Here is a 72,089-nt window from a genome sequence, read left to right on the forward strand (position 1 = left end):
GATGTCAGACTTCAGAGCAAACGAACAGGCCCTAAGAGAGAGAAAGCCTACCACCTAAATGCCTATTACTGTTTAGGTTTTCAAGAGGGAAAACTTGAAATGAGGAAAAACTGAAAAGGTGCTAGGCGGAGACAGACACATGCATGTTTGTTTATTGGATATTTGGATTTTAAAAATAACAAATTTACATGGAGTAATGGAGAGGTAAGGTAATAAGGTTAAGCTTTTACTTTTTCTTGGACTTGTTTGAAATTTGAAAAGGCGCCAGGCTAACCTGTCGTGCCAGGCAATAGGCAGACAGAGTGACAGACGCACAACAGTAAGTTTATTCAATTTTAAAAATAAAAATAAAAATATAATATATACATTAAAAAGATATATTATTGTATATATACACCAGTCAGTTTGGTTAACCATCGGTTTTTGTACAAGGTTAACCAAAACCAAACCGGCTGGTTTGGTTAACCGATTTTTTTGTTCGGTTTCAATCGGTTTGGTTTTTTAGTTTTTTTTGCTCACCCCTAGTTTGTACTTGACAAAGGGTTCGACGATACCGGAAAGACATGATACTCAAAAATTTGTAACCAATAAACGTGTTAACTAGGTGAGTTTTGATTGGTCAAAGTAAATTGGGTACCATATCTTTTCGGCATCTCGACATACTTTTTAGCATTTCTTTAAAATTCACCATAACTTTTCAAAACGTTTAGAGAACCTCATATTTTATTTTCCAAAGTTGAGCATTGTTAGTATTCATTGATAAAAGTTGTTCACATATCAGCAATTTTCATAATTAATCTGCCCCTGAATGGTTAATATGCCTTATTAACTATATTTTTATGATTAAAATACCCTTAAACACCCCAACTACCTTATATTGTGCTTTTTAAAATTTTTCCAAGAAAGTTGAAAAATGGGTTTTGGGTAGGAATGGCAACGGGGTGGGGATTAAATTCTTGTTCTCGCCCCCAATTCTAAAATTAACCCCATCCTCGTCTCCAATCCCCATCAAGGATAAAGTTTGTCTTCCGTCCTTGATTCCTAACGGGGATGGGTTTCTTGTGGAGACCCAAATCCTTGAAATTTTTTAGATAATAGTATTTTTTTAAAAATAAATTACTTAAAAAAATAAAAATTTTAAATTATAAATAATATTATATATATATATATATATATATATAAATGGGAAATTGCCATCCCTAGTTTTGGGTCGAAAAGTAACAAGGTACTTCTGAAATATTAAAATAGGTTGAATATAACAAAGGATAAAATGGTAATCTATTAACATCTATTAGTTTCTTTAATGTCAAATTATTGTTCCTTGGATGTTTTGAAATGTTATGACGAGTTTAAGAGAAATGCTGAAAAGTCATGGTGAATTTTTGGCCCTATTCGCTTTTCGATAAGTTACTTACTTGGGCAAATGCAATTACCTAGATAAGTTTTTTCCTCGGAAACATTTACCCGAATAAGTACATTTACCCATGTTCTTTTATTTCTCATGTAAATAAAGTAATGATCATTTTACTCATAAAAATCCATTATTAAAAGGGGAATTTTTGTCCCATTCAAGTGTTAGCAACTTTCCTCCTAGGTGGGAAAATTATTTACCTACCTAGGAGATGGATAAGTGATACCCAGGAAAATAAACTTTCCCTGATCCCCACATTAATATGAAAAATGAATATGGGATCCTTGGTCAATGGGAACTAAAATCCTGTTGACCAACTTTCCCCCTTTCAAAATCCAAAAAAAAAGAATACTCCCTTAGAGAATTTCCTTATATTTTATTGTCCATTAGAAGATTTGTTAAGTGCCACATGGGGAATTCACATCCTGCATGTGACTCATAAGAGAACAAGTCTTATAAAAAGAAGCTTGTGAAAAGCTCAATTCGTTTCCTCCCTACATTGTCTAGTGTTATTGTTTGAGGAGCTTTCACATTTGTTACAGCGATGAAATGGGAGGCAAGGTGAGGTGGTTAGAGCCTTAGAGGTTAAGAGCCTGAAAGAATGGCAAAAGGAGGGCCTAGGTAGAGTGAAGGCAAATCCGTATTGAACTTGGTTAGTTGTGTTTATTTTTTATTATTTTAAAATTGAATTGAATTTAATACTTATATGAATTTTTAATTTATTTAGTAAATTATTATTGATGTGTAATCTAAGTTATGATACTATACTAAGTTTATTACTATTTAAAATTTTTATTAATGTTAGAATTTGTTATTCTAAATTAAGTATAATATTATAACAATTAGTTTTAAAAATTATTATTGTTAAAATTGAAAAAAATAGTAATTTATTTTTAATCTTCTTTTATGTTAATCATTTTAAATGGAAATTAAATTTTGTTATGTTATAATTAATTATTTTTTCTCTTATTAGTATTTTAGATATTTTTTGCTCATCTCATTTCAATATTTAAGTTTTAATTTAAATTGTTTAAAAATGGCTTAAACATTAATATTTTAATGCATTGATGAAAAATTAAATGCATGTATTTACAAGGTGAAGACAGATAGAGATAGATCAATAGATCGATAATGTGAATAATGAATAATGTGAAGTGCTTGTGTGACAATGTATATCAATGTGAATAAAGAATAGTAACAAGTAACAACAATGAAGAACAAGTGCAAGAATACAAAAGCAAATTCGAAATAAGGCTCCTTCTCGCATATTGGTGTGAGTCTCCCTCTAGCTTGGATGAGTTTTTAACCCTGTTTTCTCTACTGTAATCATTCATGGAGGGTTCTATTAATCAAAGTAAATTAATTGGGGATTCGTTGTCAGATCCGTTTGCGGTTTTACTGCACGAGGGTTCACGAGTGGCGGGCCTAAAAGAATTCCTGGTAAAGGCCTGGAAATTAAATTAAGAAACGACTCTATGATCTCAAACTTTGGCTTTGACTCTTACTTGCTCAAGTTTGATTCAAGATTGAAACGGGATAACACTTTTGACAGAGGTCCGTGGAACTTCAACGATGATGCAATTGTGATGTAAGTTTGATTCATTTAGATCGCCAACGAGGATCCATTCATTAGTTAGGCCACTACAGATGGAGTGAGGTATTCAACTGAGAGTTCTCTCTCTCTCTCTCGTTCTTTTAAGAACTCTCATAGTTTTGGGTTCTCTCTGTTCATGGCATCTCTTAATCTCCTCGATATTAGTTTTCAAGGTAACAGATATACTTGGTCCAATAAAAGGAGTATGAGAGAACATCTTGATTCGAGGCCACCTGGATGACTTTCAACTTCGAAGTCAAGGAGAAGAGCAAGTAAACCTTACAGATTCGAGGCCACCTGGATGTCTGAACCGGGCTTCTTCAACGAAGTGGATCAAGTATTCAGATTGATAGCAACATTGCAGCAGAGAACTGTCTACTTGGGGGCCTAGAAAAATTCCTGGAACTTGAGGAACTTTACTGGAAGCAAAGAGCAAGATGTAATAATAATATTGGCTTGAAAGTGGTGATCGGAATACCAACTTTTTTCACAGATTTGCCTCGAATAGACGGAGGAAGAATTCAATGATCGTCCCTGGTTGCCAAATCATTGACAATAGAGTCGTAGCAACTGAGATGGTTCATTCTCTAAAAATTGGACTTGTTAAAAGCGAATGATAGAATTGAATGGATTTAATTTTATCCTTCACATTCTTAAGTTACGGGGTTTCTCGGATCATTTCCGCAAGTTGGTGGAATGTTGTCTGTCCTATGCCTCCCTCTTTGAATGTTTCTTCATGCTCAACACTCTCATTCCCTTCATGGAGTTAAGTTCGGCTCAGCGGGCTGCATATTATCCCATCTGATCATGCTCGTCGATGACATCTTGATTTTTGTAAAGAGTATGGAATTTGAGGTGCAAACCACAAGGCTCAGTTTGGAAAGAGCACAAATGTAAATGTGTATAGCGTAAATACATACAAAATATAAGGTTAGGTTTTGCACTCTACATATTTGCATTTGTACTCCTGTGGTCAGGACAAGAAGTGAATTTTGATAAATCATCTATTTGGTTTAGCAAGAACACCCACAGGAGAAGAAGAAAACTGTTGATTTCTTCTCAAGGAGTCAAACCAATGAACAGAAATGAGGAGTATCTCAGTTGTTATTTGTTTAACAGTAAAAATGGAAAGGAGGAGGGCAAGTTAATCATTCAAAGAGTGAAATCCAGGCTCATAGGATGGAAGGGTAAGTACCTCTCTCTCTCATGCAGTAAAACTATCCTCTTAAAAAGCACTGTAGCAGGATCCCCCTCTTATTTTCCAAAAACTGTTGCTCAGACATTATGAATTTGGAAAGAGATTTTTGGTGGGGTAATACGTTGGACAAACGGACTTTCCACCTGAGGGCCATACTTCTACCTAAGGTGGAAGGGGTCTTGGAGTGTGAAATGTGGATTGGAGATTCTTGAGGACGAATTCTGAATTCTTGAGATGACATCAGTTAATATTTTGAATATTTATAGCTCTGCAGTGGAAATTAGAAATTTATATTGGGCCTGTCCGTATTTTTTCCGCTTAATTTAAGCAGAACATCCCATGGGCCTTCCCAAATCCCAATCATCTTTAGAATCCGAAGCTTGGGCTCTGCTAGAAACCTTAAAATTTGTGGTTGAGCTTGGCATGGATTTGTGCTTGTTGAAGGGGACGCTCTTGAAGTAATCAATGCTCTATTGGAGACTTGCTCTTCTCCTCGGCGAATCAAATGTTTGACCAACCTAGCCTACGTCATTTCCCTAGGTACACCACTTTAAACTTTGCACTAAATCCACTAGGTGCTAACGAAACCTTTACAACCAGTTTGACTTATTAAGTGCTAAGAAGACCTTTATAATAGTTGGACTCTCGAGATGGCAACAAGGCCTTCAATTGGATAAACTTATTGGTGTTATCCCAACTTTTCCCGTGTTTAATCACAGAAGACTTAACAACTAAACTAGAAATCACCAGCTGATCAATTACAACAAATATAAATAATTAAAACGCAATAATAAATGCTTTTAATTAGGTTGACATTAGACTTGTTCATGGGCCGGGTCGGGTTTTGACTTTTTATTAACAGAAAAATGTTAGGCCCGAGCCCGGCCCTGATAAAAAGCCCGAAGCCCGACCTAATAAAATAATTTCGAATTTTTCCCTATTCAAATTGACATTTTCTATTTTAATTTAGATGTTTTTTTCCCCTATTTAAATGAACAATGGGCCTACAAGTGAATCAACAACATTCTCAAGGATAAATACAATACAAACTATTCAAATAAACATATATGAGCTTAATGCATTTGAAGAGACTAAAAATTCTTAGAGAAAATCAATAAAGTACAAATAACTTTTTAAGCCTTTTTCTCCAAGGATAAAAGCTTATTTTAGCTTGTAATCTCTTCAGTCAAGGTTACAGTCTTGTTAATGCTTTTTTTTCACTTTTCACTTTTCTCAATATTGCTCAATACACTTCCTTGAGATTTCCATCTCAAACTCATATTTTTGTAGCATGAACCAAGAGACTATGACTGTTATAGATCAATTAGGAAGGAATTAAATCTTTTTTAGAAATGTTTATAGCTTGTTTCTAACAATGTAGAAGGTTTATCGAAAGAGGAAAGACTTGTTGAGTGTTCAAATGGTCAAAATACTTTATTTCTTTCGTGAAGTAGTGGACTGGCTTGGATTGATAATCAATTGCTTCAACCTTGTTAGGAGTAGGTAGTTAACTACTACTTGCAAGAGAGAATCTTTTCTCTTTGGTAGTTGACTACTAATTCTTGGTAGTGGACTACTTGATGCACTATGTTTTCAACTTTCATGCATAGTCGATTACTTTTATTCCACTAGTCAACTACCGGCCAAGACCAGTGTTACATCAAGTTTAGATATCACAGGTAGTCGGTTATTGCTCCATGCGTAGTTGACAACTTAATGACATCAGTCTTGGCTATCACAAGTAGTCAAATACTAGCTTATGGTAGCTGACCGATAACTATTCCCCACCTTTGAAACTTGAACTAGGTGACTCCAAACATTTGAAAGTCAATTGCTTAGGCCTCTACACTTGGAATTTTTGCACTTGCGCTTAGTATAAATTATGGGAAAAGCCTAGGGATGGTAATTTTCCCTGTCCCCATTGGGTACCCAAACTCTCTAATATGATCACGTCAAGTAAGGAGAATGATTTGGTGTGCGTGTGTGTGTGTAGGGGGATGTATATAAACTTAGGAATCCAATTGGGTTCAAGGACGAGGATGGGGAGTAAAATCCCTACCTCGCCTCAACCCCAATTATATATATTATTATATTTTAAATAATAATATATATTATTTATAATAATAATAATGTATTATTTATATTTTAAATTTTAAATACTATTAATAGAATTATAGAAATGTCATTCAACCATTACATATTTACATTTGTATTAAAAAATTAACCCCACAACCACAAGGGACACGACGATAAAACACTCGAACAATCTTGAACCCTACTTTCTATTCTTTGTTTTCTTGGCTCTTGACTCTTCCCGCTTTTCTTTCTATTCCCCAAATCTAAAATCTTAGTCCAGTTCCCATTTTCCAAATCCTCATCCATGATAGTCGGTAGTGTTAATAGTGATGACTGAAATTTGAAACTAGTGACCACTAGCATATTTTTGGTTTGGCGCAATGATGCTTGTAGGGGTGGAGCCAGGGAGGACCCAAGGGAGCCATGGCCCCCCTATGCCCCCAGAAATCCCCACTTGTATATTTTCCCCCTCCTCCCACTCCCCACCCCAATGTTCCCCCAAGTCAAACGGTTTAGTGGTTCTACAATCTGGGTTAGTGGTTTTTTGACCAATTTAGTAGTTTTTTTTTTTTGAAAAAAATAATCCAATCCAAAATTGAACCTAAAAACACCACCAGTTTTGCGTCGAACAATTCAACAATCTGGTCCAATCCAATTTTCAAAATAGTGTACAATTCATAAAAATTAATTTTGATTATATAACGTTAATTATATCTTTTTCACACACACAAAAAAAAAACAATACAAATGTTAGAAATCGAATTTCATAAATAAGGGATGAATTTCCTGTATGGGCATTCAATAGTTTACAAAAAAAAATTGATTAAAAACACTTGTTTTATTAACTTATCAGTGTAAGCGCCATGTGCAAGTAACAAGTAAAGACATAAGTTTGTTATATACTTTTTTTTATTTTTTTTTATTTTGCTTCGTGGCACAATGGGTAGCCCATCTCCCATCCCCTTAACCCCCCCCCCCCCCCCCCCCCCCCCAAAAAAAAAAAAAAATAATAAATAAATAAATAATTTTTATTTTATGCCTCAAGGTCAAGGCTAATATCCATTTTATAATAGTAATACTAGGGATTCCTGCAATGCACGAGTTTTATTAAAACATTTTTGGGCAATAGAGATGGGGTGCAAGTTGGGTGTACCCAATTCAAGTCCAACTTGATTCAATCAAAGCTTTTGCACAGGTTGAGTTTTAGTTTTTGAACTTTAATATGGGCTTGAGCCAAAACAACTTGGGCCTAAACTAAACTCATATTAGGCTTTGGTTGAGGCCTCTGGTATTAGTTCAATGCAATTTAAGTTTGCCTATGTGTGTGTGTGGAAATTGAGCTATAAAGCTCAATATGCCTAAGACCAAGCATAGCCCGAGCAGGGGTGGTGGTAGAGTGGGTTCGGGGAGGGTTTTGTAAATTCTAGACTTTACTCGCCAAGTGGGTTGGATTTTGAGAATCCAAACCCTCCTTGCACATGAAAATGGAAAACCCTCCCCATATTCAAAGGTAGGGGTGGGTTGGGTTTAAAACCTACATCTAGTTTCTATTATTTCTTGTTATATAAAAGCAATAAATAAGTAAAATAACATAAATAAACAACAAAATTTCCAATTATTTGATTAAGATTTTAAAGAACACATAAACTATCAATTACCCTTTACATCTAATTCAAAATATTATTAAATTCAACACCTAGTACATAAAGTTTATATTTCTTTCCAACAATATGCAAGTTGAGGGGGTCGGGTTTAGCCCAATACTATACCCTACCCATAACATATGGGCTATAGAACCCCAAAACTTGACTTGCTCCAAAACCTATCTTAAAAAAAAAACCACCCCGTCAAGGTGGGTATGGGTGGATGGATACCCATCGGCAAACCTGTTCATGGGCAGGGCTCAGGCTTGGCTTTTGCCAAAATTTGAATGGGGCCGAGCCCGAAGCCTAAGCCTAACACAATATAAGTCAGGCCCGAAGCCCAACCCGTGAACAGGTCTACCCATTGGGTATGGTAGAAATCGCCATCACTAAGCCTGAGATGCTTAGTTAAGGTTAAGTTAGGCCTAGGTTAGTAAACTCAAGCTTAACCTTGAATTGGACCAAGCTTGAGCTTGAGAGGTTTGAGACTTAGGATTGGATTGACCATCAACCCGACCCAAGCCACTCAAGTTGCACCTAGCAAGGACCTGTGCGATGCATGGGCTTTGTTAAGAGAAAGCTAAATAATATAAACACATAAGAGTAGACAATTGTTTTATATTTTAACATTTTAAATAATTAATAATTTAATTTTATATACTACCTTTAATAATTTTTTACAATACAAAAATACAATAATTAATTTCAGCTAGGTTGTTCATCAAATTGGTGAAACCAATCAACACCACCCAACTCGACTCGAGTTGGTCAGTTCTCTAGTATTTTTGGTGGGTTTTGGTTCAGCAATTTCCCAACCTAACCAGGTCGGGTCAATTCGGTTTGGCCATTTGTAAATCGACAAAAACCAAACCGACATGACCATATATATTATATACATTATATTCTTATTATCAAATATTATTAAAACTATTATAATTATTTTTGTGTTTATGATAAATTTTTTAAGGTTATTACGTAATTTTTTATTTAATCTATTTTATTTGTTTTTAAATATTATTTAGTCATTAAGTTTTTTAATACTTCAAATATTTAAAATTAGTTATTTACAATATTATTTATCTATTTAAATAATATCATTATTTAGTTATTTCAATATTACTTATATATTGAATTTCATAATCCATAAAATTATGTTATACTATTATTACATAATTTCGTTATTAATTTTGTAAAATATAAAACTATTATTAATTCAAATTTTATGAAATCTATTATAACGATTTCTACTTTTAATAAAATTTTTAAGTTTATTAGATAATTTTGTTATTTTAACTATTTAAAATTTAGTTATGTTAAATATTTCATTATTTAATATATTTAGTTATTTAAATATATAATAAATTATAAAATATTTAAAAGTTTTCATTGTTGAAATTTTATTTATTTTAAAGTTATTACATAATATTAAATATTTTGTTTTATAATATTTATCTATTTTAATATATTTTTTTATTTATAATATTTAGTTATTCAAAATTTTAAATAATAATTTTTAATTTTTAATTTTAATTATTTGAATAATTCATAAAATTATAATCTATATTGTTAGTATATAATTTTGTTATGAATTTCATAAAAGTATAAAATTATTAATAGTATGAATATTATTAAATCTATGATTTTTTTTTTGTGATTTTAATAAATATTTTAAAGTTATTACATAATTTTTTTATAATAGTTAAATAATTCTTAATTTTTTTTTAATTCAAACTTTCTAATGATAGATATAGATAAAAAGTGGGGGGATAGGAAAATAGGAATTAGAGATAATTTAAGAGATAAACTCTCTACTAAATTAAAGATAATGTAAGAGATCATTATGACCTATATATAATTTAGGAGATAAAATAGGAATTATAGATAATTAAGGAGAAAGTGGGGGGATAGTAGTGCCACTTGGCTAGATTAAATTAGATTTCGGTAGAGAGAGATTTTAGGAAGGGATATCCAAAGGGATAAAGAGAGAGGAAAGCGGGATGGGCCAAACATGTTGAGATATCAAAATGAGAGAGGGAGAAGAGGGACTTTGAGATAAGAGAAAGCTCAGGTGTGGCATGTTTCTACTTTAGTATATATAGATACGTAAATAATAGGTCCGAGTAAATTCCAATATTTTTTTTTGAAGCCTAAAGGCACATTCATTCATGACTCTAGACTTTCAACAAGATTACATCTCAAAATGGAGTATCAACCTTACACAAGTGAAGGAGGTAATACCCAAGTTTTGGAAACATGATACTCAGTAGCATAAGTAGCAAGTTTGTGACCTAATCGATTACAATCTCGAGATGCAAAAGGCACTAAAGCTTGAGAAAAACAAGACAACAAAGATCTGCACTCCCTAACTATGTGGTGTAATCTCCAAGGAGGGTCTATTTAGGAATTGAGTAGACCCACAATAATTTTGGCATCACTCAAATTTTGGCATCACTCAGAAGATGAAATACTTGTAAATCCAAACTTTGAGCCATTAATAATCCTTGGCAAGAGCTTCCATTTCTTCTGTAGAAGAGGATTGGACTGGATGAACCCGACCAAATAGGAAGTTGCCTGTTGAATCACAGATAGCAACATTGATGGCTGTTGAAGATTGGTGCCAAGCACCATCTGTATTAATCTTAACAAACCTAACAGAAGGTTTATCCCAATGTAGTGAAGAGACTAATGTAGGCTGAACCTGATTTTGTTGTTGAGTATTTTAAATGCCTACATTAATTAGCACTTCTGAACAATGGGCTTGAATTGATGAGATTACAGAGGGTATAGAAATATGAGCATTGTTAAAACCCACCTTGTTGCTATGCTTCCATATATACCACATAGTAATCACTCCCATCATGAAACAATGAGTTGGATGTGAGGATGCATTATCAATTTCAATCCAGGTCTCCGACCACTCTTTAAGTATATATTTGGTATAGCTTAATAAGTGTTTGTACTTGTGTTCAAAACCTAGAAAAGTATTTGATAAACTGTTTATAGACAATTAAGTGCTATTACTTAAATTTTGATATATCGTTTATAGGCAATGAATAAACACTCAACCGTTGGGGAAACGTTAAAATGAAGCTTCCCCCAATGATTTGTATACATGTAAATCAAAACACATTTTTGTAAATATCAATGCATACGGATGAATATTATAGGAAAAATACTAATTTGACAATGACATGAGGGTTTTTGATAAACACTTATTACGAAAGGCCCACAGAACAAAACACATGCTAAACCCCTCGAGGTAAATTTCGATATTTGATTTCTGAGTCTGTTACAAGTATGCGTTTGTTTGGCATCGATGCCATTACTCCAAAAAATGGTGACACATCAATAGCATGTTGGAAAAAATGATGCTCCAAGAAACACTTGTTTGTTTGGAAAAGCTTTTTCATAAAAAACGATGCTCCAAGCCGTGCCTTGGAAATTGAGAAAGCGTGGTTTGGAGCAACACTGGATTTGGTGTTTTCTCAGATTGCAGTTCATTGTTGCCAACGAAGACGCGGGTGTGGCAGTGATGTGGACTTCCTATAATGGGTACCAGTGCTGAAAATAGACATGGAGCACTAGTACTAAACAGAAACTGTTGTTGTTGCTCCAAGAAACATCCTACCTGATATCAACGTTTCCAAACAAAAAAAAGACATTGTTTTTTTTTTTTCCATAAAAACGGTGCTTCCAACCCACACATCAGCAATGCTGTTTTCTGGTACTGTATTTGCAGCATCGATGCCAAACATGTACTATATATATAACCAATTAATAATGGGTTAATAGCATATAAGGGCAACTTTTGAGGTTTAATATCAATAAAAGTAATATATTTAAAAAAATTTCAAAAATAGGTTAACTTTTTAAAAGTAATTTCAATAAAGGGCAAAAAATCCGTTCATCTTCTTCTTCTTGCCATTTGTTCATCAGAGTCGCCGCTCGTCGGCACCCGCCACCGCCGTCTCCGCCCATCTCTGCCTCCGCCTTCGGCAACGTTGCCAGAGATGGGTGGAGACAGAGATGGCAGCAGCGAGCAGAGGAATGACCACCAGTGCCGCCATCGCCACCTCTGCATCCTACAACGTTGCTGGAGGTGGAGGTGGCGGCGGACAGTGGTGGCGAGTGGTGGTGAGCGGCGGCAGGCAGCGGCTCTGGTGAACAAATGGCATGAAGAAGATGATGAACAGTGTTTTGCCCTTTATCGATATTATTTTTAAAAAGTTAACCTATTTTTAATTATTTTTAAATATATTACTTTGTTATTAAATCCAAAAGTTGCCTTACGTTAGAAACCCATTAATAATCGGTTCAAGACTGGTCCACCCATCCATCATTCAGGTTTCTCTTTCCTCCCTCCCATTAAAACCTCATTTTTTTCATAATTCTAAACGATTGTCCCTCTGCCCGTCTTCCTCCTCTTCTCTAGCGGTCTAGCCCCATGAGCTGGTTGGAAAAGCTAGGGCTAGGTTTTGGCAACAGAGCTACTGAAACCTCCATGGATTCTTCTTCTTCGTCATCCATCGCTCAAGACCCCGACGATGACATCCCCGCGCCAGGTCAGCAGTTCGCTCAATTTGGCGCCGGATGCTTCTGGGGTGTCGAATTGGCTTTCCAGAGGGTTCCTGGTGTTACGAAGACGGAGGTCGGATATAGTCAAGGTCATTTGCATAATCCGTCTTATAGCGACGTCTGCTCGGGCACGACTCAGCATTCGGAGATTGTTAGGGTTCAATATGATCCAAATGAGTGCAGTTACGAGAATTTGCTTCAAGTGTTTTGGGCTCGCCATGATCCTACCACGCTTAATCGGCAGGTAAAGTGGTTGAATTTAGGTTTCCGATTAGTTTCATAAGCATCTTCAGTTATCTGTTTAGTGCTATTGGTTAGTGTTATTGCTTAATTTTTTTCCTAGAGATTTTTGGCATGGATTTGAATTGGATGTTCTTTATATTTATGCTTGCTTATATATGTTTGTTTTGTGATATTTTGTCAATTGGGTTATATTTAGCTTTTGGTTGTAAAGGTGGAGTGGATGGTTAGTTATGCTAACCTCTGAATATTATTTTCCTGGTGAGCTGGATGGGTCTTGGTGGTCTGAAACCAAAATCGCTTGTCCTTGGGCAGTTCTTAGTTCTTGTTTACTCCTCGCGTTTATGCGGTCTCTGGTTATCTTGTTGTCTGGTTTAGGACTGGGAAGCATGGGAGAATTATCGATGTTGTCATTCGGGCAGTTCATGTTTGGTTATTTGGAGCTTGGAGCTTTGTGCTTACTTACGTTTCACGTTTACACTGCTCATTAGTACAATACGGTTTCAGTTATCAATAAGACAGAAACAGCTACTATATTAACCTCAGAATATGCGAGCTATTTTGGCTTTCATTTGTTTTTTTTTTTTATTCCTTTGGCTCTATTTGTTTGCAGTGTAAATCCGAACTTGAAACAAATTTTGCACCGGCTCAGATTTGCATCTGGTTGTTTATAACTATGACTCAGCTTGGGAAGAGTGCAAATACAATTATAAGATTTTAGAAATACAAGGTTTTGCACTGTACATATTTGTATTTGCACTCTTCCCAAACTGAGCCTATGTTTTGCACTTGTATCTGATGCAAATTTAATTTGCACTCATTCACAGTGCAAAATTTACACTACCTTCTTCCTTCCTTAATTCTGTTTCATATAATTAGGGACGTATTTCACCCCTCTCAAACAAATGACCTTTTTTCACCTTCATTCTTTTTCATATAAAGAAGTGGAAACACCAGCCTTTTACTTCCCAATTTACTTATCATAAACAAACTAAACATAGTTGTTGCTGCCAAATCTGGAGCAAAGAGCAGCTGGGTCACTTCCAAGGTGAAGTAGCTGAGGGTCCCACCTGCAAGGGTCAAAAGATGTTAGAAGCCCTGGGATGTGGTCCCAGGGGCGAGGACTCCGACAGTCAAGTTAGCCGAGGGTTGTAGGATAGCCGAGGTCATAATAAGCAAGAGAGTTGAGAGCTTAAGTGTGTGTCAGAGAGTATACCTTTGGCTATGGTGCCCTTTTATAGTCAGAGCCACCTAAGAGCCCAGTAGTGGGCGAGAGGTAACGGTCCCATGAATCGAGGTCATGAATGCAGCTGTTACTGGGGCGAGATCCTAGTGGTCGAGCGTTACCCCATCATTAATACGTGGGGAGGGAATTGAGCCGAGACCATAACACCTGTAGTACATGCTATTTCAGTAATGACCCCTGGAAGTTATTGCCCTTGGGATGTGCCACATGTCATCATCCGATGGAGTGGTCGATTATACCCATATCAAAAGCTAAACCTGAAGCAAAAGTATTGACAACTTTTATTGATAGAAGACAAATTTTGGATGGCTATTTGGTGGCAAATGAATGTATTGACTTGAGACTTATAGCTAACCTTTCAGGTCTGATTTGTAAATTAGACATGGAGGAAGCTTATTACCATGTCCAGTGAAGTTTTGTTGAATGCTTACTTAGAAGGATAGGTTTTGGTCTGAGATGGTGGAAGTGGATAGGTGCTTGTCTCTCAGCAGCAAGACTTTCAGTTCTGGTGAACGGCATCCCTGGAGGTTATTTTGCAGTTGAATGAGGCCTTCGCCAAGATGATCCTATCTCCTTCTTTCCTTTTATTATAGTAGTTGAAGCCCTCAGTAGATTGGTTAATAAAGCAGTGGAAGGCAATTATTTGGAAGGTTTCAAAGTTTCCGTGGCTAGTGATCCAGTAACTCTTTTACAGTTTGCCAATGACTCCTTTTCTCTAGACCGGCTGCCCAAGATCTTCTTTTTCTCGGGTGCCTGCTAATATGTGTTGAAGCGGTTTCTGGAATCTTCAAAAGTCTGAATTGATCCCGGTGAATGAAGTGCCTAATATAAGTGAGCTTGTAGCTGTCCTTGGTTGCAGAAGAGGAGCCCTTCAAAATATTTGGGCCTTCCTTCGGGAGAAAACTATAGATCAAAAGAGATCTGGGATCCAGTGTTAGAGCAAGTCAGAATCAAATTAGCAGGTTAGAAGAAATCATAATTGTCTAAAGGTGGTAAACTGAATCTCATTTAGAGTGCTTTGTCAACTACGTTACTACCCACTTATTGTATGTCTCTTTCCATTGCCCCGGCTTCAGTGTTATCTGTGCTGGAGAAATTGCTAGAAACGTCTTGTGGGATTCAAGAGAAGATGAGAAGAAAATCCATCTTGTTGCTTGGTCTGAACTCTGAAGTTTGTAAGCCAAAACAACAAGGTGTAGTGGGTATTAGACCTCTGAAATATTTTAAGAAGGCTCTCCTCTTGAAGTGGCTTAAGGATGGAATTTTGGAGGAAGTTGATAGCTTGCAAATATGGGGAGGTAGGTTTAGGTTGGGAAACAAATGCTGTTCAGGAGCCCTATGCACTAGTTTTTGGAAAGGAATCATGTAGAATAGAGAGAACTTCTTCAACCAGATCAGTTCTAAACTTGGAAATGGGGGAAAACTACTGTTTTGGAAGGATCATTGGTGTGGTTCTTCTCCTCCTAGTTCAGCTTTTACAAGCATCTATGCTTTGGTAGCTGATAAATTTGCCAAGATCAATGACTACTATAAATCCTTTGGTGGCATGGCATGCAAGTCTGGACCCCTAAGGCTGCATTTGTTTGTGGTGTAAATACACTTTTACACTGTTTTCAACCCATCATTGACCTGGCTGGTTGAGTCATTTGAATGGTTACCCGGCCTTGATTTCGTCTCCAGTTCTGTTGAAATCCACCCTTTGGTCAAAACTGTCCAACTCGGGCGGTTCAATTGTTGATCCGTTTGACCCTGTCACCAGGTTGTGGGTTGCATACTCAATGTACATACAAACTTTTGGAGGCCATAACTTTGCACTCCAATGTCCAATTGGTGTGATATTTTTTATTTATTTTTTTTATTTTGGGTAACTTTTCGAGATCTATGCGTCCCAAGGTGCCTTGCCCCACTATTTTTGCCAGAAAACCCTTTTTTTTGCCTCAAATTGCAATTTAACATTTTTTACAAATAAAAGAAAAATAAAAAACTAAATTAAAAAATATAAATTAAACATAAAATCATATTTATATACATATATTACATCTCAAAATTAATTATACAGTTTTTATTGATAAGATGCATGTTTATACATACCTATACTAAAACATATCTATATCTATTATCTATATCTTATCCTATCTATCTATCTATCTATATATGTGTGTATATAGATTTGATGACATGGCATAGTCTGACCCATTTGACCTGGGGTCGAACCAGTGAACTGTGATCTGGAGGCAAAAGTGGGTCAGCCTTCGGGTTGGTTTTTAAAACATTGCTTTTACACTGTGGAATTGTGTCATGTCCGGTTTAGGAGAGTGTAAAATGGGGACCGGATCATTGTGCCCATTTACACTCTTCCCATTTGGTTACAACAAGGTAAATGGACGATGCAATATTTACATGTGTTTGGTTGATATACAACAAAAGTAAAAAGAAAACAGATGCAATGATTGTTGTTCATCGTCATCTGTGTCTGCCTTCCCCATCTTGGCCCTGCAACAGGGTAGTCTGTTTTTAACTAGTTCAAGATGATATCCTATGATTCCAAAACCATCCTTCTCCATCACTAGATAAGGGAAACTTCAATTGCTTAATGACAGCATTGGAGGCAGCAATAATAGAATCATCCAAGATGGTCTCCAGTCAATGAAAATTATTGAAAGGGTTAGTAGAGAAATCAACCTTGTTCATAGTTTCAGTGAAGATTTTGGTGACAAATTGGAGGGATTGGTTTTGACAGCAACCCATGAGCTCCATTCCAAGAATCCCTTCAAGGAAATTGAGGAAGTTCTCTACATCATTGGTGGTAGTGAGCTGAATTCTGGGTGCTATTTTATTGGCCATCCATCCTTCAAAGAGGATGGGTTTGAGCTTGGACCAAGAGGCATAGATGGCTACAGTGTGAGCCATGGGGCCATTGCCGATGATGTTAGCCGGAGATTATCCATGGCGCCAAAGATGTCAGCTAGGGCAGAAGAAAGAGAATGGTGGTAGAAGCAGATTTGGGTGCCATTCTGACAAAGTTTCAAGATGTTTTTTTAACGTCGGATTACTAATTGTACCTTGGTTGCCGACAACAGGGAAGGCAGACACAATGACTGTTGTATTGTCTTCGACTCTCCGGTGAGAAGAAAAGAGAGACGGGAACAAGTTTTTACTATTTATCTTGATTGAGAGAAGAGGATAGTTTTACATTGAAAAATTAATGTTAACATTACACCGATTATTGATGTAAAAACTTTCTTGAATAGAGTTTTACATCCGTTTATGATGTATATTAACACCATTACCAAACACGAGTAAAACTGGTCCAGAGTGCAAATTTATACTGGTCTGGAGTTTACACCACAAACAAACACAGCCTAAGTATGAGATGTGGATGATTGGAATATTGAGTCTTTGTCAAACATGCTACAACTGTTAGAGGGTTTTAAGCCTCAGCCTTTAGTTGAAGTCTTGGCTGGTTAGGGGAGAAATCTGTGTTTCACTGTAAGGTCAATGTTCACAAGCCTGTCTGCTAATCCAGATCCCCAGGTGCCTTGGTTTTGGATTTGGAAGCTGAAAATCCTGTCCAATATGATCTTTTCCTTGTGGGTGGCACTAAAAGGAAGGTTACAAACCATCATTGTCCTGCAGTCCAGAGGCCTGGTTTTTGTTAACTATTCCTGTCTTTGTGGTGTGGCAGAGGAAAATATTCAGCATATATTCATCCACTGCAGGGTTACTTAGGTTATTTGGTCCCACATAATTAATCTGTTTGGTGTAGTTTGGGCAGAAGCGTCAGATGTTGAAACCTTAATTTCTTCTTGGAAGATCTGGGGTCTGTCAAAGCAAGGCAAAGTTTTGTGGAATATGGTGCCTGGTGTGATCTGCTGGTCTGTTTGGAAAGAGAGAAATGATAGAACCTTTCAAAATCAAGCCTTACCAGTTGAGAAGTTATGTGGTAAGGTGGAAAGGCTTCTGGTGAAATGGGCTAGCACCTTAAGCATCCTCAGGGGGTCATAAGTGCACTGATTTCTATAATCATTGGAGTGACATTATCTCAAATGATGACTTTAATTTGTCATTCTTTTGCTGTTTTAGTTTCTGGTTGTGGCGTTTCGAGTCTTTGCAGAAGGGAACCTCTCCCTTGCTCATCTTTTCTTTATTAATGAAAATTTGCTTCTCCTTTGAAAAAAGATAAAAAAACCCTGAAGCAAAAGTAATCCAGAGTTTACATTCAGCTTATTGCATGCCGTGCATTTACACCACCACAAATGAAATTTACATTATAATAGATGGATATGGATCTGCATAAAGCAATAAGATCCTGTCCTACCAATTCCAATGAAGATAAATCTCACAGCCATTGCCTGAACTACACTTCATCAAATGTGGATATTGAGTGGCTTCATTCTGTCAGACCATTAGCTTGTTTGCTGGTCACTCTGTCCCTAGAAGTTCAGAACAATTGGTGGTTTCCTATGTCAAAACAAGACACTCTAGGTCTCTAGCTTTATTGTTTCTTTGATATCATTTTGTTCTTTGTTGTGGGTGTTGCATAAGTTACACGCTGGATGTTCCAATTTCAACGAAGAGGTAATAAAACTGTATATTTAAGAGAAGCCAACATATAACTAGCAGAGTGTTTTCCAAAGCTATTCATAAAATCCTGATATGTGCCTTAGGAGAACTCACCCCTAAAAGCTAGCTGTTAGAGGGAGGGAACCCAAGCACATAATCACATATATACCACACAACAGCATCCCATACTATCAATGTGGGATATCTCACATTAGCATCCTATACTTACCAATGTGGGACAAATGGATCGCAACATTCCACCATGCTCTACCCACACAGGCTGGCTTTGCACTAGTCCACCTAGTCCCGGCTGAACACTGCAATACCAACATCACCACCTGCGCCACACAATTGCAACTGGGAGGCATAGTGTAGGCTCTGATACCATTTGATACGTGCCTTAGAAGAACTCACTCCTAAAAGCTAACTGTTAGAGGGAGGGAACCCAAGCACATGTATACCACTCAACAGCATCCCATACTACCAATGTGGGATATCTCACATTAGCATCCCAAACTACCAATGTGGGACAAATGGATCGTAACAAATCCTGGCGGCCAAAGCCTCTTTGCTTTGAATCTGCTCATGTAATGGAGTTCAAAGAAATTTCAGTGAAAATTGGCACATTCTCCAAGATTCAGGCATTCTGTCTTCTCAGTCTGTTTTGTTTCTTCTTGTTTGTCCCACCCTCCTGAAATTATTTGTCTTTTGCAAGAAATGTAGATTACTGAAATGAATGGATTTTCTTCTGCCATTTTGTTTATTCTGCCACTCAACCCTATTGCACAACTTGATCTGTACAATTTGCATGGAATTGAGTTTCAAGTTTGTTAGTTGACCATTGTTAAGTCCCATCATATAGCAGTTCATTTTACATGAGAGGGAGGGAGGGAGGGTGATCTAGTTTAATATTTTCAGGATTCCTGTGAATTTTGCCTGCTACTTGACCCTATTGCACAAGTGAGTCTCAAGTTTGTTAGTTGTCCATTGTTAGCTCCCATCATATAGCAGTTCATTTTACATGAGAGAGGGAGGAAGGAAGGGAGGGAGGGGGGGGGGGATTTAGTTTAATATTTTCAGGATTTCTGTGAATTTTTCAAAATATTGTAGATACTTTTTTAATACAATATTGGTGCGTCAATGTGTATTATAATCAAGAGTGTGATCTTTTTTAATAGTAATACATATCTTTACTTTACCTGTTCAAAAAATCATCATCATCCATGCCTTCCACCATCTACTTTCTCTAGTTGGCGAGCCCCATTAAATTGAGGCACAAACAACAATTAGACCCACCTAAAACAACTTGAGCTCCAAGATAATAATTAAACTCTCAAAATTTAAATATATCTTCTCCCATAGCTGTTGGAAATTGGAAAATTACTCCTGAAGCAGCAAGAATTGATCAAAAAACATATAAACCAGAAAATTGTGAAATTGCGATTATAATGAGATAAGATGAGAGTTTGCAAATATCTTTTGATCATTAACAGATCCAGCGAAGTTCTAATAATCAGAATAGTAGAGCAGAAATACAATGGAATAGTGTACCTATATGAATCTGCACACCTTTACCTGATGATTACACCTAAAAGTAACACAATTTGATCCATATGCCCCCTCCCCCCCCCTTTCCCTACAATATCCTTTTCATACTCTTCTAGAGCAGGCCCTATACAGCTCAACCTGGTAAACATCCCTCTTGCAAGAGTCTGTAATTGTGTTGGGCTAATCTCCCGACCCGAGTTAAATAAGGTAGCCAAATTGTGGGCCAGGGCTCTTTCTTTCCTAATCTGATTTCTATATTTCAATAGGGAATTAGCCTTTCTCTCATCCACCCAAGTACCACCTGTGAATCACCTTCTACCTCCAGCTGGTTTGGATGCAATATCATAGCCAACCAAAACCTTAAAAAATTGAAAGAAATTCTACCCTTTTGGAGTTCCCATTGACTGGCCTTAATCACACCATCAAGATGGTCCCTTCATGATTGCAGGATACCCACCTATACCTGATCTGCCTGGATTTCCCAGTCAACAACCATTAAAATTCAGCTTTATAGAGTCTGGAGGGGGGGATCATAGTTTTCAAGGCGCCAAGGCGAGGCTAGGTGACAGGGGGGCGCCTTATCACCTAGTCACCTAGGCGATGAATTTTTTTATGTTGAAAACATAGATCCTAGGGTAGCTCCCTAGGTACCATAACCATGTTTCCTTAATAATTATTCATAATTTTCTATAGAAAATCGACATATTCATGAGAAGAAAAAGAAGGAAAATAAAATTCAAAAAATATAGGGGATGAACCCTTATTTTTGTTATAGGAAAAAAAGAAAAGAAAAAGTAGTAGTAGTAGTAGTAGTAGTAAATAAGAAAACAATAAAAAGAAATTAGTATATAAACACACAAAATGATTATTTTAGTTTAATAATGTCTATTCTATAATTATAATCTCAAAAAAGAATGAACAAATAAGTATTTTATAGTAGGAAGTAAAAAAACTTCTTGGCGATTAGGCGAGGCGAGCCTCAAAGGGCGCCTTGTCGCCTAGGCGTCGCCTTGATAACTATGGAGGGGATAACAATACAATAGGGGCTGCCAGCCTGCTGGTATAAGAAGAAATCATGTTGGGCCAAGTCCTTATATGCCATCTGTAGTAAAAATATTAAATCCACACCATATTTTCATTCATGATTTGGTTGTGGTAGATCAATTGCAGCTTCCTGGGTTTTCTCCTTGTTGAAGACTTGCATTCCTTTCTTCCCAGTTTAAAAGATGATAGTTCTGGTACACCTCAACTTGACAATGAAAAGAAGTGTTTCCAAATACTTGATACATATTCACAGGATATTGGCAAATAGAAAGTAACCTTAAAGATGGATTTACTCTTACTGATTTGCATAAGAAATATATATGAGATGATACAGGCCAAAAAATGTCAGGACCTCATGGAATTAAATTTTTGATGGTATACTTCCCAATAGAAAACTTGACTTTTGGAGACATGAGCAATTGCAGATATCTCCAAAACCAAATGGGATAATCTAAGATCTAGTTACTAGGTTACTCACTCAATTCTATTTGATCTTACCTTGGGAATGGCATTTTGTGGGACCCAGAAGAAGCCCTGTGGTTTGATCCATGGGTATTCCTCCTGATTTCTCCTCTTTTCGTCTCTATGGTTCTTCCAGTACAATTTTGCTTTTTGGGATTGGGGCTTCTGAGTTTCGAAGGGGATCACTTTTCTCCAATTATGCTAATGCTGTTGCATCAGATTTTATGATGTGAATAATTATGTGGAGAAAATGGTATGATTTTTTACATTCTTTTCATAGTTGTGGCAGCGATTTTTCTTCTTTTTTTGCCTATTTCCTCGTGCCTGGTTTGAATATGATTTTTTGGTGGATAACGGAGCTTTTGTTCTAATGGTTACCTTGTATAGATTGATATTTTTTCCATTTTTGCCTAGGAAGCAGTCAATTGATCATATATTTAAACGTAAATATAACGCCGCTGATTTGGTGGAGGTCAAGATAAAAGGCACTTCAATATCTGAAGATTTTTAGGATTCAACAAGGCTGTTTAGTGGAAGCATTGAACTAGTGGACCCAGAAAAAATGTTGTTTGTTGTTTGATCTTCAATATTGCGAAAATACAGATATTCAGTTTTTTATACCCCTCCCCCCAAAAAAGAGAATAAAGTTGATGTAGAACAGGGTAGTCCCTATGTAATTTATCAAAAAAAAAAAACAGGGTAGTCCCTATGTGAGCTAGGTAAGCCAAACGATTAAAGGAATGACTCGATAAGATAAATGGCAGCTTTAGGGGTCTATTGGAACCATCTAAGATGTGCAATTTGATCTGTAAAGGTTTTTGGAGCAAATTCAACATAACGTTGGTTTCTCTTTGGACCGATAAAATTTTTAGGAACCAAAATGGTAGTTCTAACGATGGAATTTTTCTATGTAGATTTAGAATATGGAGATGTATGGTGCAGTTTAATTTGAAAGATTCCAAGTAGTTTGCCTTTGGGAACAAAAGGATGAAAATCCCTCTTAGCAAGGAAAAAAACCCATTGTGAAAGATGGGTTTTAGTTAGAATTTTGGATTGAAATTTGGTAGGTGAATTATACTGGATATTTATGAGGGGATAAATAAATTTTGAGGGGGATCTGAACTAATCTTACATAAACAGATGAAAATGCCCCAAAGTAGAAGAGTATCAAGAGAAGTTGGAAGGGAGAAACTTGGGTTGTAGATAATCAGTCTTGTATGGAGGGTTCAAATGAGTGATTTGAAGCCTTGTTTAAAGCTACAAGAGATGCCAACCAGAAGATCTTGGTTAAATCTTTAGTAGATAATTAGAAAAGAAAAAAGGGGGAGAATGTTGAAAAGAAATAAATGAGAAAATGACAGAGAACAAAGGTTTATATTGAGAAGAAAAATACAAGACTTGCACCGCTTCATAAAATCTTTCTCTATTAATTCTTTGTCCAAAATATGATTTACAAGATGTATTTATAAAGAGATGATAGGGCTTGGAAGCCTAAGCCCATAGAAAACATCATAGTTCCTACTTTACTTATCCTTTGACCATGAAACGTCAAACACGACTTAAATAAGACCCAAATTACATAATCACCAAACTAGACTCCATTAATATGAAGTAAAATTACCAAAACACGCCATAAAACAGAAAATTATTCAAAATCTGAGAAATAAATAGATCTAGAATACCCTACTGTTGATTCTAGGACCATACAAAAAAGCTTCGTTCAAACATACAGGACGTCTAATCTACTAAATGCTTCCATTAGTAAATTCCAATTTATTTATTGTGCAGGGGAATGATGTTGGAAGACAGTACAGATCTGGAATATACTTTTACACACCAGATCAGGAGAAAGCTGCACGAGAATCCATGGAGCAACACCAGAAAGAGCTAAGAAGGGAAATTGTTACTGAGATTCTGCCAGCCAAAAAGTTCTACAGAGCCGAAGAATACCACCAACAATACCTTGAGAAAGGGGGCCGATTTGGGACGAAGCAGTCAGCTGGGAAAGGTTGCAATGATCCAATTCGATGCTATGGCTGAGTTGAATAGTCCGAACACAAAGCATGGTTTTGATCTTTGTGTTCCGAGATGTTATTAAGTTCTGTGCATTCTTCCCTTGAACTGGAGTCTCTAGTTCTGTATGTATTTCAATGTCAACGTCTGTATTTAGCTAAACGTATCAGTACGTGAATTATGCCTATTGTTGGGCGTAGTGTTAATAATAAGGGCAATTTCCTTAAACTATTTTTACTTGAACTTATTAAAACACATGGACTAATGAATTTGAGCCTAATAGGCTTAAGAAGCTCAAAATATCAAACAGACTCCACTTAAAACTAAGAAAAGGCAAAACCCCATTTAAAAGTTCATCAAATTTATGTTTTCTGCCACAGTCAGCCCCAAATACGGGGTTGGAACATTTGACACGCCTCAATCCCTCATTGGATGCATAAAATTCATAAGAAGTCTTCTAAACTCGAGAAAATTTGTTATACAAAGAAAGAATGGTCAACTACAGGCTCTTCTTTTTCAAAATCTTTTCCTATTTCAATGAAAGAGTTCTATTGAATTATAGACATTGTAACTAGACGAATTTCAGACCCATCTCCCTCTCTTTTCTTCTATAAATAAAGGCCTAACTCGAGCTTGAGGGAGGAGGGGTAGTTTCTCAATTTCTGTGATACACTCGTTATGCTTGAAATCCCAAACTTCCTAGAGCCAATCTCAAGCCTCATCCCTTGTTTTCAAAACTTAACACCAGAAATGCTCAACCTAGTTTTATGCCTTGCTCAAGATTCATTTGAAGTCCTTTTAGCTGTAGGAAAGTTTGTTTTAGGGTCGTACATGAGAGGTAAGCCTTTCATTTCACAGTCTCTTTGTTTTTCATGATTTTTAAAAACGAACTGGAAATTGAACCGATCAGGGGACCAGTTTCTAGTTAAGCGGTTCAACCGTTTGGGTTGAATGGTTTGACCTGTGACGTCATAAATAAATTAAAAATAAAAAAATATTTATAAATAATAAAAAAGCATAAAATTAAATAAAATACAAAAAAATATAGAAAATAAAACTATCTAAATAAAAAATAATACAGTACAAAACACATAGAGAATATAAAAATAAAATACAGAAAAATTCTAAAAAATACAGAAAAAACACAAACATTCAAAAAATACAGAAAAAAATAGAAAATTGCAAAAAAAAAAAAAAACTCTAGAATGTTAAATCCTAAAATGCAAAAATCCTTGACCTAAAATCAAGATTCACAGGGATAGATTCCCCTAGCACCAAAATAAAAGGGGAGAAATAGGAGCATTCACTCTAGAATGTTAGATTGCTATGCAACCAAGATTGATCTCTAAAAGACTTCAATATGCATTAATTTTACCTAATTGATCAAAAAAATTACATTAATTTGTACCTAAGCACCGTGCCAAATGTTGCTCCCTAAGCTTCAACCAAGCAAAAACTTCAAAACTCTGTTTTTTCTTCAATTTCTGAGAATTTCTTTAGAATTGCTCCTAAGTGTCAAAACACTCACAATCAATCTCCAAATCTTCTAGAAATCAGGCAATTCAAGGTTTCACTACCAAGTGCTAGTAATGGTGGTGTGACAGTGGGCTCGGGCTTGGCCGCAAGCAAGTTGCCGCTGCAAGTGCTGCTTCGACTTGTAGAATCGCCAATGCCCAATGGTGGTGTTATTGTCGTCTGTTGCAAATGCTTCTCCCTGGTCACCGTTGCAAACTTGTCAGACAACCGCTACAAACTCGCCGTCTGCCACTACAAGTGCTGGCCACCGCAACTCTTACTACTGTAAACTTGTCATCATCGGTCGCCGTTAATCATCGTTGGTCGGTGTGTGTCGTTGTCGGGCATCGGAGGTGTTGGCCACTGCAGGTGGTCGGTTGGGTGTGAGGGTTGAGAGGAGGGAAGGGTTAGAACGAAAATGGGGTTCTAACCCTAAAGGGACTAAAGTTCGATTCTGGGTTGGGGATATTGAAGGCATTTTATTTTTTGTTTTTTATTTAAAACATTGAAAATAAAAAAAAGTAAACCGCAAACCGCTACTTGGGTCAAACGGTTTAGTAGTCTGACCGCTCGGGTCAGTGGTTTTCTAACTTTTTAATGTTTTTAAGAAATTTCCGGTTTTTAGTATAACCGGACCCGGGGGCCGACCGGTTATCAGTTTTTTCAGTCTGACCATCTGGTCCGGTCCGGTTTTGAAAACCATGATGCTTTTAGTTTAGTTTCAGATTGCTTAAAGTCTTGAAACCCTAGGAAACTTGCATTCCCAGCTTCCTCCAGATTGAGAAAAAGAGGTAGAGAGGCGAGGGTCTTAGGGAAACAAGTACTTAAGACTCGATAACATCACCTCAAATCAATTCTGGGCGAAGTTGAAAACATTTTTGCTAGATTTCAGGAGCTTTGAGTAATCCTGTTAACTCGTGTTTCATTGGAATTTGAGCCTGAATTACTCCCATAGTGGATTGCTATAGTAGCTTGGAGAGAGGAGTGCCTAACACCTTCCCTTTCCCAATATTTGGAATCCAAAACCTTTGGTTCAGTACCTTTCCCATGGAGGATGGAGTCACTATCAAAGACTTAAATCAAATTTGTCAAATCTGAAAATGAGGACCCATTTCCTCTAAAAAAGTGAGTGGTGGTTCTATTTCTTTGAGTCGGCCATGAACTTCCTGTAACTCACAATCGCCATTGCCCTAACTACCACCACTACTACGGAATCCTTTGCCCCCACCACTACTTCTAGACTACGCCTAGTTGACAGTGTTGTTTTGGCGGTCGAGAATTTGGATTGATCGTCAATGGCCCAAAGCATCGGTACTAGACTTTTGCAGACACCAAGAGGATAAGGAGAAACGATGAGGGGGAAGATGAAACCCACCTCACACAACACTGATCAATACCCACCCATTCACCGCAGCAGATCTGAACACTAGTTTGGATTTCCAACGCCTCGGGAAACTGGTCGAGATAGATGACAACACCTTTTCCCCCTCTTCTTACCCGGAGGGCAATCTTCTCTTATGGTCTTCACCTCTTGCCCCGCTCGGAAATAGAACCGCCCGTAAACATAATCTTGAAAGTCATAATCTTTTCTTTTTCATCATGAATCAACGTCCTTGAATCTGTCCATATAAACAAAAAGCAAAGGAGAAAAAAAAGACGGGCACGAAAGTCCAGAGATTCCAATTTATGAAGGCACAAAGGTTTTGATGGATGCTGCCTCGGACAGCCTGCGACCCAACCCCACTCCCATGGTTCTTGCTCTCTCTCTCTCTCTCAGTCTCTCTCACCTAACTAGCGGCAACAACCTATTGAAACAACCATTTTCTGGTGAGTTCGAAATGCCCCTAGGCCAGGGTTCTGATATGGGCTACGAGCTAAGACAACTGGTTGATTGCTGTCGTGGCAACTGGTGAGTTCGAAATGCCCCCTTCTCGTAGTGAAAGATGTGGAGAGTAATGGTTGCACCATCGACGACCGTTAGGGAGTGGTTTGCTATAGCTGCCGTCGGGGAGAGGGATGGTAAAGAAGGAAGAGGAGCGAAGGGTAAAATTGGATTTTACAAAAAATTTATACATCATTGGTGTGTGTTTGGATTTCGATGGAACATTAACGGATATTAATGACGGGTGTAGAGCTAGTCAATTGTTAAAAACAATAGGAGTGGTGCACGGCAATAGTTAAACAGTAAGGGTACAGTTAGTCAATTAACTAAACAATAGGGATAGTTTAAGGAATTTGCATAATATGTAACTGCACTTCATGTATTCTGTCTACTCTCCCTTGCTTGTTAAATTAAACTTTGGTATTTTATTCCTGTTCACTTCAATGTCTATTGTGCTATATGAGTATATCCTAGTTTTTTTTTCACCTATCAAAAAAAATATCCTAATTTTTTTCGTTTCTTTTTTTTCCTAATGAGCATGGGATATTAGGGGTGTTTACGGTTAACCGAACCATGGGGCATTTTCTTGAACCTAATCGGTAGTATCGATTTTTGAAAAATCGATAACCGGAACCAAACTGAAACCAATTGATTAACTGTCGATTCAGTTCATCGTTTTTTCGGTTTTTTAGTTTTTACAATATATATATATATATATAATAAAAAAATATTATATTTTAAATAATAAATAATAAATAATATATTATAAATATATATTTATATATATAATTCATATTTATTAATTTATAATATATAAAATATATATAATATACATAAATATATATAAAATATATAAAAATATATGTATACTGGTTGGTTCGATTAACTGTTGATTTTTTATATTGGTTAACCGAAACCAAACCAACCGGTTCGATTAACCAATTTTTTGATTTGATTTCGATCGATTCATTTTTTTTTTGCTCACCCCTATGGGATATATCCTAGTTGGGATATGAAACAAGGGAGATGTGATAGTTTGGATGGCTAGGAGCCCATTCATCTTGGAAGACTTTTGGCTTTAGTAATCTCTTGTAATGTAACTGGTGAGGTAAATGGTTTAAGGGCCCATAGTTCAACTATGGATGTATGGCACTGAACACAGTGGAATGGCGGAATAGGATCGATGTAGACAAGGGTTAAATCGAATCTAGGTAATGTTATTGCGAGCTATCAGCTATCTTTCATGCACTCCCAGGTCCCAGAAAATTAGGTATCATGATGGATGTGATCACGGGGAGGGATCTTTTAGAAAGAAACCGTCTATTGGATTAGGTATTGCTGGTTGAACTTGGTGTTTAGACTGCGTCTAGATTTCAAACAGCCACCTCATGAAATACAACGTTGGTTGCACACTTGCAGATGGGTGCATTTCATGGTACTTAACTGAATACTTCAAAATAGTCAAGAAAAAAAGTACTTAACTGAATACTTCAAAATAGTCAAGAAAAAATCTCTGTTACTGAAAGACAATACCAAATAAATAGGTTTGACCAATCAAAACCCCTTGTGAATTTTGATAAATACCATTAAATTAGAAGTCAGCTTCCATTAGTACTAGCCTGTGCTTATACCGTTTGAACAGCCTTTTGCAATCTTGCATTGAGAATATTTCTCCATGAAATAAAGCACATAAGTACAGAGATATTCCTAATACAAGACTATAAAGGCTCGAATGGGCATTGCATTGACTGAGGCCGATCTCTCAAATTGATTAATAATTCCGCGAGTATGATCTTATCTTACACTGCCACTGCATTAAAACTTTGTCAAATTCCCATGATACCACCTTGGTTATCACTTTTATCATACCAGTTGATTGGTTTCCAGTATCATAGTTGAACCCAATAGTTAAAAGGGAAAACGTATGCTACTGGAAAAACATGATATCAGAAGGGCTTTGATCAATCAAAACCCCCGTAAATTTTGATAAATAACCACCTGATACTGCTTTGTTAGTTACAAGTTTTCCCGGTTCAGCTGAGTGTTTTGGGGTTTAGATTGCCATGCTTTTGAAAGAAAATATTGTTAAGTGCTCAAAACACTTTAGATTTGTTCAGCATTGCTCAGTGTTTAAAACTAAGTTGAATGTTGATCCGAAAAGTTGGCTTTGGCTTGGTGGGGGCTTTGCGGTTCAACCCGGCAGTTGGCCTGGTGAAACGGTTTAAAACAGTAAATTATTCAAGACCAAGTGTGTGTAAGCGATAAGCCCCCAAAACATTTTCTTGTCCAATTGTTTCAACAACCACCCCGTATATATATACTACAAATTCATTAACGGTGTTCATCTCTCATATGTTTCTAACCCAAAATTGTTAAACTTACTACTTACAACTTACAATGGTGTTTGGTTTCATTACCGTTTATCTAAAAACGGCTCCAGTTCACTGACATATAGGCATTTCCCCTGAAATCTTGTTTGGTTAAATAACTTATTAAATAAATATTTGTCTCGGTTTGTATGAGAATTATCTACTGGAATGAATTTCTTTTTAATGTTTTCTTCAACACCAAGATATTTTTTCACTATTCAGCTTATGTAGCATCTAATATGTTTAATGGTGTCTAATTGTTAAAAAAAAAATTACAACCGTTTTTCTTATTTTTCACAATAACTACCATACAAAATATTTATTAAATAAACGACAATGAAACCAAACAGCCCCTAAATGTCTTTTTTGTTTTTTTTGACCCCTATTAGAAAGGAACATCTCCTTAGTGGTACCAGCCAAGTTAGTAGAGGAGAGAAACAAGTAACCGCCCCAAAACTGTAAGGGATGAGCAAATTAATAGGTAGATCAGACTAAAATCCCAATGTAAGTAAGAGTGATTTATCCCTTAGGGGGCATTCTTTTTTCGGATTTTGAGAGGGGGAAAGTTAGTCAATAGGATTTTGGTTCACATTGACCAATAATCACATGCTCTTTTTTCAAATTTATGTGGGGACCAGGGAAATTTTATTTTCCTGGGTATCACTTATACCCATCTCCTAGGTGGGTAAATAACTTTTCCACCTAGGGGGAAAGTTGCCAACACTTGAATGGGACAAAAATACCCCTTTTAATAATATATTTTTTTGCCTAAAATGGTCATTGTCTTATTTACATGAGAAATAAAAGAACATGAGTAAATGCACTTACCCGGATAAGTATTTTCCAGGAAAAATTTACCCAAATAACTGCATTTACCTGGATAATTAACTTACTGAAAAATGAACGGAGCCTTGATAAAAAAACAAAGAAAGAAGTTAATGGGAGGGGGGGGGGCACATGGTTTCCAGACTAGTGGTGTAGCAAAAGGAGAAATGATGCAACCTATACGGGGGGCTCCATATCTTGGTCACTTCACACCTCTCCTCATATGGTATTTTCTGCCCAAATGTCCCTTTCTTCTTTGTCCAAAACAATCTTCTTACCTGGACTGGTCGCATTATTCCTCTATGTGGCTGAAAGAGACTCATGTAGGGAAAACATTTCTTTTTTCCTGTTGGGGTTGATTTAATTTGTTACTCAGAGCTGTCTATGGTGATATAAATTAGACAGTGCTAACAGATTTCCCCAACCCAGCGAAAGGGCCTGGGCGCGGGCCCATTTCGAACTCAAATCTGGGTCCCAGAACCAGAAGGGTGGATGTGGTCCAAACATCTATGGCAACACGGCATTAGCAGGTTGGTAGTTGGTAGGCTCAAAATGGCTATCCAAATCCAGGTCAGAAGCCCATAAATCCGGCCCAATCTGTTGAAAATTGTATTCAGCTTGGTCACTGATACAGGTGACAGCAATTTCATGATCATCAAGCCATGATTTAAAGGCGAATTTGGTCCCTTTGTGCATGGATATGGAACTAACACAAAACACTGTAGCTGCATTAATGCTACCGACATCGTACCTTTATTCTTTATGAATCATTGCAATAAAGTCTTCTCGAATTTAATATGCTTGCTACCTAAATAGGGGAGTACATTTCCTTTGTTCCCTACCAAAAGGACCTTTTGGTCTTCCTTTCTAAACTGAGAATCCAACTATTAAAACCTTTACCTCTCTCTTGCTTCCTAAGCTCATGTCGCTTAACTTTACATATTACATTCTCTCTTTTTTTTTCTCTCTCTCTCTCTCTCATCCAATTGATCTTAAGCGTCTGTATGCTACAGGACCATGCAGCTATGGCCTCGTCCAAGTTGGGGTCCAAAAGAGTGATTGCAACAGAATCCAATGTGATCAATTATATTAGTCTTGATCATATATGCTTATTATGGATAATAATGGCTTCCGAGAATTGGTATATAGCTTCATTTTCATCACTGAAATGCTTTTAATAATACAATAGAAGCATGAAGTTGTGATCATGTTTCAAGCTGATTTTCTTCTGTTTGGTTTCAATTTTGAACTCCTCCCTTACTACTTTGAGCTCTTGTTTTACACTTCTACTTCCAATGTAGAGAATTTAAGGAGGGTTGTGGTAGGTTGTACCCAGCTTACATCACCCTTCTGAACATGATGGGGCTCATATGAGACCGGCACCTTATGCTTATGGAACACTGGTGCATCATCCATTTGTCCCCTCGTGAATTGGAATAAGGCTTTGTTTAGTTGAATTGAATTGAATTGAGGGTTTCAAGCTTGTTGTTGTTCATCTAAAGTTGGGAAAGAGGAGCTAATTAAATACTTTTTACAGATTTGACCTTTTTTTTCCATATGGTTTCAACTTCCATCTCAAAAGAAAGCTTAGTCATAACTTGGGATAGAGGGGGCCAATTATATATATAGCATGAAATTAAGGGCAGTGGTGTGTTTTAATTTGCTATTGATCAAATCACACAGCTAAAGCTAAATCTCATGTATTAACAAATTAAAAGCAATTTGATTAATTTTTGTCCTTTTGTGATCTAAAGTTGAAGGCAACCGCATGGGTCCAAGGCATTATGCCTAGAAATCTTCAAATGAATTTAATTAAAAACACCTAGTCCTAGTTAGTCACCCCTAGCCCTAGTCTATTACCACTTCAGGTGTGGGTGTATTAAGTATTAATAATGAAAAGGAATGAAGATATAGTTTATATTAAGGCTGTTGTGTTGTGTTAGCCTGTTAGGCACATCTAATCTATAGATCATAATTCTAGGATAACATATATTTTGATAAATCAAATCCTTGGAATATACAGGAGCTCTTCGAAAGATGGTCCACTTTGTTGGGTAGTTGTAACTGATGAAAAATGATATCTTAATATGTACTTCCTGCATCTAGACTTGTAGGAATTCCGTGCCCTCTTATTAAATATATGCCTAGAATCTTTGGGAATGCTCATTACGTAACATCTAAGCTAGATTGATCATCTATATATGTTAGCATCCATGTTTCCTAATTAGGTTTCTTTCTCATTATTTTATTTTACTTTTTTTGGTTCAAGTATGAAACAGATTAACTAACCCTTGTTTAAGTAATTAAACGGGTCAGGACTCTGGACCAATCCGGATTGCTTGTATTTTTTATTTTGGATACCATCATGAAAAGGGGATTAAGGGTTGGGAATGGAGCAGGATGCATCGTCAGTTCCAATAACCAGTATATATGATTCTGGATCTCCTATTCACATAAATTCTGTTCACCTCTACTCACAACACACTATCCTCATGAGTTGGGAACATCTTCCCTGCATAATATTATGTAGGAAGATAAGACGTTCTTTATATGTGACTGCAATGTTATGTGAGTAGACATGGACAGGAGATCCAGATTCTATATATAATATTATTATAAAAAACTTACAGTTACGGAGTTTGAATCTTTTATTTATAATGTGTTCCTAATGTACAGCTGTAGTGTCCTGTGCGTAGGTGTGATTTAGAGATTTGGATTAGATCTGGATTGACAGTTACATGGATTTGATATTATGCCTCAATTTTTGGAGGAATGTTGAATGGCTATTTCAATAATAGTTGCAATACTTCCTTGTGACCTTGCTCCCAAATAATACAGAGTGGTTCATGTAATGTCAAGAATGTACCCCCCACCCTCTGCATGTGGGTTTTGGGCTCAAATCTTCACTATAACGGTATAACCAGCCCAAGACCTTAACAACTTGCCAGTTGGCATGTTGTAAATTTATTTCCATCACTCACCTGTTTGTGTTTGATTGGGGTTAGAAGGGATTGCTGCGGCCACGGTTGCAACAGATATTTCATCCACTCCATTGGTATTGACCATGAGTTTCAATTCAATTATTAGGAAACCAAATCTGACGGGTTGCTTGAAAACAAAACAGAAGTGGTAGACAAATTTTCAGGCTGAAAATATTCGGTCTACAATTTCACCCTCTATGTTAATTGTTAAGAAATCGGATGAAAACAAAAAGGGGTAGAAAATAAGGTTTTCGCCGTAAAAATGGACACAAATAATAGCTGAAAAATAAGAATCTGCAAAATTTGTATGTCCATTTTCAGAGAGAAACAAACACACCATGTACGATTATGCTTGCATTTACCAGTCAATTCTCAAGTGGTAGAAATGTAGAATAGTGGTTTCCAAAATCAACGGGCCCATGAGATAAAATCGAGATTAGCCAGCTGGCAATTCTTTCACATGATATCACGTACTCAACTGGAAAATATCATCTATTGCCCATATCTAGGCGACCCGTTTAGGAATCAGAATCTGTCAACCCTTTGAAATTCTATCTATGTTGTTGGTATCAACGTCATAGATAGATAGATAGATTGGTTGATTGCATCTGATGGCTTTCACCACATAGCATTGATCAGTCTTTGTTACACCAAGACCACAGTCTCCTCTCAGCGACAAGTTCACTATATATCCATTGTGTGGGCCAGCCAGGTCTCCTCTTGGCTCTGTCCGTGATCAATGGACTGTACTGCACATCCATGATCCATGTCGTGGCCATGATAATAAAAGAAGTCTACCACTTATATCTCATTGTCCACAAGTAGCTACATCCCATGTGATCTTCTCCTTCCTAGGCATGCTCTACTTGCATTTAACCCGTACCATTGTTCTAAAGTTCCTTCTCCAATGTCGACCCGATTAGCAATCTGGACCGGTTAAACCCGAATGCACGCAGCCTAAAACTGTTTGGGGCCCCCACTTGTCTCAGAGTCTCGACCTACCAGTGTGGGCTTGGGTTTTTTGGGATCCATTTATTTAAATAATAAAAAAAGGTGAAATGGGCCACGCTTCTTTGTCCTCGTGGATTTTCCATAAACAATGGAAGATGATGACCTGTTGTATCGGCCTAAAGTCGAACCACACTTGCCAACCTTTGCTTATGTAGGATGCATAGTGACGTTCTATTGGGCCTTTAGTGGGCCAGTAATCTTTACTAGGGAAGTTGACCCAACACGACTTAAATAAACCTTTCCTTCTAAAGGAGGCTTTATGATGTATCATGTGCTCAACACTTCAACAGCCTCTGCCTCATCTATGTTTATTAATTAAATTATATATGAAAAAGGCCGCCTGCAACATGCGTCCTACAGTGATGGATCGGGTCGGCGCCCAGCTTGTTGATGCCTCTTTGTTTGCTTCGACCTGACCCGTAGTGATCTATTTTACACTTGGGTAGTTGGGTTGGGTTGATGGACCGGTCCCAATCTGAGCTCCGTTACCGTTTGTACTTGGAACCGCTGACCCAAAACCCCGTGAAGGTATTCCTTTTAACCATTTTAGATTTTTTGGACACTGCCACGTCAGTGAACAATCAGACTTTTTGTAATAAAGTTTTAATTAAAAATGATTTTTTGGTAATTAAAATTAAAACTGTCTTTTCGCGATTTCCCGTTCATCCTCTCCCTCTTCCTTTTCTTTCTTACATAGAAAAACGCCACCCGAAGGCCGAAGATAGTCGAAAAGTAGTAAACAGGAGAGATATCCAGAAGAGAGAAGAGAGGAGAAAAGGGCGCACATTTCTTCGTGACGCCTCTTTTGCAGATCTTGAGAACCAATCTGTGAGTAGAAAATAACCCTAAACTTTTGTCTGCTTTTTTCTTCGAAGAAGCTTTCTTGTTCGTTCAGGGAGAGCTACGACATCGATGAAGGGGTTGGAGTTGCTAGATCCCTTCTTGATGGCTTGAACGATGATTTAGCTCGTTTTCTGAGCTGGTTTTGAGCTTGTGATGGTGATTAAGCCCTACAGTTTCTTGTTCTGACATGATTTTCCACTGCCAGAGCTGAACCTTCGGTGCTTCAGAGTGGATATTGCTGGATTTTTATGAGGTGTGTCGGGGTTTGAACTGTTGAAGGGACGTTAATTTGCTTACTTTTTTTGTTTTTTTGTTTTGTTTCGACCCTGGACACTAGATTCTTGGTACTTCTCCTGGCTTTTCTCTGGTTTTGGGAGATTTTATTGGATTTTCGCGAATTAATTTGAAGAAACTTTGTGTTTTGCTTTTTGTTGCTGGCTTGAAGAGGTTTGTTTGGCTTCGGATTGGTTTATTTAGAAAAGCATCTGCTCTCGGCGTTTACTCTGTTTTATGTTGCTGTTTAAGATTCGAAGTGCTTTTTGGGTCTGAGATGCTGGATCGGATTCCTCAGATAATGATTTAGTAGCAGATATGGACGACCGTGGTGGATCATTCGTAGCAGTGAGAAGGATTTCGCAAGGGTTGGAGAGGGAGAGCGCTTGTCATTCTACTTCAGGTACGCTGTAAATTTTTCTCCTTTTGTTTTCTTTCTTCTTTTCTGGATATTGCTATTTACTCCTATCAGAACCTAAAACGAATTAAAAATTCAAATTGTGACCATAATATTTTGCTAAATTACACTCCGCGTGTGGAAATTTATGCTTAGTTAATATCTTCGACTCGTATTCGGCAAACTTGAGGAATTATGGCTGCTTATTTTAAATTTGGTTAATTTTATGCCTCTTGCGAGTAACTTAGCAATTTTCCTGTTAACCTCTTTTTCTGTTCTACAACACTGTCGTTCTTTCTTCAGTTGTTGTTTTGTTGTAACTTTGCTCAAGGGTGCATTATTTCTGAGTAAAAGTGGAACACGGTATTTTACACCAAGACTGAACCAGAGTAACAGAATTTTGTCTACTCTTTGCTATTCCCTCATTAGGAAGCAACTTAGCAAAGAGGACTAACTAGATATAATAAGGCACTCGAGGTGTTTTGGTACTGGTTCCTCACTAGGTCTGGTGTTTCCCTAGGATAAGCATTATAGCACCTCTGCACCGGATGACTTTTTACAGGAGTTTCTTTAGCATTGCAGACTCAAAGGTGATTGGTAGATTCCCCTTGCAGTTGAAATAAGATTGGGCTTACTTGATGGTATTAGCAAACGCAAGGCAGCTTCTTAACCCCAATCTCTCCCCTATTCTTTCTCTTAAATGGACTGTACTTTCCATTATAAAAATTTCTAAGTGATATTTTCTTGATATCCTTTCCCCAGTGGTAAACCTCTCTCGAAATGACATTTCGAACTTTGTTGGTAAAGATTATATCAAGCAGAGATCATGTTAACAGGAAATATTTAAGTTTATTTTCTTTAATGAATTAGGTGTGAAACCATGTCAACTAATAAGCATGAACAACATTACGAGTAGCTAAGTTATGGCCTCTTGCCTTTTCTATTGAAATGTGGTGTTTCTCATTCTCCAGTTATATATGTTGAAAGCACTCTTCTCAAAAAATCATCTTGAATTTGTAAATTTGCTTCTGGACCAACATTTTGGGAATAATCTAAGAGTACCTGCATGTGAGCCTTGATCACATTGGTCTATCCATCAAAGATTTACTTAAAACATAATTTTGTCATTGGTCCATTTAATTTTTGTTATATGTAGATTAGAAAAACTTAGCTTATATCTGTCTGACCAGCACATAATCATAATTATTATGGTGGGCAAAGTTTCTGGATGGTTGTATGTGATAACAATGTTTTCTACACTTTTGCTTCTCTTCTTGCATGTCTTGAGTCTGGTTACTTCACATGTAGTAGTGGTATAGTTGGCTGCAATTATATTTGGAAGTTGGAACTGTTTAGAGTGCTGGAGTCTTGAAAATAATTGTTTTGAAATGTTTGTAGGATTATTATCCTTGTGAATTGACCATGGTTCGTTATACAAGGAGCAGATCATGCATAATATTTAGTGTTTCCTAGGAAATTGTGAAAGATGGGGTGGTTTTCCTTGGATCTACAGAATCTCGCTTTCTCTTTTTTTTTTTTTTTGGATTTGTATGCATACAAGAGTTCTTCCTTTCAGTCAATTAGAAAATCCAATTCCAATAGTTAGCAATTTTGTATTCTACAGCTGAGGTTGTGGCAGGGTCTGCAGCATGGCTTGGGAGAGGTCTTTCTTGTGTTTGTGCTCAGAGAAGGGACAGTGATACTCGACCATCGTTCGATTTAACCCCTGCTCAGGTGACATTTTTTTTTCTCTGCACATTGTTCTATTTTTAATATGCTGTTTATACATTTATCTTCCATTAACTAGGAGGAGCAGGAGTAGCAGCAGCATTAATAGTGGTGCAATAGGAGGATATTTTACAATGGACAACCTAGGACTGACAAGTGTGAAAAGGCATGTTTGGCTCTAAGAGAAGCCCCTTTCTGCCCCCTAAAAAAACCAAAGGTTAGGCCCATATCCATTAGAGATCTTCATGGGCTGGAGCAGGCTAGGCTTATCACCTACAAGTAGGGGCATATCCCAGGCTTGTGCCTGGACTAACCTGCTTCTCAGGCCTGACACAAAATCTAGGTCTTAGGCTCTTAGCCTGGAAACTTGTGGACCAGGCTAGGAATGATCACCTCTAGTATCGAGTCTACTCTCAAAAGAAAAAAAGAAGGCATATATTTGCTCCCTTTCTCTATGGATGTTAGAGCTAAATCATGGATTGTAGCTTTCCTCAAGTGACATTTAGCCACTGGAATTTTTCTTTATAAAATGTAGAAAACAAAGACAAAGACATGGTTTGGACAGATGGCAGGGGCTCTTGGACTGAAACTTGCCCCAGGATGGTGACAAGCAGAATAGATTGGGCTTTTTATATCTTTCATGTTCTTTAAATGATTAGACTAGTGATCATGTATACTTAAGATGTATAATTCTGCTCTTTCCATTGGCTTTTATGCTTTCAGGAGGAGTGCTTGCAAAGGCTACAGAGCCGCATAGATGTTGCCTATGATAGTTCAAATCCTGAGCACCAGGTATTGTGTGAAGTCTGAATTCATTCTGGATTTCATTTCCTTTCTTTTGGGCGGGAAGGTGGTGGTAGGAGTCATAACATTTCATTTTAGTTTCTAGAACTTTTTTTTTTACTTTTGATACTGTGGGCTTGAAATATGTAGTATTGAATTACTTGGAATATTGTTGTCATTTGTAATAGATAGGTCATGAGATGGAATCTATGATTAACCCGAGGTTCATTATCCTTATTAAACTGGAACTCTGGATAGTCCACGTGGCCCACTTATTCGTTAATGCTGACAAGTTGGTTTATGTGCCATCTTTTTAATGTGGCATGATCCAAAAAATCTGAAGTGTAAGGGCCTTTCTTCCAACTGACAGTAACTATTCTTGCATTATAGGAAGCTTTGAGGTCATTGTGGAATGCTTCCTTTCCTGGAGAAGAACTTTGCGGTTTAATATCTGAGCAGTGGAAAGAAATGGGATGGCAAGGAAAAGATCCATCAACAGATTTCAGGTATGCTTTCTTTCCTTTGGATTCTGTGGGGCTTTATGTGGTTATTACTTTTAGTTTATGCTTAACATGTTGAATTTGGACTTTATGTGGCAGAGGTGGTGGTTTCATATCACTAGAGAATTTGCTGTTCTTTGCAAGGAACTATCCAGTAGGGTCCTTTTTTTAACCTTGTTATTCTTTTTTGTTTTACCTAATGCTTGTTGAATTTGGATTCCTATGTTAGGAGCACCTTGAAGTAATAAAAAACTTTTTGTTGCAGAAATCCTTTCAGGATCTTCTCCGAAAGCAGGAAGGTGATCGGGCTATGTGGGAGTACCCATTTGCAGTTGCTGGTGTGAATATCACATTCATGCTCATTCAGATGCTTGATCTCCAAGCAGGTTTGCATGTTTCCCTTCCAATTCATGCTGAGTAATGATTATTTTGAGCAAATTATAAAATCTCCACGTCAACCAATTAATACAAATCTTTCTAGCATTTCAATATTACACCAGAACTCAATGAAATTTGGCCACATTCTCAGTTTCAAGGAGGTTTGATACAAATTGCTATATAAGCAATTTAACCAAGCCTGTACAAATTAAAATTTGTCAATAATTTAGCCAGGTGGATATTCACTTGCATGCTTAATGGATGTATAATTCTCATTTGTCAGAAGAGCCAAGACTGATGATAACATGGGTTATGTTGGGGTTTGTTTAGTACAGCTACTCTCTCTTGCTGAACTCTTCTAAGGACCTATAACTTTTGGCATTTTGTTATGCACAAAGTGGTCACTCTCATACTCAAACCCACTTTCTCATGCACATCAGCTCAAGATTTTACCATTGCACCAAGCAAAGGCCCTTAACAATAATGACTTCTTGCTATGTTACCCGGATAGTCAAGGGCATGGCTACAAAATTTACAAAAGAAGTTGGAAGTATCCGAAACAATATGGGTATCCAGGTGTCCTGTACAAGCCCTTGTACAGGTATCCAGGTGTCAAATTGATAGATGGGTACAACCATGTTGGTGGAATTGGTAAAGAATAGCATCTAAAACATTTTATTCAGCCTTCCGGAATACTTTCTTGAAGCCAAAACTGAATGAATCATAATATGCTTTGAAAGTGGTCCTAATGTTTATATACCTGTACAGTCAAACCGCGGACGGTGCTGGGGGCAATTTTCTTGAAGTTACTTGTAGGTAATATTATAGCAACTCATGCTACATTTTTTTTAATGTTAAAACTTGGATTTGTTGGTCAATGGATGTTTCAAACTGGAAAAGATATTTAAGACAATTTGATGCATCCAGCCTAGAAAGTTGCCTAGGGTGATAAAATATCCAATTTAATGATATAAATTCTGTTTGTGTTTAATTTACTGCTTCTATGAGCAATTGTCTCAATTATGTTATGTATAACCTACAGGTTTGTTTTGTGACAGAAAATGAGTCGGCGTTCGACCTTCTCTACTGCATAACATTCAAGCTAATGGATCAGCAATGGCTTGCTATGCGTGCATCGTACATGGATTTCAATGTACCGCTTCTGTCAAATTTCATCATCCTCACTTATTTTATCATAAGGTGGAAAAAAAATACTAACATCATATTCTGTAATTTTGTTTTGGATTTCTTCCCTTCCAGACTGTGATGAAATCCACACGCCGGCAATTGGAAAGGGAATTCCTGCTTGAAGACATCACACGATTAGAAGATATGCCTTCATACAGTCTCCTACGATAACATTTCAGTCCTATTGACAACCATGCAAATCCCTTGAGGAAGCAAGATGCTATTCATTGATAAGTGCTTTCTCCCAAGTTATCTTCTTTTAATTTTCTTTTTCTTCCGCTTTTGTTTTTTGATTAACAAGCCATCTCAACGGTGGCTTCCAAGATTTGGTGATCTGCCCAATTTGTTTGAGGCTGTCTGCCCATTTGAAGATTTCAACAAAGTTTGGATCCAGTGTTCTAAGCTACCTCCGCTAATCCAAGCGTGAGCACGTTCTAGGCACATCCAGGATACCCTTTTTCGCAATGGGGGAAAACCTGGTTGCCATTTGTGTAACTATAGACAGGTACCTTGATTTTAAAAAATAGGTCAGTACTCAAAACAAAAGCTCAATATCTACGACTACTAGTACTAGCCCAACACGAAAATGAATTAAATAAATGCACTTAGAGCATCAATTGGGTGTATGTTTTCTCTGTGCTTCTACATGTAGAGTTTCTAAGACATTCCCGTCAGGCTATTTTGTTGACCATTCAGTTTAAGGGATACATTTCTTTAAGAATAGTAAAAGAAAAGAAAAATTAAGTAATGCAAGCACTACTGGATGAACAAGCTAGATTCATGAAACAATGCCCATGAAAGGGTTACGTGGTGAAATGCCCCAATGTTTTATTAATTAACTTTATAGTCATTTGAGCCTCAGATACTGTAAAACTATAGTAGCAAACTTGTTCATCCTTGTGTAACTCCGCTAATTTCAATTTAATTTTACGCTTAAATTTTTGCATATAAAATATTGCAATCTCATCTTATTATAACCCAGACAGACCAAGGTTAAAAACTGGAAATGTGCATCGCAACATCACATGATGGTTTCAGTCGGTATTCAACTTCCCGACTACACTCGATAACCATTTCCAAATTGGAGATTAATGACTTGGATCATAAAACATAGAGGTCCAAGAATTTACAAGCACCAAGGATGGTCGCAATTCGCTCCAATAATGGCCCATTTTAGATCGTGAACACATACATGCACAACAATGATTCATTGAATTCAAAAAATAGTCTAAGGGTCTATCGGTATGTTCGTATGGTCTGTTTGGTTTAGATGGGAATCAGAATTGGAATCAATTAGAATGGGATTTTATTTTTAAGGGAGGAGATACTAATGGTCATTCTTGTTAGACAATGTATGTCCTCAGTTTTATTAAGAGTGATGTAAACTGACATTTGTTGAATAAAATATTTTTTAAACTGGACATTTACGAGATTTGTGTTAGTTTAAAATGTTATTAATGAATGGGTAAACTTAGGAATTTTTCATGTTAAGACTGATACTTGGGGGTGTAAAGTGGGTTGCGTTGTGTGTGCCAATACAACATGATTTTGCAGGCCACTTGTGCATTAGCTAGTCATGCCGTGCGGACATGTGGGCCTAAGTGGATCATGCTTGCTGGCCCGGAACCCTTCAAAAGTCAGGCCTGACAGGACTCATTCCATGAACCTAGGCAGGCCCGTGCCATGCTGGAAATATAAAAAAAAAAATATTGAAAATTTTAAAATAAATTAACAAAATAGACAAGAAATTGAAAAATCTTAAAATTTTATTCCATATGAATCTAGATGCACAATTGTATGAAATAATAAAATGAAGTTAAAAAAATTATAATACAATTAGAATATATATACCGGGTCATAGGCCCGTGCCAGTATGGTCTATATCGTGCCTAATTGGTAGAGCAATTCGGGAGCCCATATCGATCAAGCATTCAAGCCATAAAGTGCACATACACTACCATTCATTCTCCATACAAACAGCAAGGTTCGATCTCCAACTTTGGGCTCAACTTACAGGTTAATTTCTGTTTGATTCTTCTGGTGCGTCTACTACTTGGGAGATGCAATTATGAGTTTCGTATCAGGTAACACTCAACCCCTCTTGGTTGATCAAATTCACATGATTCTTTTGGATCGATCCAATGGGAAAACTGTTTCCTCTTAAATCAATTTCCTATATGGACTGAATCAAGATTTTTGAAATCACTGATGTCGACCACCAAGGTTCAACCTGTATTGGATTTTTTCAGCCCATTCTTCAATTCCCTCAAATAGGGAATGCCATTCCATTCTAATGGGATTTCAATTCTGCTTAACCAAATAGTTGGAATCGATTTCAATTCTAAGCCCCTATTCCCACAAATCAAACAAGCCCTCAAGGCTTCATCAAAACAATTGGTAGTCCAAGTAGGTTTTTCCCACACGACTGTTTTCCAATACTCAGAGGGCTGCCGGGAGCTGCCTTCGACTAGGGCACCAAGGGGGGCATGTAGTTGCAAACACCACCTGCATTCGTGAATTATTAATGTGGTGTATTAAATACCGAAGAACCGGACTAAAGGCTGGATTGGGAATGCTCCACGGTTTCCGGGTTCGCCAGTTAATCTGTTCAGCCCCATAAAAACCTGTTAAAACCGTCATTTAACCGAGACCCGAAAGGCCACCGTTTCCCAGTTTTCACAGTCCGACCACCTGGTCCAAACCGAGTCTTGAAACACTGGAACGAGTCATCCTAAAATCTGAAACTCATCAGAAACTCCTAAAATGCAGATACTCTAGCTCCAAGTCCTTCACAACATATATGCCAACTTGTCATACCATTATAATCAACATAACCCAGCACAAAACACCAGCCATGGTTATAAGATAGTGATATTGTATGTACGTTTCCATTTACATCGCTTAGTGTTTACCATTCAATCCATTCTCAGGTTTCCATAGCGCCATGGTTTAAACCTCCCCTTTATACAGCAAAATGAAACCCACAGCTTCTGATATGGTTTTTTTTAATCGTAGATAACACTAATATAAATTATAATTATAAAGTAATCAGACCACAAGGATAATTAAAACGATTTTATCCATCATTCCTCAATACAAGAAGTCAAAATTTAAGTTCCACTAATTAAGAGAATCAAAAACAGTTTGCCCAACGCTGGATAAGTACCTACTATCAACTCAACCAGTACAATTTACTCGTAGATCCAAGGGTGAAGGCTGCTCTGCCAGTAAACAGTACCATCTGGGAACCACAATGCAATCTCTTTCCGTGCACTCTCAACTGAATCACTTCCATGGATGACGTTCCTGTGAAGATAAAAAAAAAATGCAACTCCATAAGATATATTCCTTAAAAAGATCACAAAGCATCTATTAATAGTAATTAATAATTCATAACTACAAACAAAATCATTCAAAATAAAGGGCAGAAAAAGTTTAGTGCCTACATGAATTAATAAAATGGCAACAAAACTACATGCTGTGATTAAAACTTGAAAATCTTATACATGACTCTTATATTCTTCTGATGGAGTGAACCATCCTTCCAAGCTCTATTATAGATTGGATGTAGTGATCAACCATGGAGGTTCAGACCCATCAGTGAATTTCAGTCAGGAGATGGAAAGTAATTATCAGAACATACTTCGATGTGATCAATTTTCTGAAATAAGTCTCGGACATTATACATTTATATTAACAAATGGTTAGCAGATAGAGTGATAATGGGAACCACAGAGAGTGAAATCAGTTGCACAAATTCAAAAAACAATGACAAAAGTTGATTTCAATATCCAGACCATTCCGTTTTGAGATCCAGGAATCGTATATCAGAGTATAGATTTTCGGCCAATCTTAAAAACCATTGCAATCAGAATGGACAATTGATGGATAACACAAGCTAAAGATGCCAACCATGTTAAATTCTACTTATAACTTAAGCATCATTTCCATTTGAACCATTCATTCACCATAATCTTGTAACATTGAAAATAAGAAAAATGATCATATCACCTATAGTAGATCTTGAGAAAGCTCTAGAAAGCAAACAATGCACTACCACATAAGAATAGTTTGCTAAACGAGTCCAACACCAAAATTGAAACAAATGGGTCAATGCCTAGGTGAGTTAACAAAACATAGGTGTGGGTGGAAGCACTAACAATCACAATACATGGAGGAACAAAAAAAAAAATTACCTGCCAATGTCAATGGCATAGTCACCACGGATGGTTCCAGGAGCGGAATCCGCGGGATTCGTGGCTCCTATGATCTTCCTACCCGTGACGACGACGTTCTTTCCCTCCCAGACCATAGCAACCACAGGACCAGAAATGATGTACTCCACCAGCCCATTGAAGAAGGGCTTGGCAGAGAGGTCTGCGTAGTGCTTCTCAGCAAAAGCCCGCTCTACGGTCATGAGCTTCAAGCCTAAATCCAGCATCAAACATCCAGTTTAAGATTCAGACTTCAAAGCAGTAGCGCAAAACCAACACAAAACTCAAATTAAAATAACCAAGATGTGTTACCTTTCAAGGAGAAACCCTTCTTCTCAAATCTGCCAATGATTTCCCCAACCTAAAACAGAAAGATTAAAATTTTCAGACAATTCTGTTTTCCGTTGTACCTCAGTAACATCCATAGATCTAAGAAAAAAACGAAATCTAACTTGTTTATTTTGTATTTAAGCGATTACGCCAAAAAGAAGTAGAAATCATCAACAGAGAGACCCAGAACTAGTAATTACTTGGTAAACTTAAAACAATATAAACAAGAAGGAAGGAAGGCTGGATTGAGATGAGAGTGGGGACGAAGACGAACCAGGCCTCTTTGAACGCCATCAGGCTTAATCATGATGAAGGTCTGCTCCATCTTCTTCTCTGATCGTTCCGAAGACACTGGTTTTTTTTGGGTAATCGTCGGTCAGCAGTAGAAGCAAAATAGAGAGAGGGAAGAATGGAGGGGTTTTATATCAAAACCCTAGCCAGTAATGAGATTGCTTCCTCTTCTTTCCACCTTCGATTTGTTGCATCAGAATTCACAATTCAGAAACGAGTGCAGCAGATCCCATCCCGATGCTAGTAAAGGTGGGTCCCTGCGTGCAGCACAGAGTATTTCAGACAAGGGAATTTGGTTTTCAAAGGCGTGCAAGAAAATTATGACAATTTCTTTCACACGTGCTTGCGTCAAAGTCCATGCGGCTATATCGTGATCCTGTTGTCACAGTCCAGGGGGCAATATTTTATGCTTGTAATGATAGGCCAATCATGATGGACCACGTCAGCTCTTTACATGGTGAATCTGATGAGATCTATGTCCCAACTGGGGCAATTATCCCCTGTATTCAAAGCAAGCTTTTGCCGAAGGCGGAGGGGTGAGGTAAGTCTAAAATAAATTAAAGGGTAAATTTCTTAAATTACGTTTATGGTTTACCTAATTGAATAAGTGTATCCTTACTCAAAATTGACTAATAATATTCTTATCATTTTTGACAATTGACTAATTTTACTTTTACCGTTAAGATCTGTTAACTTTTTGTTACATGTGATGTATTGTAATATGACTTATATATTTATAAAAATTTTCAAAAATACCCTTCCCACCTCCATTCCAAAAAAACCCTTGACCTCCACCATAATAATGTCTTCGAACGGATCCATCGCTTTGCTGGTTGGACAACCTTCGATCTCCTCTAGACCTTCATCATCCTCACCTTCTCCTACGAACCAAAATCTAAAATCTACAACCTATGTGGCTCTAAATTGGTAAACAAGCAAGAATTCTGATTTACATTAGCCATCACACTTCTAATTATCGTTCCATGGGTTATTGTGAGATGAGTTCCAGTCAAGGTCTCGACTCTTGCTGGCCATGCCTTGGTTATCAAGTTCCACGGTGAAATTTACGAGTGACTAAAATCCACTCCTTCCATAGAAGACGATTAACTTGAAGGCTACAGTCTAATCCCAAACCAAAACCAGTTGCCTGATGCGGAACTCGTAGGATAGGTGTGCTTTAGAAGAAGCACCTAAAGGGGTCTCTGATTGAGGAGATGGCTGAACGGGATGTAGTGTTGATAGAAAACATTGATGGAGATGGTGCCGACAAAGGTGATGATGATACCGAAGAGCCAGTCCATAAGCTCCTAGAACCTTTCTCCGAAGATCAACTCATCGATCTCCTCCAGGAAGTTGCTGGTAAGCATTCTACGCATTTGCAAGGTCTCTGATGCGGACCAATGTAATGGGATTCGGGAGAAGAGTGACAAAGAAGAAAAGGGGATGTCTCACTGGCATCATGGTGATGATCTGGGTGTGCATGCCTTGAAAAGAAATGGAGAGTGGTGATTCCTGAGAAGAGCGCCAAAGAAGAGCGGCGGTTGCAGCGGTTCCGAAGAGAAAGAGAGGGGTGCCGACCTCTACAGTTCCGAAGAAGAGCGTCGGAGAACAAGACCGTTCCAGTGGTTTTGGGAGATCTACAGTTTTGGTGGTAACTAGAGGAGTCTTATTGTTGTTCGATCTACAGTTCCAGCGGTTTCAGATCGATCTCCTCTGGGAAGTTGTTGGTAAGCATTTTGCACATTCGCAAGGTCTCTGATGTGGACCAATGTAATGGGATTCAAGAGAAGAATGTGCAAAATGAGAGGGGCGTCGTGGTGATGATCTGAGTGTGCATGCCTTGAGAAGAAAAGGCGAGTGCCGATTCTTGAGAAGAGCGCTAGAGAAGAGAAGCGGTTGTAGCGGTTCCAAAGAGAATGAGAGGGGCGTCGACCTCTGCAGTTCTGGAGAAGAGCAGCGATTCTAGAGAAGAGTGGCAGTTATGGCGGTTCTAAGAGATCTACAATTCTGGCCATAACTGGAGGAGACTTACTGTTGTCCACGGTGGTTTTACAGTTCCGACTGAAAAGGAAAGGGAGAGATCCGAGTAATTTATAGTGGAGGGTAAAATTGTTTTTTTCATATCTCCGTTGACGCATGATAATGATTAGAAAGGATTAGTTAATTGTCAGAAACAATAGGGATAGCATTAGTCAATTTTCAAACAGTAAGGGCATAGTTAATCAATTTGCTAAACCATAAGGGTAGTTTAAGAAATTTATCCAAAATTGAAAGGGTAAATTGCTGAAACCTCCCCTGAAGTTTTTTACTGTTGCTGATACCTCCCTAGAAATTTAGTAATTGTAATTACCTTTCCCGAACCTTTTAATACACCCCTTTGGTAGAATCTTCTATAAAAAGCATGAAAATGTCTAAAATACCCATATAGTTATTATTGAGGCTGGTTACTTTGGGAAGAAACAATACAAAATTTATGAACAACAAAAACAAAGATAATTTAAAGTTGCTGTTTTACTTTTGAGTGATTGATATGAAGGGCAATTTTGAAAAATAAATCAATTTCAGAAAAAGGGATTGAAAGGGTTTGGGATAGTGATTCATATGAAGAGAAAATTTGGAAAATAAACATTTTTGTTAAAAAGTAACTATATGGGTATTTTGGGCATTTTCATGCCTTTTTTAGAAGATTCTATCAAATGGGGTCTACTTTCAACTATGTTAAAAAGTATAGGGGAGGTGATTACAATTACCAAACTTCAGGGGAGGTTTCAACAATTTACCCAAATTAAAAAATATTGTATATTATATAAAGTTATAAATATATTTGAAAAAATATAATAATATAAATTATATGTTGTTTATCAATGATTGTGGATTTGAATTTGATGGGAATTGTCTTTTCTTTGTATTTTTTTGCTTAATAAGATAAAATTCATTTAGCAATGCTCAAATACAATTGAAGAAAATATATAAGCAAAAAACACTCGGGATCTGTCACCCACAAGTTGTGCCCACAACCCTACCCATGGAGCACCACCACTTTGTATTGGGAACATCTCCCCATGAATGACAAGGGTGATATTCCCAATGCACAACTGTAATGTCTTGTGGGTAGAGATGTGGAAACATCTCGTGGGTAACAATCCGAGCCCCAACAAAAAAAAGTCAAGTAAAGCAACTACATCAAAATGCATAAACAAATTTCACAGACCTAGATACTAAAATACAAAAGGGAGAATGACTGATAAGCCTAGCTCAGAATTCTTTAGCTCGACCATAGAGGGGGGATGAATCCTGACCATGGATTGATGCCAAATCCACGGGTAGGATGCGGTTTATAGGGGGGCTACTAATAGACTATGGGGGGCTGTAATTCAGAATTTTGTAGTGAGCTCCAAAGTACTTTCCCCAAAAGAAAACCGTAAAATTGAACATGGAGAAAAAAACAACACATGAGACCTTGGCAAATGGCGTTGAGATTCTGAAAATTGATAGAGAGGATGAGTATAGTCCTCCAACATAGACTAGATTTGATAGATTGATACTCTCGCAAATTGAACATGAAGTAATACTACATCAGAATTGTTTTAAATATGCAGAAATAATGCCATTAGGGTTGTTTAAATCAAATAAACAATAAATGGAGACAATCAACCATTAAATACCTAGGTTGTATTTGTTTGTAATGCAAATTTGAATTGGATACAAGTTTTGCATTTGTTTCTTTGTGACTATGATTTGTACTTGTATTGATGTAAAATTTGAACTTTTGTCTCATTTGCATGTATGAGTAGTGCAAAATTTGCATTTGAGGCTTTGTTTGTTTGCGGTTTATACACCAGATCGGTGGACTTTTGCACTCTTGTCCGTTTTTACATGCATTTGGCAGCAATGTAGATATACATCATTCCATGGTGTAAAACTCTACTCAATAAACCTATTACACATTGATAAATAGTGTAATGTTAGCACCATTTTTTTCAATGTAAACGTTTCCTCTCTTCTCTATTGAAGTAAAAGTTTCCCCTCTTTCTCCCATCTCTCCATCTCCTTGCTTTTCATTAATTACAGGCATAATGGTCATTGCGAGACCTTTCTTCCCCTTTGTCAATGACTAAAAGGTACGAAAAAAAATCCAATCTAGTAGATCTGCCACCATTCTTTCTAGGATAGATAGGTTTTCATCAGATCTAAATAAATGGGTTTTCACCAATCTCAGATCTGGTGAAAAACACTAGACCTGCTACCATTGTTAGAGTTGGTGAGATCCACCGAACTTCCCTTCAATCTACTAATGTATTGTCATTTCTTCCTCTTTGTTATTTGTTATGGATAAAATGAGAGGAAAATATTTTAATTGATTGGAGTACCTATTTTTCCATCTTTTGTTTCTATTGTTTCTACATGGAATGCCTACTCTCTCTCTCTCTCTCTCCATATCGCAATGTGGCTTTGAGAGCCATACAAACAAGCCAACTCGTTGGGGTTATAGCCATCTCAATTTCATAATATCCCAATTAGTAGTTAAGATAATCTAACTTAATACAAGGGTATGTTTGGTTGATCTTTTAATCCAAAGAATCACTATTTAAAGAATGATTTTAGAGCTCTGAGTAATGCAAGTTAGCATATTGCAAACTATGATTAACTACCTAGGTTCACTGTGATAATGTTTTTTATTTTCCTGCTTCTTTTTCTTTGACTATCAGACATGAGGGCATCATCACACATTGAAAGACGTTCGTGGATTGTCGATGCCTTCTTTCAATCCTTAGTGTCTTCATTACTCTTATTATGGTTGAAGTACTACATACTATGTGAGCATCTGAGAACAAGAGAAGTTAGGAGCATAGGGAAAAAAGTTTCTAAAGAGGATTTTTAATAGCAAGAATTCATGCTTTTCACAAATCAGGATGAGGAGAAGATGCTTTGATTCACTGTGTTGATTTACTAGACTACATTGTCACCTCACACCAACCCCCTATTTGAATGTGGAGCAAGTTGCAATGTTCCTTCACACTATTGGTTACAACATGTAGAGTTGTACAATCTACATTAGAAACTAACGCACCATTAAAAATCAGACACGACACTCGATTCATGCCATACTTCAAGGTATTGCTAACAAATGAAGATTTCAATTCAATCCATTACCCACTATAACACAAATTTAGTTGATGTAGGACTAGATGAGTGCTATTGATTGAACTCACATCCCATACAAGGTGTTTGTTGAAGAGCAAGCTAGATTTCATGGTAGGAAAGGGAAAACTACACAAAGTGTGGTAGTTGCAGTCATATTTGACTTGAAATTTACATATGATTGGTAGATTGGGAGGGGTCATTTACAATGCAATGGTCCTATATGATTCCTTGTGGAGAGAATCTAATCTTAACATGCCTAAAGGTAATCTGCACGAATTATTTTTACCTTCATATTACCACTACATCAATTGATTCATCCATGAACTGTTTTTTTTTATTAATCTCTTCAATGTGAACGCAGGAAAATACTATCTCATATATGTGGGGTATAGAAATAAGCCAGGATTTTTATTTCCTTATCGGAACACATGGTACCACCTCAATAAGATTTAAGGTTGGATGCCTAAATCCCCAAGAGAAATCTTTAACCATAGGCATTTCTTATAAAGAAATGTAGTGGAATGTGTGTTTGAGATGCATTTGAGATGGTAATCAAGGTTTTGTACCAAACATCATCTTACAGATTCTCTATATGAGAATTCTTAGAATCCACTCTTTTTTGAATGGATTCTAAGAATTTAAATGTAGAGAATTAATGCCAAAAAGGGCCTTACAAATTTACTTTTTTATTTTTCAAACTTACTTAGAACTATTTAATATTATGTAATGTAATATATAATATAGTCGGGATTGGAGTCAAGGTGGAGTGGAGAAATACCACTCCTACTCATCTCAGTCCCTAGAGTTTTGGGTTTCCTCGAACCCCGATTAGTGGTTCTAGAGAATGATTACTAGGAATGGTGTAAGGAAAAGATACACAAGGCTCAGCTATTGGCCACATGGTAGACTAGAGGGGAAGCCCCTATCAGTGTCATGTCCAATAATTTCTTAGTTGGAACGTAGTAAACAAATCCGATGAAGTGATGTAATGGACAAATCATTATCAAGTAGAGATATAAACTCCTAATATAAAGAATAGGATGTGTACACAGAAGCCAATCTATATGGAAGCAAAGAAATTGCTTAGTACATTTGGGTTTGGATGGAATGAAGCTAGAAACCAGATACAAACAAACTCATAGGTTTGTGAGTACTTACATGTAAACTGATATAACTTGATTATCGTGATCTCTAGCAGTGGTGTTATCACAATAAAATCATTATTCTCAATGCAGGCAAACCCACTTGCAGATGTTGAAAGAAGACAAATCATGGAGATTACAATGAGTGCAGGTGGTATTTGCCAATGACTAAATGATTACATAATCAGTTTTTGGACAAGTATAAGTCCATGGACAATGTTAGGTGTAAGGTTTGGACAGGTATAGGGCTATGGATAATGTTGGGTGTAGGTTTAGGACAATTCTAAGTCCATAGACAAGTCTAGGTTCATGTTTGAAAAAGTACCAAGTCCATGGAAAACTTTGAGTAGAAATTTTGTAAAGATCTAGATCCCTTGACTTGGTTGGATGCTGGTTTGGACAAGTCAGTCCATGCACAAGTCTACATTCATGTTTGGACAAGTATAAGTCCATGGGCAACAGTTCAAGTTTTGTAGAGGTCCAGATCCCTTGACATGGGTGGGTGTAGGTTTGGACAAGTCCAAGTCCATGGACAACTCTAGGTTAACGTTCTGGATGGGTCTAAGTCCATGAAGAGGTTTGCATTCAAGTTTTGGACATGTATAGGGTGATGGACAAGGGTCACTTTGTTTTATTTTAATCATTTTCACAATTATCATCTTTTCCATTTTCCATATCTTATCACTTTGTTCTTTCCTTGGAGTGTGTTGATCCTTTTTTGGGTTAGCTCTTTCATTTTAGAATTTAGTTAGAAGCCTTACTACGTACCCCAATGTTATTCTACATCATTATTACCTTTTAAATTCTCTCTTCTACTTTCTTTCCTACATTTCTTTCAATGGTCATTTTTATGGAGCAAATCTCCATCACTTATCTTAATGTCTAATTTGCAGCATTTTATGAGTTTATTAATTATTTTTTTTAATCTGATGGAGGGTGATTTGACCCAACCTCGTAGCACAGGGACATGTGTGCATGACCTACCTCGACGAACAACTCAACCTAACAACGCAATTGTGACTCGACAGGAGGGACCCGCCGAGTCCAACATTGGCCACTCGGCAGGTTAAATGACTCGCTGGGGACTAGCACCCGACCAACCTTGACTCCCACCAAGTGTGGGAGATCCCGAACCACTCTCAGGTCCCAAACTCCTCTCAGGGCCCGAGCTCCTCCTAAGGGGCCCCGAGCTCTCCCTTCCTAAGAAGGAAGCACCCCGGTTTTTGGCTAAGTGTCCCGAGGGAGAAACACCTCGGGGCAGCACCGTCGAGTCTCCTGTTCGAACTTGCTTAAGGCCTGCCTCCAGTGTGGGCACCTCGGTGCAAGGCAAACCTACCCCAGATGGTTCGGCGTACAATAGCTTGGCAGGCTGCAGGGAGATCTGCCTAACATCCGTGCCTGCCTGACATCTGTACCTACCGGATCCGATGGCAGGGCTCGGATCCCTTACCAGGCGGCGTTTTGCTTGTCGTCTCTAAAAAGCATGGCACGTCTATCGAGTCCATACCTTGCAATAGCAGCCTGTAGCAGCAACCTGCACCTGCCACACCTGCTTTGGCAGTAACGGCTAGGGCAATGGCGGTTATGCCAGATGTGACCGAGCTCCGATATAAAAGAACCCCAACCCCCACGAAGCAAAGGTATTGAAGCTAGCACTTTCAGCACTCTTAACTCTTTGTATCTTCTTTGAGTTTTCCCCAGAGTTCTAACTTAGCCATCGAAGTGTTCCCTCCGGGAGAGCCCCCCGGGACCCTTCACCTTCTTCTTCCTCTAAGGTGTCATCATCCATCACAGCTAGGAGCCAACTCTCAGCCAGGTAGGAGTGCCCAGATTGTGCAGCATCATTTGGCGCCATTTGTGGGAACGCTTCAAAAGGCCTTCCTCTAACTTCTGTGAAACTTCCCTCAAAGAACTCATAATCACCATGGCTTCCTCCAGCAACTCCAGACGCCGGAACACCCCAGAGGAACAACTCCAGCTACCCACTGTCTGCACCGGGCAGTTCACTGCCACCCTCTCTGTGGACGGGGTACCTAGTCTGAATGTGCCCCTAACGGTGGCACCCGTGACCGTTCCATTACCCTCTACCATTGGAACAACCTTTGCTGAACCCACCATCCTCCCTCCGATGGCCAGCCAAGGTCAGTTTAAAGACCTGATTCAGTGCATGCGAGCCATGCAGGCCCAAATGCAACAATTCCAACAACTTCAATTCCACAAGGAGAAAGTGTTCCACCAAGTGTCCCAGTATCAGTATCAGCAACAAATTCCTTCACTCCCTCCCCAACATCCGGCTACACAGCCGACCGAGCCTCACCACCGTAGTGAATTCCCTTCCCGCCAAGGAGAGACCTCGGCATCGTCTCATGGAAGGAAGGAAAGGCTCCCTACCCTCGTCTCGCGGCCTGCAGTCAGGACGGGGGCCTCCTAGTCGGCCAAGCCGGTGTCACCTCAGCATTTGCAGTTCGAACCTCTGCTTGTAGAGAATCGGTTCGAAGGGCTAGTCGACGACCTAGAACAGGGTCCCTCTGTTCGCAGCTACCGACAGTCGTCCCTGCCTCCCCCTGGGCCCATCAAGCTCGGTAACACCGAGGCCAACAACACCAACGCCGAGCCGGCCAAGAAGCAGCGGAGACGTCGCCGAGCTCACCGAACTGCCACCTCCCACAATCTGCCCGAGCTTAGAGGCAAAGTGGAAGCAAGTTCGGGAGAGGTAAAAGCTACACCACTTCTCTCGGTCCCCTCCCCTCTATCCCCGGAGCTCCTCGTTGTCCCCATGCCAAGGGACTTCAAGCTCCCCTCGTTGGACAAGTACAATGGGTCCTTTGACTCCAACAATCACGTCGACGCCTTCCAGTCCCAGATGCATCTGGCCAAGGTGAGTGAGTCTTGCATGTCCATGGCCTTCTCCACTATTTTCAAGGGAGTAGCCCGCACTTGGTACCGAAACCTCGCACCGGGTTCAATAAGGAGTTAGGCGCAGTTCGTGCAGGTCTTCACCTCCCACTTCATCACTAGTAAGAGGTGCCCGAAGATCCAAGAAAGCCTCCTCAACATAGTCCAGAGGGAAGGAGAGTCCATTCGGAACTACATCAAGCGGTTTAATGACGCTTGCTTGCAGATATCCGACCTAGACCCTATAGTTCGGCTCACTGCGGCCAAGGAGGGCATTATCCACAAAGAGTTCAGGTGGCACGTGGTGGTCAACCAACCCAAAACCGTGACCGAGTTCCTCGAATTAGCAAATCAGTTCATAGGGACAAAGGAGGAGATCAACCAGAAGGGTGAACAGGCCCTAGAAAAAAGAAAAAGGGAACCGGAGCCTCAAGCTCCAAGTGACAGCAAGAAGAATAAGGACCTAGCTCGGGGGGCAAAGCCAATTCAGCCTTTCTGAGCTCTGACAGCAGAAAGGGATTATACGCCCCTCAACATGAAACGGGCCAAGATCCTCATGGCAACCAAGGACACCCCATATGTGAAATAGCCACCTCGGCTTAAGGTCAATCCCAATGTTAGGAACAAAAACTTGTATTGTAGTTTCATAGAGATCACGGTCATAGTACCGAAAATTGTAAGAATCTCCGCGACGAGATAAAAGAACTTTTCCGTCATGGATATTTGAGAAATTTTGTACAACATAATAATAGTAATAAAGCAACTCGACACGGGGAGTAGAGTAAGGAAACTCCTGAGTCCAACAGACAAGCAGAGGAACCACAAAGGCAACCTCTGACGAGATACCAGTCCAGGGGACCATCCATGTAATTGTCAGAGAATCAATCATCGTAGGCTACACCTTAGCAGCAGCTCGATCATCAACCCGCGAGGCCGCCGGGGAAAACCCCCCGAAGCGGCCCAAGATGGAGGAATCAATCTTCTTCACCGAAGACGATGCGCGAGGGATCCATTATCCCCATGATGATGCATTCGTCATAAAGATCAAAATCAATGACTTCGATGTCAAACGCGTCCTAGTCGATTCGAGCAGCTTGGTAGATATTCTCTTCAAGACGGCCTTCGATCAGCTACAGCTCCAGGAAAACGACCTAAAACCCGCAAACACTCCACTCGTGGGATTCAACGGTGAGGAGGTCAAGCCTTTGGGGTCGGGGTGACACGAGGTCATCGGCTCAAATCCCGCAAATGCTACGTAACCGCCCTACAGACTTCGAGGTAGTCACTATTAATGTATGTTTTAGTGACAATCATTTTATAACCGTTGTTAAAATATGATATAGTAACGAATATGCCCATCATTATAGACAAGTGTATAATAGTAACAACCACTTTTGTCACTATTATCATATCAAAAACTTTTGATAAAAGTTTTAATAACATTTTTAAATCATTACTAAATCCAAAATCCTTCCCATATTGACGATTTAGGACCATCACTACAAATTATCAAAACGTCACTAAATGTATGCTTATAGTAAAGACCTTCAATCCGTCACTATGCCACTTTTATAAAGCAAGGTGAACACTGTTATATGTATTTTTTATATTGAATTTTGTTTATCGCAATGGTCATTTATTTAAATTAATAAAACCTCTAATTTATCCATTTGCACATAAATTTTTATTAAAAGATATTATAAAAGATAATTACATCTCAAGTAAAATTTACATGAAGCTATGTGTTCAATATATATTACAATTTTCAAATTGCTTAACAATACAATCAATAAGTAAAAATTTGATTCAATGTGTCTCGATCCAAAAGATGCAGCCTCTTATGTATTCAACATCCATTACTTGAGAATGATAAACAAAGAGGTCCACCTAAAAATGCAACCAAGAAATGACTTAAGTAAAACTGTTAAGAATAAAAAATAACAGTTTAACAAATGGCCCAAATAAGAGAGCTTAAAACCCCATTGCTGGATAAATCACTAAAAGGCTTTTGGGTTTGATGATTCAATCATTTTTGTATTTTCTAAAATACAAATTTCATAGGCTTTCATAGAGTTGATAACCATTAGAAATGGCCAGAGGAAGGTCCAAAGAATACACATTCACGAAGGTCATAGAAATAAATTGCTAATGGAATGTGGCATGTTGTCTACTTTTAAGGAAGAATAATATTTGTTCATTTTATCTGGTACAAAGAAAAAGCCATGGCCTTAGCCTAAAACATGCATGTTAGATGGGCTATTCCACAACAATCTGTTCAATCACTACCTTTCCTAATAAACCAGGACCTAAGTACTAGACTTAACCTGTCAAATGCACTCATGAATCTAAACTGAAATTGATCATAAGGGAGAAATTAGCATCAGGTAGCATTTCGAAGCTTCAATTTCTTTGAATTCCATGCCAATCAACAATTCAGATCTAAAGGCTATATTCTCAACACTTAAGGATTCAACTTTCATTGCAAGTTCATCAGTCTCTTCCTAAAATAAATGAGTAAACAATAAGTATAGACCCATCCACTTACATAGGGATAGCCAACTTCAAAGGGAGAAAGCATCAGTACATAGAGAACATGTCAATAATGTTTTCTTGGGTCCAACACATTAAACCCATATCAGATTTTAGCACTCACACCAGTATCCTTATCCACATGACATATAGAGCATGACAATAAGTTTTGCTTCACATAAATGAGACAAGTGGCATGGAGAAGAAAAAATCATCTAAATGTTGAAGGGAAATATAAGCAAACAATACCTGCACCTAGAGTTCAAAAGGAATAGTAGTTGTATTGGCTTTTGCTTTCCCATTAAGGAAACCTCTAAGCTCCAATGCTGGGGTTATGCTGGATACAGAAGTTGTTCCGATATGATTGTTTTTCATCTAACATTGGTATTAGCTCCACTAGAGATATGTTCACCCATGCAGCAGGCATGACACTTGACTATATTTCAACTTTCCTATCTATCCATATTTGCTACAAAGGTTGAAAGTTGTAAAGAAACAAGGTTTCCTTGTCAAGATTTAAACCAAAATTCAATCCAAAACAAATCCCAAGTGATGGATCATATTTTTCAAATTAGAGAGACCTTTGTAATTTGGTGCTGATCAACCAGCGTTTCCTTGAGTCCCTTTTAGTGGGTAAAATAGTATCTGACACATCATTTCACTGGTGGATAGGATGCAATTGGCTTATAATTAACCATAGGAGAGATGCCAAATCTATTGAGTTGCTTGAAAATATTCTTAGATGGAATGTTGAATTTTTCTTTCCAAAATCAATATCAGACACATCTCTATAGGTAAACACCTTTTCCATTGATTTGAAGACAATATGAAAACTCCTTCAAATGTCCCCACTTAGACTGATAAAGATTACCTGTAGAGATTCTAACAACTTTTGTCCATATCAAATGACAGGACTGATGTTACAGATATGAAGAATATATAATTTGGCATCCTCGACAGTGTTGAGAACATGATAACATCTAAGTTGCTAGAAAAATCTACTGTAAAAAGAAATATAAAATTATGAATATATTGTATGAAATAAAATTTACTTGAAAGACAAATATTTATTAGAAAAAATAAAACCTGTAAGATCACATGCATTCTAGAAAGCGTAAGTCTCTATAGCATCCAACCCACCATCCTCTGCTTTTCTTATTAAATCTAGCCATGTTTGCATTAACCATAAACAAATAGTAACATTGAAAACCTCCACTGAAATACCTCTCTACCATCAAATCATATATATCGGGCTCTATATCGTCAGTAATCTTAAATGCTACTTTGATAGTCAAAATATAGTCCATCTAGTAGACTATTTTTGGAAAAAAAAAACCAATAATGATTTTAATAAGAAATGGTTTCTTTGGTTGCTCGCTTCAGTCAAATATATGCTACAAGCTCATCATAATATCCAAAAAGAAATATTGGTTGTTTGCTTCAATAATAAAGATAGATTATTGAAGGTAATATTATAACAATATTATATGTGAAATTGGAAACAGTATCAAAAGAAAGGGAGAAAAGGTAGCAGGGGGGCTCTTATTTCATTTCTAATGACAAATACTTTCATACAGATAGGAGCAATACAAGAAGAAGAAGACGGCATGATATGATAGAGAGAACGCAGAATTAGCAACTCTCCCTGATCCTACCATATTAGTTGAAGGTCTAGATAAGATCTAGACAGAGAGATGCTAGTATTTAATTGGTGAAACAGTTTTTGGTTTTATTTAGAAAATAATTTTATCTTTATAACCAATAGAAAGATGCTTTTCAAAAGACATGTTCCTGATATAGATGACTATTATTTAGTTGGAATAAATACCAAAAGATTTCAAACATCCTTTAAAGCTTTCATGGAATGGATCCGTATATTCATACCAATCCACATTAAATGGATTCTGTGGGTTCATACCACGGAAAGGCAGGCTCACCTTGTGCACCATGTCAAATTAGAAATTCAAGACTATTGGGTTCAGCTTTAAAAACAAGAAATACACTATCCAACCAAAAATTCAAGACTATTGGAACTCTAACTCAAATGCCACTATTCACAGTACGGTGATTTATCAATCAGCTGGTGTGTACTATTTAAACTTTAAATCAGCTACCTAAAATTCAAATCAGTTGAGGATAAATGTATACTATTTCATAAAGACAATCTAATTCACAACATTTCTTGTGAAAGCAATTTTTTCAAGCCAAATTCCACCCAGATTGAGGCATTCCATTGGGAGGTAGTTCATTTGTTTATGAGATGCATTAGAAAAAGTAGACTTAGATGGCCCCATATCCTATAGATGCATTTGTAAGTTAACATATAAAATCACTTTTTATTTGCTAATATCCTACCCATTCATTAGTAGAATTTTGAAGCATTTCTTTGCTTTGTTGGAGCCAACTTGACACCCCAATAGGACACAAGCATCCCTTCTCCCCCTGCCCACCCCCTGAGAGAGGAAGATAGATATGGTCTTAATAAAGGTGCATCAGTGCTGCTATCTTTGACCTGTTTGGGGAAAAACAACATAATGATAAGGTCTTATTTGAGATGCTAAGCATTTCTGTCACTGTTGGAGGTTTTGGGGCCCTATTGCCAACTAGGGGTTTGCCACTGCTATATGTTCCAATATAGCAATCCCTTTCCTTTTTGTTATGATATAGGTGTATTGCAGTTTTTAGTTACACAATTATGTATAATTGATTGTAAAATTAATAAAACTGGTCTAGCCTGGAAAACTAGGAACGAATTCTATCATTCCCAGGAGGATATAATCTGAATATCTCCTAGAAAACTAAAAAATAGGAACTCCTAGCCAACGTCAACAAATTGTATGCAAGTTACACAATTATTATACTAGAACACAGTGAAGCAGAAATGAAGAATAAGCAACTAAAGTCAATGGAATTCATGAATGTAAAATAATTAAACACTTCCTCAAAAATCAAATTATAATTATAGAAGTGCAGTCTCGAAAAAATCTCAACTAAACAACAAATTCAAGCACACACAAAGCTATTATAATAGCACCAAACCATCATTATTGTAATCGAATCTCATTTCAATAAACATCAATTGAGGAAAAGCCGTTTTCAAATTCAAGAAATGAATTTTGGGCAGACAATTCACTCTATACGAAACCCTAACTTCAACTAAAACCGTATAGAATCTTAATTAGCTTTCTTTTTGGAGTGAAAGAGAAGAAAAGGAGGTACCTCGAGAAGCTTTGGTTTCGATATGGAGATTTTAACTTAACAGTAGGGAATGAGTGATAAGGTATATCTGAAGAAGTGAAGAAGATTGAAGGATGAGAAAAACAACGCCAAAACCTTGCACAGGAAGCATAGATTTAATTCTTAACTAGGAAGGATATAGATTTTGACGTGTTTTGTACATTCAATCCACCATTTTTTCCTTCAAAATTGCAAGAATCAACCACCCACGACATACAGAATAGGGAGAGATTTTTACCTTAGTATGTATGGATGAGAGGCAATTGGAGTAACTGGAATATTAACCCATGCCTTGAGGTCGATGTGATTGGTTTGTGTCGTCTGGTGGAGAGCAAAGACAACCAAACCAGTGAGGGGCAATCCGAGAGTGAGAGAGAGTTTCACCTGATGATGCTAGCGTCATTGGTTGAGTGTTGTTGGGTGGTGAGAAGGTCGAGAGAGAGAGAGAGAGATGGAGATACAGAGAGGGCGGGAAATAGAAAAGGGTATATGTGAAGGAGGAGAAAAGGGTTTTATGTTTGTTGCATATTCAAACCAAACACTATAATTTTCCTTGCATATCGAGAGGGAAAGTGAAGGGTCAAGGAGGCGGTAGATTTTGATTGTTTTAAAATAAAAGTTTTACCGCCGGGGCTATGGAGCGGGAGATTCACTTGCAACCAAAAACAAAAACAAAAGTTTTTTATTAATTAATCTTACATATTATCTAATCATTTTTTAAACATACTTTAAGTGGATATTAAATTATAGTTAAATTTGATTTTAAATTTTAATTTTATTAATCATAGTTTTATTTTGAAATGAAAAGTTTATTAACTAATTATAAATGGCATTCTAAATTTAACAAATTTAAATATATTAATTAATACATAACAAATTTATTAATTAATTTAAATCGATATAAAATAGATTTTAATTTTTACCAATTAGTTTAAATTTTTCCATTTATATAATCTTTTTAAATATAATTTAAATAAATAAAAATAAAAATTAATTGGAATTTTAAACCAATATTTATATATGTAACATTGTTTTGCAAACTATCCTTGACTTGGTTAGTTAGATTGATAAAATGGTGAACCAACCATAATTATAGTTTAGGTCAACCTCAAATTTACCATTAGCTTGAAAAATATTGACTTGAACAAAACTATTTGTATAATATTTTATAATATATATAGAGAGAGAGAGAGAACTATATGGTATAATATAGTTATGAATTTAGAAAAAATTGCATATTTTCTATAATTTTGATTATAAAATTAATTAACATTTTATACTTTTTCATATAATTTATTACTTAATTGGAGTTAGGGTCGAGTTCAAACTTTTTAAACATCTCTCTCTCTCTCTCTCTCTCTCTCTCTATATATATATCTATCTATCTATCTATATAAAAGACAGTCCATGTCACTATGCCTCCCCTTGCTCTATTACCCCCACCCTACATTCTCCTTGATTCTCTCTCCTCCCTCCTTTCCACCACTCCCATTTTACCAATTCAGCACCCCTTCTCTCAATTCCTTAATTAACTTAATATATTACCTATAAGATCTCCCCAATTATTGGGTTGTATAGCACCAATTATTCACATAATTAACACTAATTAATTTAATTAATTTTGTTTACATAATTAACACAATTAACATTAAAATGGTTAATTATAAGTTTATGTAATAATTACTTAATTTACACTAATTAATTTATTGAATTTTTAACACATTAAACCTTTACTTTATTAGGTTTCTTAATAAAACTTAGTTAGATTGTTTAATTAAAAAAATTACTTAAGGATGGCAATTTCCCCATCCTTGCTAGGTATTCGTCCTCCCCGACACAATGGGAATTAATAGGGATCCCTAATTGAGGATGGGAATGGGTATAGAGAGTGAAGTCCCTGCCTTGCCCCGACCCCGATTATATATATATACATATATATATATATATATATATATATATATATCAAGATATATTAAAAATATTATTTATGTTTTAAAATTTTCTCTAGCTTAAGTGAATCAATTTTCCAAAAATACTTTTAATTAAAAATTTTAATTAACTTCAATTACATAAATAATAGTGAATTGGTTAATTTTGTTATCTTAATTAAGAAATGAAGAGAAAGGGTGTTGAGTTGGCAAAATGGGAGTGGTGGGAAGGGGAAAGGAGAGAGAGTTAAGGAGGAAGGGTTTGGAGAAAGGAGAGGGTAGCTAACGTGGACCATAGGAAATTCGTATTTGTTAGGGATTAGGGATGGAGGGTAACTTTTATCCCTGATAGTGGTTAAGGTCGGGGTGGGGAATATGGTCTTTGCCCTGAACCCACTCCATTGCCATTCAATTACTTATCATAAACAGTATTTTACTTATTTTACTATTAACTAACAACTACTATTTAAATTTAATTACAAAATAATAATAATTTATTAACAATAATTATGGTTTAATTAGCCTTAAATTAACAGTAATTATGCATTTATTATGTTACTATGAATTACCTTCCTTCGATCTTATTATTTGATTTTCAAATTTTACCATGCATCACACGAGACCTTGCTAATATGTATGTATATATATCGAGAGAGAGAGAGAGAGAGAGAGAGAAGGGGGGGGGGGGAGGGAGAAAGAGAGAGAGAGAGAAATATATGGTATACTTTTTGGTTATGAATTTAGAAAAAAATTTGCATATGTTTCTATAATTTTGATTATAAAAATAAATTAACATTTCATATTTCTTTTTCATATAATTTATTAATTCATTGGCTAGCTAGCTGGAACACCAAGCCCTAGACATATTATTAAGCATAATGTATGGGCCAATCAAGCCTCCACATCATTAAAAGCTATTAATGGCCTATAAAAACTTGACTTAAGAATATCCCTACATAGAACTTAAATGGAGTTTTACCAAAACTTTTTTTTTTTAAATATCTAAATGTTTAACCTATTGCCCATTGTTCAAATAAATCAATTCAATAATTCAAATGTCTAATTCATTATCTTATTTTAAACAAAATAACCTTTAAACAATGATTATGAGAAAATGTCCCAAAATAAAGATGTTGTGATATTAAATTGTGAAAAAAAATACTAATTGTCCGTAATTAAAGATAAAATTAAAATTTTGTAACAAATAAACCCATCATTATAAATAAAGATTTTGTGACCGATATTAAACTATTCATCACTACAAATAAACTTTTTATAATTTTGTGACAGATATTTAATTGTCCGTCACTATAACTCAATAATTAGTGATGATGATTTAATAGTTTATCACTATAATTTAATATTTAGTGATGATGATTTAATTGACTGTTACTATAACTCAATATTTAGTGACAGTGATTAAGTGGCCCGTCACTATAAGTTTATCAATTGTGACGGATGGCAATTGTTTGTCACTATATAACAAGATTTTATGCTTTTGTGATGGACATTCAATTACCCGTCACTATAATTTAACATTTAGTGGCGATGATTTAATTGTTCGTCACTATAACTCAATTTTTAGTGATAGTGAGTAAGTGGCCCGTCACTATAAATTTATCAGTTCTGACGGATGACAATTATCTGTCACTATATATCAAGATTTTATGTTTTTTTTGTGACGAATATTCAATTTTCCATTATTATAAATCACAATTTGGTGACGAAGCTTCAACCATCCGTCACTATAATCTCTTTATGGTGATGGAAAATTCCTTTGTCACTAAATAATATGTTTTTAGTGACAGAACTTTAAACTTGTCACTGTAGAATGATTTATAAAACCCATTTTTCTTGTAGTGACGAAAAGATAGTTTGCATTCCACCATCATTACAGGTGCTTAAATACAATGTGTTGGACAATTACAAAGATTTTGAGTATGAGTAAAATAGGAAGAGTTATAGTAAAGTGAAGATAAGAGAAAGAGAGGGAGTCCAAGATGGTCAGTATGTGAAACATGCACGGATTGGACTTTGGTGAGAGTTAGAGTTAGAGTCAAGTGTAGTTGGTTAGTATGTGAAGCATGCATGGGCTTGGTCTTACAAGCATGTGTATTCTAATACTCCTCTCAGGTTGAACTAGGAGTGTACATGGATTGGACAAACTTCCATGTAAGATGATAGAAGGTGCCTTTATCCAATGCCTTGGTGTAGACATCTACCTCTTGAGCATTTTAGGAAACATGCATTGACTTGATGAGGCCAAATTGAACTCTCTCTCTAATGAAGTGGCAGTCAATTGTAATGTGCTTTGTTCTAGAGTTGCTAGCTATAGAGAGAGAAGCATTGTTTTCATAGACGAGAATGGTGGGTTGTGTGGAGATCCCCAAGTCATGAAGTAGATAGGTGAGCCATTGGATCTCATAGGCGGTATTGGCCATGGAATGGTATTTCACTTCAGCTAAGCAGTGAGATACCATGGATTATTTCTTGGAGTTCCATGTAATAGGTTTTGTATGCTGCACTTAGGAATTGATTGAGGTGGCTAACTGTGTATATACAAGATTTGGACACGTGATGGTGAGATATCTGCACTTAGGAATTGGTTGAGGTGGCTAACTGTGTATATACAAGATTTGGACACGTGATGGTGAGATATTACAAGCATCTATTGAGGTGACAAAACTTGCATTGAGAGCATCTAATGTTGACGTCCTCTTTGAAGTCACGATGCAATAAGACATTGTTGATGTCTACTTGGAAGATAGACCAAATTTTTATTCTTGTAACTATGGATACAACATATGGTGCCCATCTTTGCTATTGGTGCAAAGCATGGTTTTCAAAATTGGACCAGACCGGACGGTCGGATCGGAAAAACCGGGAATCAGTCACCTGACCGGTTCTGTTTTTCCCAAAAACCGTTGATGTTGGTCAGTAAACCGCTGAACCAGCTGGTTAATTGTTTGAACCGTTTTGACCATTTTTCAATTTTTTTTTTTTATTTTTTTGTCAAAACAGGTCGACCGTTCAACCCAATAACCGGACCCCTAACCGGTTCGGTCACCAGTCAGTTTTAAAAACCATGGTGCAAAGGTTTCTATATAGTAAATGCCCTTGGCTTGTACGAAACCTTTGACAACCAAGTGGACCTTGTACCTCTCAATGGTACATCAAACTTATATTTAATTTTGTAGATCCATTTACAACCCATGACATACTTGTTAGGAGGCAAATCAATGAGGGTCTAAGTGTAGTTGGCTTTTAAAGATTTAATCTCTACGAACATGGTATTACGCCACTTAGGGTCCTTGATGGCATCAGAGAAGGTGTTGCGCTCAACATGGGTAGATAAGGAGAAAATAAAGGCGTCATACGTTTAGGTTTAATGTTAGAGTAGGAAATGTAATTGGAGATTGGGTAGAGTGTACCACATGAAGAAGAAGATGATGATGGAGGCAACCAAGCAGCATGTTGAGATAAGAAGGAGCCGCCTTATGCTCTTTGGTGGACTTGTGCATGGGTAGGGGTGGAGCTCGACTTACCAAAAGAATGTGAGGCTCGAGCTCGAACTCAAGCTCAATTTGAGCTAGAGACTTGAGCTTGAATTCAGCTTGGCTCAAAAGTTTGTACATTCAAGCTTGGGTTGACTGTGAGCCAAGCTTCCTATAAAAAATAAAATATTATATAATATTTATTATTATACACAAAAGTAAAAATATTATATATATATATATATATATAAATATTTATATTTATATGTATGTATGTAAAGCAGACCATTCCTAAACTTTAGAGCAGAAATTTATCTTGTGAAAGGTGTCCAATGGATGCAAAGCAAAGGTAATCAAACACTTAAAGCGGGTAATGAGAGGTGAATTCCCAAGCAATGTTTCACGGGGAGTTCACCAATGAAAAATAGGGGTTGGGGTTCAGTTGATGAATTGGAAAGCAGTGAGAATGCATTTGCCCCAGAAATGAAGAGGGAGATGAGCTTGAAACTGCAAAGCCCAAGCGACAATGAGGAGTAACAACGAAGAAGGATGCCATGATTGAGAAGGAAGGCCTTTATTGGGCTGAGACAAAAATTCAAACCCAATATATCACTCACTATACATGATTTAATGGAAGTGTGGAACTGGTTTTGCACAAAGAGTGAAATTATCAACAAAGTGATGAATAATTACAAGAGTACGAGTAAAATTGGAAGAGTTATAACAAAGTGACCATAACGAGAGAGAGAGAGAGTCCAAGCTGGTCGGTACGTGAAACATGCATGGGCTTGGGCTTACATGCATGTGTATTCTAATTAATAATATACGTATATAAGCATAAAGAATCAGATTTTTACTGCTAAAAATAAATTAAAACATTTAAATGCTTAGGCATCCAATGTGTAACTTTGCTATGTTTGATTTGTTATAAGAGAGATACATAAAGTTGAGGAAAATTCCTCAACTTTTTCATGGTTTAACTTTAAAGTTTAAACCATGAGCCTTGTGGGGTGAAGCATGGGACCCATCACCTTTTTAAAGACAGATGAGTAAAGCTTCTACTGAAAATGATCATCAGATTCTATGTTTTAAGACAGTGGGTTGTCCAATGACCCCACAAAAGGAGGTATTTTGTTCTTATCATCTGTGGGCATGAGTGACCCATTTAGTATGAGTTGATGAACATTCAATTCATCAACAACTACATGCACTAATTATTCAGAGAAAAGAGTAATAGATGCAGATTCTCTGTTTCTAAATTATTGTGTACTTTTGATATATCTCCTATATATGCAAGATATCATGTCGAAAAGAATTGTGGAGAACCCATGAAATGACCTATCTACGGTGGGTATAAGGAATCTCTACTGTATTAGGCCACTAAACATGTGGTGTCACCTTTCTAATAAACAATCTGAACTGGAAAAGTTACCCTCCATTGATCAAGGGTGACCCCCATTAAAATGGGATGTACGAGTTCTACTTATATAGCCTTTAAGTTTATATCCAAAGTCCAAACTAATTAATTAAAGGGTAGGAAAGATTATTCCTCTAGCTTTTTGAAATAACAGGACAGCCATCTTTTTGCTATAGCAGTGAACCAAAGAATCAAGAAATAACAAGAGACTGGGAAATCATGCATGATTCTATAACCTGCACATAGGGGAAGATCTACAATGCCAACAATCTAATAAGTATATAATATAAGGGCTTGAAGTAACATGTTGAGAGTTATGATCTCTGGTTTAGATTCGAATTTGGAGGGAACTTTGGACAAGCCTAATATATTAATTTCATCCATCTCACACACAGTCTAAACATTTGGGGGCACTACTAAAACATCCCCTAAGTTTAATGGATTACTTCTAGATCATGCTATTTAATCTTAGCTCATTTTTCTTCCTTAACTTAATATTAAGTAATACTGTTTGGCAAGGCTAAATTTGGGAGTACTTAAAAATAAGTACTTATTTGGGTCGTGACCATACTAATAAAAACTTATTTGTATTAGGAAAATAAGTCAGAAATAAATGCTTATTATGAGAATAAGGACTTGTTTAAGAAGCCCAAATTTTGGGCTTATTTTTATGTGTGCTTATTGATTCAATAAGTGCTTGTTTCCTTTTTGGTCTATCTTGGCCCACCATGTTATTTTGAAATTACCTATATTACCCCTGTTTAAAATAAGTGCTTTTTTCACCAATTGCTCTTAAGCATTTATTTTTCAAACAAGCACCACCAAATTTAGGATGTACTATGGCATAATCGGGCTCTAAAATGTGGTACAAGATGAGATTTCTTCAAAGCAAAAATCGTGTATACACCATCAAAGCAAGACACTTAAACATTTAATATACAAATACATAAGATATTCCTGGTATGTGGCTGGATGTAATGCTCTCAGCGTGCGTGCGTACACAATTTTTGCTTCCAGGAGATCTATGCTCTCTAGGAACAGGTGGTTTTGGAGCTTCGAATTCCAAATATTTTGCACATAGGTTTATTCTTCTATGGTGAAATATGATGATTTGACCAAAGACACCGTTGTTGGTTTCTTGTTGGCACTTTTAGCTTGATTTATCACTATTTTCACTCATAGTCATATGGTTATTGAGACATGAAGAAATTAGTTTTTTAATAAAAATACTAATTTGAAGGTTAAAATTATACTACTACTACTACTATGAAGGAAAGTGTTTTAGATTAGGAAACTGTCTTTGAATTAAAAAGAAAAAAAAAATATTTTTCTACGTGCATATTTGCTACTATATCTATATGAATTCATGTATGTGTATATGTGAATTCATAAAACCATGGTGTCTTAATGATTGAGATGGGTACCTAAATATATGGATATGCAATTCATTAAATCAAATAATCGATACAAAAAGTGAAAAAGAATCAAATTATTATAATAATGAAATTTTGTTTATTACTAGAAAATTCATCTTGATCTAATAGTCGCAAACGTGGCTTTACTCTTTAGGCTCCATGAAGGAATACAAATACAAATATGTAGAGCCTAAAATCTTATATTTTGTATGAATTTGTGCTGTACATATTTGTATTTGTATTCTTTCCAAACTAAGCCTTAGTCATAGGAGTCAGGACCCCAAAAGCCAAAAGCTAGATATTGAGTTCATAATGGTTGCAGCAGTTTCCTACTTACGTCCTATTAAAGAGGGACATGCCAGTGATGAAAAACTCATTCATTGCAACTCCCTTTCGACCCCACAATGAAACAATAACAGCTAGCAATCATATTTTGAATATATCCTATGTACTACTATTAAAAGTATAAGTGAGTGTGAAACTTTTGTTTGATTAAAATGCCTCAATTTTTGAATTTGGTCCTTCTTTCATTGTAAGGACATAGCTAAATGTAATTTAAACTACACTTCTCCCCATTCAAATCCTTTTCGCTAAGTCTTATATTTATTAACTCCCATTAACATTCATGGAATCTATCCTTGACTAGAATATCCCTATTTTTGAATTTAATCTCTCTCTAATTGTGAGGATACAAAATGTAATTTGAACTACTACTTTGTTTCTCGTCAATTCTCTCATTATTAAGTCTTATATTTAGGATATCATCAACTCCCATTCATTCATTAAATCTTATATTAACTGACCATATTAAAAAAATAAGTGTGACAAATAATAATTATTTTTTATTGAATACAATAAAATTTAAAATCTACCCAAAATGGAGGGGCGAGCTGAGGAGGTTAAGAAGGTTAGCTGAGTTGCAAGTGGATTGCTCAGTGAAACTGGATAAATAATTAAGAAATCGCAGTGCTTCTAGAGGAAGGGGAAGGATAGGAAGGAATTCATAGGTGGGGGTGGCTGTGATGGACTGAGTTTCTGGTCCGAGTAAGAGATGGTGGGTGTGCTTTGGGGAGGGCTTTTAGGCTATCTTGGCAAGGGTCAAGGGGGTGGTCTGCGGTGTTGGATGGGCAGGTGGTTCAGGTTTCAAAGGTTTTCAGTTTTTGTTTTAGGGTGAGTCCAGAATCGTGTGGGTTCTGTTGTAAATCCTCATTTTCCTTTTAATAAAATGTTTAATATTTATCTTTAAAAAATGGAGTTAATTTTCTGTTTGGTGGTGAGTCAATAGGTCAAATGTATAAATCATTAATGTTATAATTAAACAATAATAAAAATAAAAAAATAAAAATACAAAAGTATAAAAAATGCAAATCTAAATATAACAAATAAAAATAATTTTTATAGACATAAAATTATAAAAACTTATAAAAAATTTTAAAAACATTATTTATTATCATCATCACCATCAAATATTATTATTTGCAAAAGCACATGCATATATACTTACTAGTATTAACAAAAGTTTGCATATATAAATCTGAACAAAGATGCACTCAATGTAGCCCAGACTCATCATTTAACACAGACTCTATCCTACAACTGACCAAGGATGCCCCAGACCCGATCTAATAGCATGGGTCAAGAGAGGTCTGCCATTTAAACCCGTCCCAGTACTCATATCCCCATAGAGCCTGAAAGTTGCCACACGGCCACCATGTAAAGGAAGTTGTGGAATACTCCATGGCACTACGACCAGGGTCATAAGCCACTTGATCAGGATTGGAATATTCTATATATTGTGGGACTGTGACTGACACCAGAGTGTACCCTAAGAATGGTCAATTCTCTGCTATTTAGTGGATGCTTGAATATAGCATAGATTTTTTATTTCTATTTTTACACAACCCATTGAGAATCGTTTCCATTGAACAATAATGTAATAGTCCCAAAATTCTACTCTTGGTTTCATACCTAAGCCGGCAGTCCAGACTTTAGACTTTGTGTTTTGATCTGCATTTTCTGAACCCACATTAATAATGTGCTTATTAATAAAGGGTCTTTATATATAATTCATTTAAGCAAGTTAATACATCATTTCAGACTGCTTGACAAGTTGGAGTGTGCAGTCCTCTAATAGGTACTATAGGTATGTGTAAAGGAAGGTAAATCAAGCGGTTGATTAGATTGCAAATAAAGCTATCTCTTCTGCTCATGGGTCAATTTCTTTTAACCCCTTTAATTTCTCTAAGGATGAGATGTTTGGGGGCGTGCTAACTTTGTCTGTTGGGGCCCAACAGTATAGGCTGTTGAGACAGTTTCTGGATGTTTTGGGCCGTTCATCTATTCATGCCTATGCTTTAGATTTTAGTAAAAATAAATTAAGATATAATTACTAATTTATTCATTCTTAGGATAACGTGGCATTCCCAAAAATTCTCCCAATACAAAGTTTTTCCCCACATTCAAGCCCAAAGGACATCGATCTCACTCCCTCAATCGAATAGAAATGATAGGGTTTACATTTGCCTGTTGGAAAAGTTGGTGAAGACTTAATTTGTTTAATCCCAACTTTTGATGAACAGTAGTAGTGTAGAAGAGAGCAGCCGGCCATGAGTCGGATACCAGAGACAAAGATGGAATAAAATGGGGACCCACCAAAAATCTAATCCCACAGACCCTTCCATCATGAGATATGGGAAGAAGACCTATGAGATTGATTCATCATTCAATTTGGATAGGAGGTGAAAAGCCATAAATATTTTCTTTTGCGATGCGAATGGGCTACACAATGGGGGGTGAAAAGCCAGGATTCCTGGCATGGAATTCAGGAAGAGGGAGGGACACAAAGCCGTGGCCTTTGTATTTTGTTAGCGCTGTACTTATTACAACTTAGAAATCTTCACTCGAAATCATGAAAATGTCGGATCCGTATGTCAAGTGTGAGCCAAACAGTTCCTTTACTTGAAAAAGTTTCAGAATATCAAGATTATGCTTTATGAAGATGGTGTTGTCGGAAAGCATAATCCTTTCCTGTCACTCAAAAAGTGTTTTAACTTTTAATCTTTAAACTCAACGAGTCAACTCTAATCTCAGCCAACCCGACTCGACCTCATACCACCTTATCACTTGACCGGGTTAATTAAATCCAACTCCGGAAAACTTGGAAAATTAATACAACTAGAACCGAGTCATCAAACTCTGGTTTGGCCCGGCTAAAAGTGTTTCTTCTTCAAGGAGCATGCATTTTGGACCAGCTGGAATCACCTTTATAGAAATCCTTGTTAGAAACTTTACATGGGGCCAACGAGGATGTGACATGCGCCTCTTGAAAGGGATACTTAGGGAGAAGGACATTATGTATTGATCAAAATGTCTATCATCATCATCATCCATGGTTAATGGTAATTAATTGGTTTATTTCAAAGCTTCTTAATTAGGAAACTTCTATATATGATTTTTAAACTTATGAATGAGTATTTTTAATTAGGTGTGTCTTAAATTTTGTTCTATTGAAAGCTCATCTGCCACATGAAAACACCCTTTTGACTTTTTGATCCTTTCAGGAACCAAAGATAAGAGAATCTAGAGTATAATGTTTCTTTTTTCAAAATGATCTTCATTGTCAAAACCCATGTGATGCATGGGGTTTAATAGAAATTTGGTTGAAGGCTATAGAAAAAAAAAATAAGTGAAACCATAGGGTATGGTTTTAAAGTCAAACATTCTTTGTAATATCAATTATTTATGAGATATAAGGTGTGAAACAAGT

General features: G+C 36.9%; 3 protein-coding genes and 1 long non-coding RNA gene across 9 annotated transcripts; 2 read left to right on the forward strand and 2 right to left on the reverse strand.

Moving 5' to 3' along the window:
* Window positions 1-12,304: 12,304 nt before the first annotated feature.
* On the forward strand, window positions 12,305-23,841 carry LOC104598405 (peptide methionine sulfoxide reductase-like). The gene is made up of 2 exons (XM_010260444.3): window positions 12,305-12,741; window positions 23,389-23,841. The coding sequence occupies exons 1-2, from the start codon at window positions 12,367-12,369 to the stop codon at window positions 23,638-23,640; spliced, it is 627 nt and encodes a 208-aa protein (XP_010258746.1). The 5' UTR covers window positions 12,305-12,366; the 3' UTR covers window positions 23,641-23,841.
* An 11,042-nt stretch (window positions 23,842-34,883) lies between these two features.
* On the forward strand, window positions 34,884-40,692 carry LOC104598404 (uncharacterized). Of its 6 annotated transcripts, none has more exons than XM_010260439.3 (11): window positions 34,885-35,024; window positions 35,245-35,292; window positions 35,565-35,715; window positions 37,334-37,443; window positions 38,161-38,229; window positions 38,611-38,726; window positions 38,820-38,874; window positions 38,986-39,106; window positions 39,867-39,914; window positions 40,157-40,251; window positions 40,359-40,692. In XM_010260439.3, exons 3-11 carry the CDS (start codon window positions 35,631-35,633, stop codon window positions 40,455-40,457), a joined length of 798 nt encoding a protein of 265 aa, XP_010258741.1. In that variant the 5' UTR covers window positions 34,885-35,024; window positions 35,245-35,292; window positions 35,565-35,630; the 3' UTR covers window positions 40,458-40,692. The 6 variants fall into 6 exon arrangements, with proteins under 6 accessions (XP_010258743.1, XP_010258741.1, XP_010258744.1 ...); XM_010260442.3 differs by having other exon boundaries at window positions 35,611-35,715; XM_088890806.1 differs by having other exon boundaries at window positions 35,611-35,715; window positions 37,349-37,443.
* A 2,656-nt stretch (window positions 40,693-43,348) lies between these two features.
* On the reverse strand, window positions 43,349-45,372 carry LOC104598403 (nucleoside diphosphate kinase B). Its single transcript, XM_010260437.3, has 4 exons — window positions 45,105-45,372; window positions 44,813-44,861; window positions 44,483-44,714; window positions 43,349-43,592 (listed from the first exon to the last, which is right to left on the reverse strand). The coding sequence occupies exons 1-4, from the start codon at window positions 45,153-45,155 to the stop codon at window positions 43,478-43,480; spliced, it is 447 nt and encodes a 148-aa protein (XP_010258739.1). The 5' UTR covers window positions 45,156-45,372; the 3' UTR covers window positions 43,349-43,477.
* Window positions 45,373-55,790: 10,418 nt separating this feature from the next.
* LOC104598401 (uncharacterized) lies at window positions 55,791-60,648 on the reverse strand. The gene is made up of 3 exons (XR_735376.3): window positions 60,308-60,648; window positions 60,052-60,118; window positions 55,791-56,190 (listed from the first exon to the last, which is right to left on the reverse strand). It is a non-coding gene; the product is annotated as an uncharacterized LOC104598401 (long non-coding RNA).
* Between the last annotated feature and the right edge of the window lie 11,441 nt (window positions 60,649-72,089).

The sequence above is a fragment of the Nelumbo nucifera genome, chromosome 6, assembly GCF_055504915.1.
Source record: "Nelumbo nucifera cultivar China Antique chromosome 6, China Antique-T2T, whole genome shotgun sequence".
In the NCBI taxonomy this organism is placed as follows: domain Eukaryota; kingdom Viridiplantae; phylum Streptophyta; class Magnoliopsida; order Proteales; family Nelumbonaceae; genus Nelumbo; species Nelumbo nucifera.

What these genes read in the sequence shown, in the direction of transcription:
- LOC104598405 (XM_010260444.3), top strand. Translation starts at nt 12,367, where the DNA reads ATGAGCTGGTTGGAAAAGCTAGGGCTAGGTTTTGGCAACAGAGCTACT. An exon ending in CTACCACGCTTAATCGGCAG is followed by an intron (nt 12,742 to 23,388) that starts GTAAAGTGGTTG and finishes TTTATTGTGCAG; the next exon opens with GGGAATGATGTTGGAAGACA.
- LOC104598404 (XM_010260441.3), top strand. Translation starts at nt 35,631, where the DNA reads ATGGACGACCGTGGTGGATCATTCGTAGCAGTGAGAAGGATTTCGCAA. An exon ending in GATGCTTGATCTCCAAGCAG is followed by an intron (nt 39,107 to 39,866) that starts GTTTGCATGTTT and finishes ATACCTGTACAG; the next exon opens with TCAAACCGCGGACGGTGCTG. An exon ending in TTTCTTGAAGTTACTTGTAG is followed by an intron (nt 39,915 to 40,156) that starts GTAATATTATAG and finishes GTTTTGTGACAG; the next exon opens with AAAATGAGTCGGCGTTCGAC.
- LOC104598403 (XM_010260437.3), bottom strand. Translation starts at nt 45,155, where the DNA reads ATGGAGCAGACCTTCATCATGATTAAGCCTGATGGCGTTCAAAGAGGC. An exon ending in GAAGGGTTTCTCCTTGAAAG is followed by an intron (nt 44,715 to 44,812) that starts GTAACACATCTT and finishes TGCTGGATTTAG; the next exon opens with GCTTGAAGCTCATGACCGTA. An exon ending in TATGCCATTGACATTGGCAG is followed by an intron (nt 43,593 to 44,482) that starts GTAATTTTTTTT and finishes TTATCTTCACAG; the next exon opens with GAACGTCATCCATGGAAGTG.